Below are 71,573 nucleotides of genomic sequence, written 5' to 3'. Positions count from 1 at the left end.
CTTGGGAGGGGGCAGGGAGGGCATCACAGACGTGCAGATATGTCAACAGGGACAGTTAATTGACAGCTCATGCTGTGCCCAGAGGTGGCTGCCGCTGGACTGTGTCCTCATGGCCCTTGGAGCGACACTGGAGGGAAGGAAGTTGGTGCCCTGAGCACAGGGTGAGTACAGGGGGACAGGCCGTGCCCAGACGCCACAGCTGCTGATGAGAACCCATGAGGTTCTCACCCTCGTCCACACGCTGGACACACACCAGGGACTCAGAAAATACACAAGCACTCACGCACACTGGCCCCCAGCCCCTCAGTAGGAATCTCTGTGGAGTTACACACTCCCCAAGTGTTTCTGATGAGCAGGCAGGGCGAGCGCCACAGGACTTCCTGCCAGCAGACCTGCCCTCTCTCCCCTCAGGCTCTGGAGAGCCCTGAGCCATGAAAGGGAAGCACACCTGCCCCTACTTTGATGCTGATGTGAATCCCAGGAGGGCTCAGGAGTTCCCAGCTCAGCCTCCAGCAGCCGCCAGCCTCTGCTTGCCCTGAGAAGTCCCACGTGGTGCCTGCCTGGCATCAGGGCTGCACACTGGCTGTGGAGGTTTCTCTGCTGGGGACCCTGGCTGTGAATGAACCCTGAGCTCTCCTGCCTCCCTCTCCTTTTCTCACACCTGGGAATGTCTAACATCAGACACTCTGGGCGAGAAAGACATTGTCCTGTTAGACGATTATCCTCCAGGCCTTTCTCTCTCACAGGTACTTAAATCGACAGACACTGTGCTCCGTTTATGTGGAGACATACAAAGAGTGGGAAGAAAGCCATCTAGGGCCATTTGATGTAATTTTTTTAACCTTAGCCTCAGAGTTAACATTTTTGAACAAGGCCCCTCCAGTAGCAGAAAATCCCTCTACAAAATGGAGTGGGAGACTGGAGCCCAAAGCACAACGCCTTCCTCTTTAAACCAACAGTGGTCCCCAAGGTTGAGATGAAACTGCCAAGATTCCTATAAAACCAGGAGCCAATTGCCATAACCCAGTGCCCCACCGCAAGTGTGCCCACTCCACCCCACGGCCCCACCCTAAGTGTGCCGACTCCACCCCCATGGCCCCACCCCCAGTGCATTCACTCCACCCCCCACTGCCTCGCCCTCAGTGCACTCACTCCACCCCTACTGTTCGCCCATTTCTCATGCACTGGCTTTCTCTCCACATTTTGGACCCAGGGGAATGACATGAGAGGAAGTGGACATTGAGAAGCTTCTAGAAGCCAGACCAGGAATGAGATGAGCAGGTAGGCTGATGGTCTCCTGCTATCCTCAGCAGCCCAGGTCATAGTGTGATGACTGGATCCAAGTGGGTCTCACCGGTGAGTTGGCTCTGGGCAGTGGCTGGGGGGCTGCACTGAGCTGGCTGTCATCCCCGTTGTTAGCTGTTTGGATCTCTTCTCACTGTCCTGACTGACGCTTTACTCTGATGTGGGTGTTTGGCCCATGTGTGGAGTCGAGGGCAGCCATGTGCTTTGTTCCTGAACCAAAATCTGTTTGCCCTTTAACCTGTGACCAACGGGAGTGGATCATGTTAGTTTGCTGTCACTCTGTGAGGTGTTTGCTCTTCCTAAAACAATCTCTGAGTTCAGTTTTACACTGCATAGAGATGGCCAAACGCAAGACCCATATCTGGTGCAGCTGTGAACCAGCCCTGAGCTGAAACTGCTCTAACATTTCATTGAAAACGGTGTCTCTTTTGTTTGTTAGGCGGGGTCTGCAGACCTTTTCTATGGAAGGTAGGCAGTAACTACTTTATATTTTGAGCTGTATGGCGTCTGACATCCCAGGTCTCCTGTTTACATGAAGGCAGCCTGGACTTTCGAGCAAGTGGGCGTGCTGTGTTCCAATAGAGCTACCTGTGAAAGTAGAATGTGATGTTTCATGTGTCACCAAATGTTATTCTTGTTTTGATTTTCTTCTTTCAACCATTTGAAGATTCAGACAGGTCCTCAGTGTGCAGACCGTAGAACAGGCTCCTGAACCGGGGGTATCTTCCTTGCCAGGGCGCACATCGCCATCTCCTGAGGCGCTGCTCACCTCCCTCCTCAGCCCCAAGATTGGGCCTCGGCTCTGCACGCTGCACCTGCCCAAGCTGAGCCCAGGGCCACTCTCACTTCCTGTCCAGAGCTCCAGGGCTGCATCGATGGCAGGAGTTGGTCCTGTTCCTGTCACAGGCAGAGCTTGGACAAGGGGGACTGCAGAGAGGGGAAATGGCTGGGCCTGGTTTCCACAAAGGATTTTTTCTGAAGACCCGAAATCAGTACCCAGAGGAATTTTAGGAGAGGAGAGAAAACAAAACTCCTTCAATCCTGGAGACATTTTCAAACACCACAAAAACTCGACTGCACAGTCAGTGGGGTGGGGGCTTGGGTTTGGTCTGGGTGGATGAAGTGCCCTCTCCAGGGCAGCAGGCTAGAGACTGGGGTCCAGGGGGGCTGGAGGCCTGCCGGCCGCACCTATGAGGAGCCCCCAACTGCTGCCACAGGCATGAGTAGAACTTGGAAGACGTGCACATCGGATCCCTTTGCACATTGACGGCTGTTTCCCACACCTGCCTAACAGGTCATGCTTCTGGCACCATCTGGAAACACAGGTTGGTCAAGGAGGCAGTTTTCCCTGATGTGTTTTGCGAGTGAAAGGCCACAGGGCTGGTGCTCAGCTAGTCTGAAAGCGAGGGGTCCTGCTCCCCAGGAGCGTTGCTGGCGGCAGCTCCGGATCCAAACCTGCCATTTACACCCCAGCTCACATGGAGTTGGTTGCCTTTTGGAGGCAGTAGCTACCTGCTAGACTCAAAGAGCACCTTTCTTCCAACTGGCTTGTCCACCAGGTCGTGGCCCAACACAGGGGTGTTACAGAGGGGCTGGAGCAGTAGCTGGGGTGCAGAGTGAGCAGCACTCTGTGGCCACAGTGTCCTAACCTCTCCAGTCCAACCCAGAATCAGGGAGTGCCTGAGCCTGCAGCCTCCCTCGCTTTGTATGCTTGCTGGAGTGTGGGCGTCATGAGCAAGGACACTATCACATCTGTCCAAGCCTGCTCTAACCTTTGGGTCCTGCAGGGCATGAGCTCTGCCCTCCTGGTACCACACCCTGGCCCGAGGCTGTTCACTGCTCCACCTCTGCCTGCCTGCTTAGCTCTCCCTGTCACAGTGCCCAGCACAGGCACGTCAGCATGGGTCAGGATCCCCATCACCCACCCTCACTGTCAACGGACCTCACAGCATGGGCGGGGTCTCCCCATCACCCACCCTCACTGTCCACGGACCTCACAGCATGGGTGGTGTCTCCCCATCACCTGGCCGGGCTGCAAACTGCACAGGTGAGCAGACAGGTGTGTAATTTTCCTCTGGCAACCTCAACAAAGCACCACAAACTTCTTGAAACAATAGAATTTATGCTCTCGCAGTTCTGGAGGGTGGAATTCTGAAATCAGAATTCTCTCAGAAGCTCAGGGGAGACTCCTTCCTGCCTCTCCACAGTCTCGTGGCCTGAGGCTGCCCATCTCCATCTCCACTGCGTCTTTCCGTTGCCTCCTGCTCCTCTCTGTGTTTGCCTCAAAGTTCTTCTGCTTCTCTCCTCTAGAGACCCTTGTCAGTGGATTTGGTGCTCACCAGATGATCCTGCATTATCTACCCATCTCAGGATCCTTAACCCAACTGCATCTGCAGAGACACTTTTTCCAAGGAAGGTCACATTTACAGGTTCCTGGAATTAGGACTTGGACCTATCTTTTGTGGGGCAACAATTCAGCATATTTATAGTCTGTCCTTTATTCCTCCCAAATTCATATTCATCCCCCATAAAAAATATATTCAGTTTATCCCAACATCTCCAAAAGTCTCAACTCATTACACATCACCTCTTTGTCCAAAATCTCATCTAAGGATCATTGACTCCAATCTCATCATCTGAACCACCTAAATCTGGGATGGGTGAGACTCAGTAGGGTCTATCCTGGGGCAAAATTCCTTTCCACCTCTGACCTGTGAAACCAGAAAACAGATAACCTGCTTCCATAATACAATGATGGCACAGGTATATGATAACAGTGATAGACTGTTCCTGCTCAAAAAGAGGGAAATGAAAGTTAGAAAGGGTCACCAGAGCTCCTGTTTCTCGTCAGGTATATGAGGAGCTTGGAAGTCATCGCTCCATCCTCACAATCAGACAAAAGCTGGACACACTGAAAACCAGCAACTCTTCTTAGATCCATCAGAGAAGTGAGGTCACAGGGCAAACCACTGCCCCCAAAACTGGAGAATCAGAGGTGGACACAGAGAATCACAGCTTGCCAGAGCAGAAACCCATGAGCAACTCCTCCTCAGGAGCCAGGGCTGGGCCAGGAAAACCTGACAGCAACTGACAGATTGCCAGAGGCTCGGTGTGGGCACGTCTGAGAGTGTAACGTTCTGGGGAGGAGGGCCCACACTTGTGAGTTTTCTCTCCAGGAGCCACACCAGGTTCTCACAGTGAAGATAGGAGAAAAGTCCTTTCATGCTTCTGGCAGGGGAGGGGAAAGTAGCCACTGTGAAATATGCAGAGCACTCTGTCCTTCTGAACAAGGCCTGCCCTCGGGAGAAAGTGTTCTACCAAGCCTGACCTGCTTAGGCTTATCAGAGCCTCACCAACTTGGGGAAGGGAAAGACCCAACTCCAGCCCACTTTAGCCATCCTGTCCCACCTAAGCAGATGGGAGGGAACTGAGAAGCACTGGAGAAGTCCACAGTCCAGAGGCACAGGCCCACAAAGACAACTCACCACCAGACTGGAACGCCGCCTGCCCCACACCTCACCACCACATTGCCAGGGCTCCTGGGTAACATCAGGAATACAACTGAAAAAACTGTTCTTCTCAGACAGTGTTAAGAAGTCGCAAGGCAAACTCAAAGATGAGAGGGGAGACAAAACAAGGACTCCTCAGGAAAGTTTGTCCTCTGACACAGCAGCTCCAGGAAACAATGAATACAGCCAGATTACAAGACGTCACGTTAAGGCCACTTTACCTCAGTTCCTTTCCCCATACACTGTGTCAGCTCTAATGAAAAATTACAAGGCATACTAAAGGACAAAAGCACAGTTTGAAGAGACAGACCAGGCATCAGAACCAGACTCAGACGTGGCAAAGGTGTTGGAATTATAAGACCGGGAATTTAAAACAACTGTGAGTAATATTCTACAGGCTCTAATGGAGAAAGTAGACAGCATGCAAGAACAGAAGGGCAATGGGAGCAGAGAGATGGAACTTCTAAGAAGGAATTAAAAGGAAATGCTAGAGATCAAAATGCTGTAACAGAAATGACTGCCTCTGAGGGGCTCGTCAGTAGACTGGACACGGCCGAGGGAACAATCTGGGAGCCTGAAGGCATGTGAATAGAAACTGACATGCAAAGAGAAAAACAATGAAACACAGAGAGAATACCCCAGAACTGTGAGACGGTCACACAAGGTGTGACATACACACAATGCGGATATCAGAAGAAGAAAGAGAGAAAGGAAGGGAAGAAATAGTTGAAGTAATAATGACTGAGAGTTTTTCAAAATGAATGACAGACACCAAACCACAGATCCAGAAACCTCAGAGAACATGAAACAGTATGACCACCCAAAAAGATCTATGTGTAGACATATCATATTCAATACAGTGAAAATTAAAGACAGAAAATCTTGAAAGGAGTCAGAGGGAAAACCCTTACCTACAGAGGAGCCAGGATAAGAATTACACTGGACTCCTCCTCAGAAACCATGCAAGCAAGAAGAAAGCAGGCTAAAATATTTAAAATGTTGAAAGAAAAACTCCCCACTAACCTTGAATTTTGTGTTCGGTGAACTTATCCTTCAAAAGTGAAACAGAAATAAAGACTTCCTCAGACAAAAACTGAAGAACTTTGTAGACCTGGTTTGCAAGAAATTCTCCAGAAAAAAGGAAAATAATATAGGTCAGAAACTTAGATCTACATAAAGAAAGGAATAACATCAGAGAAGGAACAAATGAAGGTAAAATAAAATACTTTAAACATTGTTCACAGTAGCCAGGAATGGTAGTCAGAAGGCAGTGAACAGCATATTCAACGTGCAGAAAGAAAAAACTACCAACCAAGAATCTTATGTCCAGCAAAACTATCTTTAAAAAATGAAGGCATAATAAAAGCATTCTCAGATAAACAAAAGCTGAGGGAATTCACTGCCAGCAGACCTGCTTCACAAGATTTATTAAGGAAAATTCTTTGGGCTGAAAGTAAATGACAACAGATGGCAACATGAATCCACGTGAAGAAAAGAAGAGCTGTGGTAAAGGTGATTATACAGGTAATTGTAAAATAAAGTACCATGCAGACTCCTCTTTCTTCTTCCCTTAACTTATTTAAAAAGCAATTGCATAAAGCAATACATATGTAACTGTATTTTGGGCTCAGTAACATAGAATTGTAATATATTTGATAATAACAGCACCAAGGTGGTGAGTGGGTAAGAATCACACTAGGTGGCAACACAGATTCACAAGGAGTCATGAGCAAACCGTGGAACGTTGATATGATGGAATACTGTTGTGCAATGTAAAGAGAAACTACTGATAAAAGCGATAGCGTGAATGCGAGTTTCCACGATCACACCCTGGTGCCTTTTTGTCTGACACATCTCTCCTCAGCTTTTCTCTCCTCTTGCATTTTGTCTGTAACAGTAAGAAGACACCAGGCCCCCCCTTGAAAACTGTGGAGACAATCTTTGCTAAGCATTCTCCTGCTGTACCAGGACCCTCCTTCCTCCAGTCACCCACAGCACTCTCAACATCATATTTCTGTTGGACTCCTCAGTGCGATCTAGGCTTTTCCTATCATACTGCTCAAAATTCTTCCAGCCACCCTCCTGCCTGATTCCAGAGCCCCACACATTTAGGTATTTACTAAGGCAGCAGTGCACACTTGGTACCAAAATCTGTATTAGTTGTCTATTGCTGCATAACCAATTATTACAAACCCATCAGCTTACATAAAAAGACATATTACTATCACATAGTTCATGAGGTCAGAAGCCTAGAATGGTGTGGTTGGATTTTCTGCTCAGGGTGTCACAAGGACTTTAAAACAAAAAATATTGCTAGAGATAAAGAGTGACATTTAAAAATTATAAAAGGGTCAATTCATCATGCGTTGTATCGTGTATCACGAAGATCCAATAATTATAAACATATATGAATTTAACAACAGATTCCCAAAATTCATGCCACAAAAATGGACAGAAGTGATGGGAAAAATAGACAAACAATAACAAGCTGGACACCTTAATAACACACTTTCGCTAATGAATAAAACAACTACGTTGCAGATCAGCAGTAATGAACAAGTCTGGGATGACACCGTAAGCTGATGGGACCTGACCGAGATCTGTAGAGCACTTTCCCCAGAAACAGCAGACCCGTCCTCCACACAGACCATACGCCAGCCAAAAAATAAACCCCAATGCATTTAAAGGATGGAAAGGATACAAATTATGTCCTCTGGTCAAAATGGAATTAAATATGCAATGAATAATAGAGTAAAATCTGTGAAATTCACAAATACGTGGAAATTAAACACCACACTCCCAAATAACCAATGGATCAAAGAAAATATCGTGAGGAAAATTAGAAAATACTTCAGGATAAATAAAAATGAGAGCACATCACAACATGTCAAAACATAAGAGAGAGAGCTAAAGCAGTTCTTAAAAATGACTTTATAGCTTTAAATGCCTACATGGAAGAAAAGAAAGTTCTAAACCAATCACCTAAGCTTCCACCATAAGTAACACGAGGGAGCGGAGACTAAACCCAAAGCAAACAGAAGGAAGGAATAATACAGAGCTGAGTGAATCGATGAAGCAGAAATTAGAAAATAAAAGAGAAAATCAGCAAAACCAAAAGTTCTTTGAAAAGATCAACAAAATCGACAAACCTTTAGCTAGACTGACAATGAAAAACAGAAAGACCTGATAAAATCAGGGATAATTTACCAAAAAAAAAGGTTTATAGGGGAATACTATTAACAACTGTTTACCAACAAATGAGATAATTTAGATGAAATGGACAGGCTCCTAGAAAGGCACAAACTATCTAAACTAACTCAAGTAGAAATAGAACTTCTCGGGCTGGCCCGTAGCCAACTGGTTAAGTTCGAGTGCTCCACTTCAGCGGCCCAGGCTTTCACTGGTTCGGACCCTGGGCACAGACATGGCACCACTTGTCAGGCCATGCTGAAGTGGTGTCCCATATCACACAACCAGAAGGACCTGCAAGCAGAATATACAACTATGTACTGGGGGGATTTGGGGAGAAGAAGGGAAAAAAACGCTAACAGATGTTAGTTCAGGTGCCAATCTTGAAAAAAGAAAAGAAAGAAATAGAACTTCTGAATAGACCTGTTACAAAAAATTGAATTGGTAATTTTAAGACTTTCTGCTAAGAAAAGCCTGGGACTAGATGGCTATAATGTAATGGTGAATTCTACCAAATATTTAATGAAAAAGTAATATCATCCATTCACAAATTCTTCCAAAAAATAGAAGAGGAGGAAACACTCCTCAGCTCATTCCTTGAGGCCAGCATTTCCCTGACACCAAAACCAGACAAAGACATCGCAAGAAGAGAAACTACAGACCATCCTCTCTTAGGATACAGACACAAAATCCTCAACAAAATACTGCCAAACTGAATCCAGCAACAAATTAAAAGGATTATAGACTAAGACCAAGTGAGATTTATGCCAAGGATGCAAGGTTGGGTTGACATCCAAAAATCAATTAATGTAATAAACTGTATTAGTAGATTAAAGACAAAATCCACATGATCATCTCAATAGATGAAGAAAAAACATTTGAAAGAAATCAACACCCTTTCACAATAAAATACTCAGCAAAGTAAAAATATAAGGGAATTCCTCAACCTGATAAAGAACATCTGCAAAAGCCCCACAGCTAGCGTCATACTTACTGGAGAAAGACTGGGTGCTTTCTCCATAAGACGAGTAACAAGACAAGGCTATTTGCTCTCATCGCTTCTTTTCTATTCAACTTTACACTGAAGGCTCCAGTCAGGGAAATTAGGCAGGAAAAGAAATAAAAGGCATCCAGATTGGAAAGTAAGAAGTGAAATTATCCCTATCTGCAGATGACATGATCTTGTGTACTGAAACCCCTCATAAATCCACTAAAAAAATTGTTAGAACTAATAAGAGTTGCAGGATACAACATCAATATATAGAAATTAATCAGTTTCTGGACACTAGCAATGAACAATTCAAAAATGAAGTTAATAAAACAATTCTATGCACAATGGCAACAAAAGAATGATATACTTAGGAGTAAATTAAATACAGTGGAAGCTTTGTATATTGGAAACTATAAAACATCGTGGAAAGAAATTAAAGATATCTAAATAAGCAGAAAGACATTCAATGTTCCTGGATCAGAATATTTAATATTAAGATGGTAATACTCCTCAAATTGATCTACAGAGTCAATGAAATTCTTATCAAAATCCCAGCTGCCTGGTTTTTTTTTTTTTTTGGCAGAAATAAACAAACTAATCCTAAAATTCATATGAAAATTCAAGGGATCTAGAGTTCCCAAACTAATCTTGAAAAAGGACAGAGTTGGAAAACTCATATTCTTGATTTCAAAGTTACATAAAAACAGTGTGGTGTTGGCATAAGGACACACATAGAGATCAATAGAAAACAACTAAGAATCCAGAAATAAACCCATACATTTATAGTCAAGATAATTCAATTGGGACAGAGTAATCTTTTCAACAAATGGTGGGGGGACAACTGGCTATCCACCTGCAAAAGATGAACCCCTACTCACACCATGCACAAAAATTAACTCAGCCCTGGCCCAAGCTCTAGCTGCTCGGCAGACCCCCACTTTGTGCACAGCACAGCCCCACACAGCACAGCTCGCCTTGTTGATGGAATGGGGAGGTGGCCCAGAGCTGGGCACAGAGGGGCACCAGCCCTTCTGGGGTTCCTGTCTCGACGGTGGCCACATCACCTCCAAAGTCTGCAGAAGGTCAGGTGCACGCAGCGAGCTGCGTCTGAAGCCCCTGGAGAACCCGCGGCACCTCCCTGCTGACTCAGCAACATCCCTCAGCAGGACCCCTGGCGCCTCTACACGCCCAGCCTGCTCCCAGCAGGGAGCCGCCCATGGGACCTCACACAGACCTCACCCAGGCCCCACGCAGCCGCACCACAGAACCTGACAGAGCAGCAAATCCTCTATTATAGATTCTGGAGATTGAAAAGCAAGCTCTGAATCTCAAAATCTAGGGGTCGGGCAGACTCAGACAGCCTTCGAATTCATGGTGAATCGTCAGCATCTAGCACAAGGTAGGGAGGCCACCCAGCTGTCCACCCGGTCAGTCACTGGGGACCCAGGGCAACCTCCACCACACTCTACAGTCACAACAGAGCAGAGCTGTTGTTTGAGGCCTGCCCCCGTGGAAACCAGTGACTGAACGGGACTGTGTCCTTCTGCAGCTGACACAGTGCAGAAACAATGTGGCCACATGGCTGGGCACCATCCATGGAGCAGGGAGTTCCAGGACAGGCATGGTGAGGGCAGGAAGTTCCAGGACAGGCCTAGTGGGGGCATGGAGTTCCAGGACAGCCCTGGTAGGGGCAGGGAGTTCTAGGACAGCCCTGGTGGGGGCAGGGAGTTCTAGGACAGGCATGGTGAGGGCAGAGGGTTCTAGGACAGCCCTGGTGTGGGCAGCGAGTTCCAGGACAGGCATGGTGGGGGCTGGGAGTTCCGGGACAGGTCTGGTAGAGGGGGCAGGGAGTTCTGGGACTGGCCTGGGGGCAGTAAGGGCTTCTGTTTGGAGGGAATTTGGAGTGGGTGGAAGAGGTGGCACCACTCAACTCCAGTCTGGTAGATCTGTGTACCCGTCATGTGGGGACACTTGATAAAAGTGCTGCATTCCATGGGGGGATTGTGCTGGGCAGGCCTGTGGAGGCCTGTACTCTGAGCCCTAGGTTAGCACAGTTGTTGCAGGATCTGACCAGAAGCTCTGATGCTGGGACAAGAGGGCCCAGAGAGCAGGAGTGCAGATCAGCCAGGAGGCTGGTCTGGAGCGATCTGGCTGTCCTGGCATCTAACTCAGCTGGATTCACTCCAACCAGCTCAGCACCTTCCTGGAGTCTGCTGCTGGGCCCATGGGAGCAGGAGTTCTCAGAGGGTCCCTGGCTTGGACTGCTTCTGTAGTCCTCCCTTGGGTCCAGGCCTTTCAATCAGAGCAGAGCATGGATGGGGCAGAGGGGAGCTGCTCACCTCCCAGGCCAGCAGCCAAGACTTGGGAGCCGGACGGACTTGCCCAGAGCAGCCATCCGCCTTTGAACTTGGGAGAATGGGAGGCAGATTCCTGTGGTCAGAAAGTGTCTGTCGCTGGGGCTCCAGCCTTGCAGAGGACCTGGGTTTGTGGGGGCCATGTTGATGTTCCCCTGGCGCAGTCACCACCAGTGCCCAGCTGCGCCTCTGTCCGTCCTGGGGGGCAGACGGCAGCAGTAAGTGTGATTGCAAGGGCAACTGCTTCTTGGGTGGCTGAAGGCACTCAGCTGACAGAGGGGCCCAGAGAGGTCCCAAGTCTGGCTCCTGCACTGCGCCCCGCCTCACCCAGGGAGTCCGCCCGCTGCTCAGGGAGCGGTCCGTGGCTACTGTGCCCCGGGGCTGTGCAGCCACACTGTCATGCCACCCGCGACCCGGCCAGGGCCCCACCAGGCTGGATGTTCCTCTGGGCCGGGTCTTGCTGCCCTCGCCCAAGCCCCTGAAGGTGGTGGAGCGGGAAGCAGAGCGTGGCGGGTGAGGGCCGGCCGGGTGCGTGGAGAAGTGGGTCAGCCAGAGGCCTGGGGAGGCTGTGCTCGCAGCAGCCGGTTCCCAGGCTCGGCATCCGCAGAATGTTCTCTAATCCATTCCCGCCCCACCCGGCAGCCCGAGGTCAGCCCCGGCGCTCCAGTCTCAGCCCCAGAGTGAAGACCGTCCCTGTGTGTCCAGGACCGGCAGCCCCGGAGCAGGCGGATATGTGAGCAGGGGGAGGCCCCACGCCTCATCCAGCCACCTCTTCCAGGTCGTGTGTAGACCTAGGCAGAAATGGGTGAGAAGCCACAGAGATACTGCACGTAACCAACACATCCTTTCCACAGACATTAACTATCTTAACGAACAATAAAATCACCAATTTTTTACACTTACAAATGATGCCCCGCTCTGCACACCCAACACCTATACCTGTGGGATGGGTTTTTTTAAATGCAATTGCTGATAGGAAGGTCAGCACAGCTAAAGGTTGCTGGACATGGTCAAGTTCCCGTAAAAGGCTGTTCCTGCTTAAATTACCACCAACGCACTGCCATGGAGTTTTCTAGCAGAGTCTGAGCACTGTTCAGCACTTACCTGCCGTGCACACGGTGCCCACCTCCAGGCAGTGAGCTGGTACTGCACACAATTGGTTTCTGCATGATTCTAGTTTTTAGAAGCTTTGCCATTCGAGCTCAAGACTCAGCAAACTCTTGTTTGCACCTGTTTTCAGACGTCCTTCCAGCTAAGAATGGTGTTTACATTTATAAACGGTTGGAAAAAAAGAATATTTTCTGGCATGCGAAAATTATATGAAACTCAAATATCAATGTGCATGAATAAGCTTTTATTGGAACTAAGGCACACGCAATCTTTTACTGATCCTGCTGGCTGCTTTTCTGGGACAGCCATGGGGCGAGGACAAGAACTGCAGGACTCAGGCCTCTGGCCCTTCGGAGGAAAGGTTTGCTGACCCTTGGCCCAGCTCAGAGAAACCATAGTGACTCACTGTGGCTTGTGAGGGTGGGCCTCAAGTCAGGGCAGCTCCTTCTACCCCCATGTCCCTCCTGCACCCCCAGGTGTCCCCACGCCTGCTCCTGCCACCCCCACATCCCTCCTGCACCCCCAAGTGTCCCCACACCTGCTCCTTCCACCCCCACCTCCCTCCTGCACCCCCAGATGTCCCCACGCCTGCTCCTTCCACCCCATGTCCCTCCTGCGCCCCCAGATGTCCCCACGCCTGCTCCTGCCACCCCCACCTCCCTCCTGCGCCCCCAGATGTCCCCACGCCTGCTCCTTCCACCCCACGTCCCTCCTGCGCCCCCAGATGTCCCCACGCCTGCTCCCTCCACCCCCACCTCCCTCCTGCACCCCCAGATGTCCCCACGCCTGCTCCTTCCACCCCATGTCCCTCCTGCGCCCCCAGATGTCTCCACGCCTGCTCCTGCCACCCCCCCCTCCTGTGCCCCCAGATGTCCCCACGCCTGCTCCTTCCACCTCCACATCCCTCCTGTTCTTCCCCCCTCAATCTGTTCCCTTCCCCTGGGAACCCAGCCCACCCTCACCTTGAGTCTTGCCCTTGCTGCCCTCTACCCAACTTTGGCCCCTGGGAGTGCCACTCCTAGGTGGCCAGAAAAGAGGCACCTGGCCCTGAGACTGGCCCAGAGTGACTGAGGGTCCATGAGGTCCTGGGTACAGGCATCAGCCCCAGGTGCAGTCATCACTGCTTCTCGGGCCTGATGCTGCCCCTTCCCTCAGCCTGGACCCAGAGGCTGGGCCGAGCCCCCACTTGCCCCCTTCCTGAAGCCACCTGTCAGGCCTAAACCATGCCCCAGGCCCTGGGCAGCTCCACCCTACTTCTCCCCATTGGGGTCCCCCATCCCTGACCCCACCCCCATGCAGGAGGATCAGCCAAACTTGAAGCCCCACTGAGCTCTAACCCAGTCCCCACCCAACCCCCCGCTCCTGTGGCAGCCCCCTTTCAGACACCCGTGTGAGGGCACCTGACCACCAGCTCCACCAGCCGTTGGGCCAGCCCACAGAACCATGAGAAATGAGACGTATTTGTTGTCCTAAGCCACCAAGTTTGGGGATGGTTTGTTACACAGCAGAAGCTAAATGGCACCTCGTTGGTAAGAGAGTATGAGCTGCGTGTGGGGACGTGTGGCGGCTGGGAACCAGCGGCCCAGATACACCTGGGTTCTCTGGCTGCCAGTGGCAGGATGCCGTGGTCACACTCCCAACCATGATGACTGTTGTTCCCAGAAACAACCCTTGGCTGATGGGCCGAGAATTACTCTCCAGGGACAAAGGCTGCGTCGCCGTGAGACTGCATGGGAGACGCAGCTGGCTCCTGAGCACCCTGGCCCAGGGGCCTGCAACTGTGCCAGGCGGAGAGAGCCGACAGGACAGCCTCATTCAGGCTGCACGGATGGGAGGCTCCCAGACCAGGAGCTGGGCAGCCCTGCTGGCGAGTTTGCCCAGGTCTGAGAACAGGCCTGCCGGGCAGTGACCACACGAGGCAGCCAGCTGGAGGCCCGAGGATCCCCAACTGCAGTCTGTCTGGAGGAGCGCTGGGCACGGCTCTGCCTTGGGCCTCAGTTTCCCCAGCTGAAAAGGAGGGATCTCGTGTCTCCCTTGGGAGACGACGTGAGTGGGAGCCCGTAGCCTTTCCTTTTCCAGACCCGGGCTCCCCCCGCACAGCTGGTTCCCATTAGAGCAGGGCTCAGCGCCCCTGCTTCCACGAGCTCATCAGGCAATGCGGAAACCCAAGCCGTCACTCATCTCACATTCCAGCCCTGAGCAGGAGAGCAGCCAGTTCCTGCCTCGTCCGCCCTGACCCTCACTCCGCCAGCTCTTGGGTAGGTGGGGCCCCAGGAGGAAGAACCAGGACATGGCCCGTTCCCCAGGATGGCTGAGTGGAGGCCCCTCACGTGGCCAGCTTCTAGGGCTGCCAGGGCCAAACACCAGCTGCCCTCTGACCCTAGCACGGTGGGTGGGGCTCCAAGTGATTGGAGAAGATACTCACCTGTCCCCTTGCCCTTCAAGGACCTACCTGCGAGAAGGAGAGGCAGCAGCTGCCCAGGACCCCCAGCAGCCCACCTGGTATGTGCCTGTGGGCTGTAACCCCAAGTGACCTGACCGAGTGGCAGCCCCAAGTCTCCATCCGCCCCAGCCCGTCCTCTCTCTCCGCTGAGCTGCCTGGGGCATGGTCTCTTGTCCAGGAGGCCCAAGCTGGAAGGCAGGACCCACTGCTTGCTTGCTGCAGGGCTTCCTGCCTCAACCAGCAGGGGTGGAGAAGTGGGGAGGCCGGGGGGGGGGGGGGGGCGCTGCGTCCTCCCCAGACCACCATGGGGGCTCCTTGGTATTGCACAGGCAAAGGTTAAAAGGAAAGAGAAGGACTGACCCCCAGGCAGGCTGGTCCTCGGGGTGTGTGGACCACAGCCACACCGTGCACATGTGTGTGAGCCGTGTGTGGTTATGGGGGTTGTGCCCTGCAAGGCTTTCTTGGGGGCACTGCTGAGGGGCCAGGAGCACTAAGGCCCTGGTTCCCAGCCCCCAGCCAGGCCCTGGGGAGGACGGGCTGACACGGGCAGGTCCCTCCAGAGAGCAGAGGCCTCTGCCCCACCCCCAGGCCCATGAGCCGAGGTGCCATGAGCCCTCACTCTCTAGAACAGGAAAGTAAGCTTGCACCCCTCCACACATGCTGCCCCTCCTCACAGACCTGGCCTTGCTCCTGCCCTGTGGCCTCTCTGTGGGGCCTGCAGGGGAAGGGCGGCCGGGGGCTGGATAGGAGGTGGCGCTGGACTCCTTCTCCAGGCCCAGCCACATGTCTGCCGAGGGTCAGCCTCTCCTCATTCCCCTTCTGCTCTGAAACACATCCCCTGGGGCTTCCCGACCCAGAGGGGCCTGCTGGGGTGGCGCTGGACCTGGCCAACAAGGAAATGGGAGTCTGCTCCCGGCCCCAGGACTCTCACGGTTTGAGGGGAGGCTGCGAGGCAGCACGGGCGGGATGGCTGGTGGCTGTGGGGAACGGCCCAACCTAGCCAAGACCACAATACACTCACACACGCACACTTGCACTCACACACACACACTTGTGCCCATATGCACACTTGCACACACACAATGACCCTCACAAGCACTCACGTCCATTTGTGCTCCAGCCATACCAGCTGTGCCACCTTCACACTCACATGCCATCTTCTTCCCTTCTCTGGACTTTGGGCTTCGGCTATCCCCCAGGCCCTTCTGTCGCCTCCACCTGCTCAGCTCACGGCCAGCCCTCAGGACCCAGCTCACACACGTTTCCTCTGTGCAACACCTGGCCCCTCAGGTGAGCCCCACGGCCTGGGTAGTGGTCCCCTGACCCTGTCTGCTTCTTGAGGGTGGGCCTGCTCCAGACATGTCACCCCACCCAGCAAATGCCTGCCAGCTTGGTTGGCAGTGACTCACCCTGGCTGCAGTCTTTCCAAGGCTCTGGGGGCCCCAGTGGGAGCAGGGAAGACGGGGCTCAGCACCCAGTGGTGCTAGGTAACCTGCCACAACAAGGGGAGGTGGCCAGCCCAGGGTCAGACCACAGAAGCAGTCAACCTGGGAGCTGAGCCCAGGAGTATAGGTGCCAGAGCAGGGCCTTCACGCATGCACACACAGACTCGCCATCAAGCGCCGCAGCCCTGGAGCAGGGGCTGCGGCACAGACCCAGGGCTTTGGCGAGGCCACACTTCTCACAAGAATGGCCCACAGATGGGGTGCTGGACCTGCGCTGTGGGTCATGAGCATGGAGCAGGCCAAGCTCCCCTCAGGAGAGGGCCGGCTGCATGGAGGCAGGAGGAGGGCAGAAGGATGAAGGACCCAGTGTCCCCCCAGTGGGGCACCGCCCAGCACGGACACAGGCCACATGGTGGGGGAGAAGGGCCAGTGCAGACACCCACAGGGCACAGCTGGAGTGGCCTTAGAATGAAGCCACATCCTGCAGATGGGGACTGAGACACAGGCTGGGACACTGAATCAGAGGTGGAGCTGGGCGGAGGCTCAGGACCCAGACATCCAAGGAGAACAGGAGTCCTGGCCAAGAGGAAGGAAGAGTGGGTTCAAATGCACCGACAGGTCCCAGCACAGGGACAGACACAAGACCAGTGGGATGGAGCTGGGAGTCCAGGGACACACCAGGTGTCCATGGCGAGTGAACGTCACCAGGAGTGCTGAGACCACTCAGGGGGAAGAACAGTCTCATCAACAAAAGGTGGGGGACAACTGGATTTCCACATGCAAAGAACGGAGTGGGGCCCTGCCTCAGACTAACCCCTTAAGTTAACCAAAGTGGAGCATAGACTTAAAACTATGAAACTTTGGGGCCGGCCTGGTGGCACAGTGGTTAAGTGCGCACATTCCACTTCAGAGGCCCAGGGTTCGCCGGTTCGGATCCTGGGTGCGGACATGGCACTGCTTGGCAAGCCATGCTGTGGTAGGCATCCCACATATAAAGTAGGGGAAGATGGGCACGGATGTTAGCTCAGGGCCAGTCTTCCTCAGCAAAAAGAGGAGGATTGGCAAGAGATGTTAGCTCAGGGCTAATCTTCCTCAAAAAAACAAACAAACGAAAAACTACGAAACTCGTACAAGAAAACATAGGAACAACTCTTCATGACCTGGGATTTGGCATGGATTCTTAGATGACATCAAAAGCACAAGCAATAAAAGAGAAATAAGTTGGACTTCACCAAAATGGAAAACTTTTGTGCATCCAACGTTGTTAAGAAAATGAAAGTCAATGTACAGAATGGAAGAAAATATTTGCAGATCACTTATCTGAAAAGGGTCTAGTACACAGAATATATAAAGAATTGTTACAAATTGGCAATAAAAAGACAACCAACCAGTTAAAAATGGGCAAAAGCCTTCAATAGACATTTCAAAGAAGACACACAAATGACCAGCAAGCAGGTGAAAAGAAGCTTGTCATCAGTCATTAGGGACATACAACCAAAACCACAACAAAGTGCCTTTCACACCTGCTGAGAGGACTAGAATCAAAAAAAAACCCCAAAAGACGGAAAGCGACAAGTGTCAGCAAGGACACACAGGTGTTGGAATCTGTGCACACTGCTGGTGGGAATGTGAAATGGTGTTTCCACTGTGGAAAACAGAGTGACGTTTTCTCAAAAAGTTAAACACGATATTCCACAAGATCCAGCAATTCCACTCCTAGGGAATGGAGACCCTAGGACTGAAAACGGACGAGCAAACACATGTTCACTCCAGTCCATAGGCGCACCATTCACAACAGCTGAAAGGTGGGAGCAGCAGTGTCCACCAAGGACGAATGGATAAATGTTCCATGGAATATCAGTCAGCCCTGAAAGGAATGAGGCACCAACATGCCACAGCACAGGTGAACCTTGAGGGCACTGTGCTCAGGATGAGAAGCCAGGCATGAGGCCGCATGGTGTGTGATCCCATTCACATGAAAAGCCCACAGCACGCAAATCCACAGAGACAGAAAGCAGGCCGCTGACCGCCAGGGGTGGGAGGAGGAGGCAGAGGAGAAACTACTCGTGGACACGGGATTTTATTTTATAGTAACAAAAATGTTCTGGAGCCAGATAGAAGAGGTGACTTTACAGCACTGTGAATGCGCCAAATACTGCCTGCTCATCTCTCTACACCAAGGGCCTGCTCATCTCCATCTCCACCCAGGGCCTGCCCATCTCCAGGTCCTCCCAGGGCCTGCTCATCTCCATCTCCACCCAGGGCCTGCCCATCTCCAGGTCCTCCCAGGGCCTGCTCATCTCCATTTACACCAAGGGCCTGCCCATCTCCATCTCCACCCAGGGCCTGCCCATCTCCAGGTCCTCCCAGGGCCTGCTCATCTCCATCTCCACCCAGGGCCTGCCCATCTCCAGGTCCTCCCAGGGCCTGCTCATCTCCATTTACACCAAGGGCCTGCTCATCTCCAGGTCCTCCCAGGGCCTGCTCATCTCCATCTACACCAAGGGCCTGCTCATCTCCATCTACACCCAGGGCCTGCCCATCTCCAGGTCCTCCCAGGGCCTGCTCATCTCCATCTCCTCCCAGGGCCTGCCCATCTCCAGGTCCTCCCAGGGCCTGCTCATCTCCATCTCCTCCCAGGGCCTGCCCATCTCCAGGTCCTCCCAGGGCCTGCTCATCTCTACCTACACCAAGGGCCTGCTCATCTCCATCTCCGCCCAGGGCCAGGCCAATGCTATCTCCCACCCTGGGCCACCAGCCCCTCCAAGGCCAGTGATACCCTTCTCCATGCCTCTGCCCACCCCTCACGGGAGCCTCAGAGGTGTCCACACTGGCCAGCACACTGAGGTCCCTCCCCTCCCAGGGCCCTGGCCACAACGTGGCCTTCTTAGCTATCTCCCTCAGCTCCTCCACTGCACCCCATTCCCCGGGGCACGCCCTCCAGACCCTCCCACAGGTGAGTCCTCCAGCCACAGAGCCCTTGGCCAGGGCCTGCTGCCATGACGCATGCCACTGCCTGGCTGTGTGGGTCGTGTGGAGCGAGGAACAATTCTGTCTTTTTTCAAGGGAGCCAGGTATGATCTCTTCTGGAGAAAGGAGTTCACATATCACGGGCTTCAGAGTCATCAACCTACAGATCCAGTTCCCTGGCCTCCCAGCCTTCTGGCCTTGTTGTGGTGTCCAGTAATTGGTATTTGTGCCTTGCAGCCCAGGTGAGACAGCGAGGGGTCCGAGCCCCACAGACCCTCGGTGTGAGCCCAGGGGCTGGAGGGTGTCCTTCTGGCCTGGGGCAGCCACTCTCCCAGCCTCACAGAGCTGCATCCCTGCGGTCCCTCCCTCGGGGCCCGGTGACTCCTGCAGACAAGCTGGGCTGCAGAAGAGCCTCCGCCCTCAACTGGCCCCTTGAGCTTAGAATGCCCAGAAGCCACAGCTCCCCCGAGACGTTTGGAAGCCTGCTAGGCCAGGCAGATCCTCTGCAGGGAGCCCCTCACATCAAGTCACATCATGAGAGTGCTCCACATGCCTACATTTAGGGCATGGCTTCTTGCTGCTAAAATATTTTTCAAAGGGACTTGTCTACGTTTGCTTTTGAAATCAGTAGTTTCAATTTAGCAACTTTCTTTCTGTATTTAGAGGCCAGTACATGCATTTGGGGGTGTCAGGCATCTTGGCAGTTCCTAGGAACGGCAGTAGGTCGCAGCACTGGGCAGTGGGGCCTGACCTGGCAAGTCCCATCCTGGGGGACAAGGCACCCCTGACCTCCAAGGAGCTTTGCAAGTGGGCTTGAAAACATATTCAGACACAGAGACACATGCTTACACATGTGGATCCATGTACACATGCACGTGTGGGTACTCACATGTAGATCTGTGTACACATGTGGGTCCATGTACATGTGGGGAGATACACACATGCAGTTCCATACACAGAGAGGCACACATGTAGATACAGGTACATAGACACACGTAGGTGCATGCACACAAGTAGAGACATGCACATACATGTAGATCCATGCACACATAGATACACATATGGATCCATGCACACAGAGACACACATGTAGGTCCATGCACACACATGAAGGTCCATGCACACAGAGACACATGCACACACAGATATCCATTTACTTCTATAGGGTCACTCTCCTTCCTGAGCAGGGGTAGGGTGGGCTGGGAGAAGACATGAGGAGCCTACCCCTCAGAAAGCCCACACTCTGGGTGCTAAGATGGCCTTACGCCAAAGAAGAAAGGAAGCAGAGGTCCTAGACACTCCTGCTCTCCAGGCTTGTTGAGGATGTTTGAAATCACCTGGTTGGAGAGCCCCACCATTCAGGACTTTCAGAAACTTTCAAGTGACAAAGCAGAGCCAAAGGCAGCAGCACTGGGTGAGACCTGGGGTGCCAGCCCACTTCTTTCCAGCCCTTCTGAGGGATGGTGCTCAGGGAGCCAGTGGGCCGGGAGGCTCCCTGGAGGAGCAGCCTGAATCAAACTCAGCAAAGGACTCGTCCCAGTGGGCTGGGGTTTGGGCCAAGCATGGACAGCAGAAGAGGGCAGGAGCAGGGGGCCAGGCACCACTGGCAGAGAGAGGCCGGGCCCCTGCCCAGGGGGTCTCTGGGGAGGCAGGGAGAGGCCAGGAAGAGACTGCTGAGTTGAGCATCCTGGACGGGGTGGGGAGTGCTGGCAAGGGTAGGGCAGGGCCTGGGCAGGACGTGGTGGCCAAGCTGGGGCTGTGAGATCCATGTGGGCAGAGCAGCTAGATGCTGGAGGTGCCTGGGAGAGCCCAGCCCCTGGCTGCCCTGGGCAAATTCAGGCCTCTCTCCTGCCTGTACAGTGGGTGGCTCTCACTCACTCATTCAGTTCAGGAGATTGACACTGGCCCAGAGAGAGCCCAGCCAGCCTGGGGTGGGGGCGGGGGGACCCCTTCAAGAGCAAGAGGTGGCAGGTTCAAGAAGGTAGCCGGTGTGTCAGGCCAGTCAGCTCAGGGGTTCCTAAGCACGAGGAAACCCCACCTGCAGAGCAAGGCCTGACTGCCCTGCACAGAGCTAGCCCAGCCCAGGATACCTGTCAACCATGGCAGGCTGGCTGGGTCTCAGCCCTCCCGTGAGTGATCTCTGGTGGCCCCAGTGGTCCTGGTCTGTACTGAGGGGCAGGAAGGTGGCTCTGCCCTTGCTGGAAGCAGCGGCCAGTCCAGTTCTGGTGATACCACGCCGGTTTTCCAAATTATGTTTCAGGTCCATTACATGGGTCAGAGCAGGCCATGAGGGGAAGGCCAGGAGTGGCATTGCCCTCCTCCTGCAGCTCAGACCAGGACGTCCCATGCCAGCTGCTCCACCTGTGGGTCCAGCAAGCACCCTCCAGCATCTGGGAGCTGGAGTCTGGATTCTGCCAAGAGGAAATGGGGTTCACGGGGCCTCCTGGACCCTGAGCCTGGCCTCTCCTGCCACCTCTGCCCCAGGAAGCTCCAGCATGTTGTCCCAAGCCGAGGCCTTGCCTGCTACCCTCTACCAGACCATCACGTCCCAGTGGCTCAACAATGTTCCGTGGATGTCCAGGCTGCATGGTGTGTGAACCAGAGCGTCCCTCGGTTGATACCTAGAGCCCTGCCCTGGCCAGGAGACCTCAGGCCTCCCCTCCCAGTAAACAGGACCACCTTCACTGGAAAGAGCCTGGTTGTGAGTGTGCACAGAGCTACCACTCACTGCGCATCTCTGTGCAGGGGCAAGTCTGCCCTGCATCCCATTGCTCAGGCTGCAGGCCCTGCTGTGTGCATGGGGAGTGTGCGTGCATGCATAGGTGCATGTGTGCATGCATGTGACTGTGTACGTGTGTATGCATGTGTGCATGAATGTGTGTGTATGTCTGTGGGTGTGCACAAATGTGTGAGAGCACATGTGTGTGAATGCATGCATGTGGGGGTGGTGTGTGCACAGTGTACCCGTGTGAGTGTGTGCGGCAGATGTGAGAGAATCCTCCCCGGATATCGCAGGTAGAGTCGTAGGTGGAACCCTCCAGGCACGTGCAGGTGGATCTCAGGGGTCAGTGAGTGATAGGGACAGGAGCCAGGTGGACAGCAGGCCCTGGGTGGTGGTGAGGGGGCGAGCCAGGGAAGCAGCGAGTGTCTCTGGGGGCAGCAGTTGCTGGAGGGGGCTGTGGGGATGTGGGGAGGGTGCTTGCTTGTCTGTTCTAAGGCGGAGCTCTTGGGGCATGTGTGTAAACTGGCGAGGTGACCTAGGACAGGGGTTGGCAGGTCGTGGCCCGTGGACCACGGTTTATAAATGAAGTCTCATTGGAATAGCCACAGCCTTTGCACTGTCTCTGGCTGCCTCCCCTCCACAGCGGCAGGGATGGGTACAGGTAGCAGACACCACAGCGGGATGAGAGGCCCTGGGGGCCATGGGAGGCGGGTGGGGAAAGGCTTACCCAATCTGCTCTGTCCTCTTTGAGCATACCTGGGGTTGACAAGGTTTGGACAGAAACAACCAAGTGAGACAACCCAACATCCTCAAGCTTTAGTTTCAACCCGACCCAGCATGCTGTTGCTAAGAAAGTGACACACACATCTCTGGGGTGGCGTGGCAGGAGAACAAGTGAAGACCTTTGACCCTGCTCCTCTCCCTCTCCTCTCTGTCTTACCACCTGCACAACCCCACCAGGGCTGCCGCACCTCACCCAGGGCTGGTCCACCCCACCAGGGCTGTTCCACCCTACCAGGGCTGCTCCACCCCATCAGGGCTGCTCCACCCAGCCACCAGGGCTTCTCCACCCCACCCAGCGCTGCTCCACCTCACTGGGGCTGCTCCATCAAGCCACCAGGGCTGCTCCACCACACAGGGCTGCTCCAGCCAGCCACCAGGGCTTCTCCACCCCACCCAGGGCTGCTCCACCTCACTGGAGCTGCTCCATCAAGCCACCAGGGCCACTCCACCACACAGGGCTGCTCCACCCCACCAGGGCTGCTCCACTCCACCCAGGGCTTCTCCACCCAGCCACCAGGGCTGCTCCACCACACAGGGCTGCTCCACCCAGGCGCCAGGGCTTCTCCACCCCACCAGGGCTGCTCCACCACACTGAGGCTGCCAGTGAGGCCCTACGTGCATCTGAGGTGGAGCCTCCAGCTCACTCATCAAAAACTTTTGGGGTAAGTCCCAGATCTTGGGGGTTTTACATTCCATTTGTTGGGTGAGGACAGACAAGGATTTAAACAAACAGGAGAACCTCAGATGGTGTGAGTCCTACCAAGACTCTGGCAGGATCCTGATCATGCACCATGCCCCTGGTTGCTGGGTGGGGTTTTACCTGAGTTCACTTCTCCTCCACTGGAGCTTTTCCAGGCTGCCAGATGGTATCTATCAGTTGAGCATTTGCATCTGTTCTAGTCTGAAGTCCCAGCTGTGGTTTCTCTTCCTGCCATGAGTGCAGAGGCTGGCCTGACTGAACAACACGCTCACTTACAAGGGCTCAAGAAGCATCAGGCTTTCCCCTCACGGAGCAGATGGCCAAGCTGGAAAGGCCTAGAGAGGGAAGGAAATGCCTGGACCACATGGCCACACAGCTCTGTCAGGTCTCTTGGTTGCCAATCCTTCCTCTGTCCCCACAAAGGGCAGAGAAGGTGACACAGGGGATGTCCAAACATGAGCCTCCTACCCCTCCTCAAAGTACCCTCTCTGACCCCCAAACAATATTTGGCCCAAGAGGACAGCCACAATGGTCCCAGGACAGCCCTGGTAAATGCCAGAGCCTCAGCATTCATCTGGGGCGTGAGAGATGCAGGCGCAGGCTGTGGAAGCAGAGCACCCCACAGAGGCCTCGGGGGGGAAGCCTGTTCTGTCACCCAGGTCACCGATGAGTGCCAGGAATTGCCCAGTGCCAGTCGTAAACGTGACTCAATGGGGTTCCTGCCAGAGGGTTCTGAGTTTCACAAGGTGACACCATCAAAAGATGCCAGAACAGGCCTGTGGCTGCTGCTCCCCACCTGCAAAGTGTGGGTGCCCACACAGCCTTCAGCCTGGGCCTGGGGTGAGTGAGGAAGGCAGCTGTCTATCACTACATTGTCATTATGCTTTCTATTAGCTTTTATTCCTGGCTCCATCTAATGTCACTATCCTTTTCCCCAATTTTCTTTCTCCTAACTGGTCTACTTTCAGAGATATTTTATGCATCCTTAAGAAGCTGTTCTAAAATTTTTTGGAGCAAGGTGCACTGAGTATATGCTGTGTGTGTGCCTATCTGCACATCTGTGTGGGTTTGCAAGTTTCCATGGGTCTGTGTTTTTCTGCCTAGGCCGGGCCAGGAGCCCTCCCCACGACAACAGACAGGTCGGCAGCCACCCCTTCCTGCCCTCCACACACGGTGGGCCAGCTGCTAGGAGAGGCCCCGTGCTCTGCAGCAGCCAGGCACCAGCTCTCCAGCCCATCCCCTCTGCCTCAACACCCTCCCTCCGCCCAAGTCCAAGGCCCCAGCCAGCCGCCATGACCTGGCCCAGGATGCTGGGTCCCTCTGCCCCACCAAGACCACTGGCTCACTGTTGCCCCTTCCAGGGGCCAGGAGGGCAGGGTCCAGGTGTGCAGACTCAGGGGTGAGTGTGCTCAGCAAACAAACAGCAAAGACTTTCTCCTGCGCAGAGCTGATCCTGCCCTCCCAGTGCCACATGGAGAGCAGGCTGCGTGAGGACAGGCACAGCCTGGGTCTCACTTTATCAGATTTTGAGCATAAGGAAAGAATTAAGCTTAGAGGGGGTACCTTTCCAGATGGAAGCAGATTTTTGTTTTGGAAGCTTCTCCTGTGGAAATCACGGACAGCTGATACAGACAGGCATGCTTTCTTCTGAAACTGCAGAGTGATGTACTTCTTTCTTCAGGTGTGTGCTCGCTCGGATGGCACCTGGAGGTAAACGCCTGCTTTCGTGAGAGTCTGCGATTTAGTCATCTAGCACACCAGCCCCAGCCGTAAGCATGCACATGGTGCCCGGCGCTCTCTCCAAAATAAGACACTGGTCAGGGTTGGGAGCCAAGTGCAGAGTCCTCCATAGGGACAGCTGATGTTCTTGCGCAGGACTGTGCCTGTCCCAGGCACCAGGGCCTCTTCCTCACAGGAAGGGTCTCCTCTCCCCAGGACCCCGCTCCAGGCTTCTGCTTCCTGCTGCCTCGCCCCCACCACCATGAGACACTCTGTTCAGAGACAGATCCAAGGTGGGGGCTTCAAGGTTTAGGGCAATAAAACACAATTTCTTCCTGGTACATGCCTCGGGAGCCCGCCCCATGCCGTCCAACTGGCCTCATGCAGCCACAGCCCTAAACGGGTTTTGGGGCCAACCATGCCCCAGACATGCTCTTACAGGTGCAAAAGCTGTCCATTTGACCACTGGTGGGCCCCCTGGAAGAGTGGGTCTCACCGGAGCACCCAGGCCCTAATTGGCATTCCAGTGTCCCCTCAGCCTGTTTGGGTCTTGCCCTGGAGCAAACAGCCTGTCCTCCTCTCAGGCCTGCAGGCTTCCATGAAGAGCCGGTCAGCAGTGGGACTGCAAAACACAGACCACAGCCTTCTCTCTGCTCCCGACAGTGGGTACCCTCTAGCACATGATCACTTCCCTCCAGTTCCAGTGGCTCTGTGCAAGGAGGAGAGAGAAGACCCAAGTCTTGGCCAGACACTGTGAGCACCTCTGACTCAGTCTCCCAGAGCCTCCACGGACATTTCTGGATAGGATCCCAGGCACTGGGGAGGTGGGGTTTGCTCCCCACAGTCCGTCAGTCCATCCTGAGATCCTGAGGCAGTGGGTTCACTCCCCGCAGTATGTCAGTTCATCCTGAGACCCTGGGGAGGTAGGCTTTCCTCCCTGCAGTCTGTCCGTCCATCCTGAGATTGTGGGGAGGTGGGCTTTCCTCCCTGCAGTGTCAGTCCCTCCTGAGATCCTGGGGAAGTGGGCTTCGCTTCCTGCAGTCTGTCAGTCCATCCTGAGATCGTGGGGACATGGGCTTCACTCCCTACAGTCTGTCAGTCCATCCTGAGATCGTGGGGACGTGGGCTTCACTCCCTGCAGTCTGTCCAGTCTATTCTGAGATCGTGAGGAGGTGGGCCTCACTCCCCTCCCTCTGTCAGTCCATCTTGATATCTGTCCACAGCGCTCAGCCCTGGTCACACTGCAGAGTCTCAGATGCCCCTGGCTGCTCTCTGCTTTGTTTCAGTCAGAGGGTGCCCCCAGGGTCCTGGGTGCCTTCTGAGGAGCTCTGCCCCTCTAGGCCTCAGCCGCCCTCCATGGGCAGCTAGCCTTTCCAGGGCAGGGAGGGCCTCTTTTCCCTCCCAGGGGCTGACGGGGTGTTTGTGGAACAAAGCGATGACCTCTGAGCCAGCGGGGAGGGCTGGACTTGTCTTGAGCCCAAACATGAGCAGTGCGACTCAGGGACCCTCTGGTGACAAAGGGTTAGGAAGGTAGCTGCTGAAGTGCAGTGTCGCAAGGCCTGCGAGGCCCCGTCCATGTCTCTGCACAGGTGAGGCCGTCTCTGGTGCACTCACTGTGGGGAGCACTGTGACTCTGGGAGCAGCTTCAGTGACGGGTGGCTCACCACCTGTGCTGGATGGCTGACAGAAAGTCGCAGTCTGCTGGCCTGAAATGCTGTGGGACAGAGCGAAGCTTGAGGACCTGCTTCCACAGGAGAAGGTTCAAGCCCCGAGTTCAGGGTGCTCCAGACTTCCTCTCCAGCCAGGCAGGGCCAGCTCTCTGGCATCAACCTGTCTGTCCCGCCCAGGCGTCTGCACCCGGGTGGAGAACAGGCACTCTGCAGAGGCCCGGCCCCTGGGGCCTCGGTCTCTCCCCTCTGTCTCCTCCCTCTGCACTGCTGTGCTGATGGAGTGAGCTACACCCAAGAACAGTGGCAAACTGTGATGTCCCCTCTTGGACCCGACTTGCTCCCCTAGTTGCTGGTGAAAGGGCCGCGCCCTGCATGCTGGACGGGGCCCTGGGTCCACAGGTACTTCCTGTCTGTCCTGACTTCACTGTTGTAAACACCATTCCTCATGATAGAAACTATTAAATCAAAAACATGTCGATCATTTGAGGCAAATCAGAATATTCCCTTGGATGGGGCTGGTGTCCACCTGGCCACTTTCACCATGAGTCCCTAGCCACACCTCCCTGGCCGGCTGCAGGTTCTGGTCTGGCTGTCACCCCGCAATCAGCCTGCCTGGACCTATAGCAAGAGGTTCCTGCTGAGATGACAGAGGCACCTGTCATGTTGCCTGCGAGGGCATGGGCAGTTAAGTTCCCAAAGCCGCAGCCATCATGATGGGCTTCACTGTGCCCCTTAAGTCTCCTCAAATAGTCGAGGGAAAGAAAGAGGACTTCTCCCGGGGCCGCAGCACAGAGGGGTTCCTGGAATGGGGGTGATTCACAAAGCCCTGTCTTCACTCTCTCCCAGCTCCCTGAAGCCACTGAAAGGAGGCAGGAGTAGGGACGTCTCACAATGAGCAGAGAGGGGGTAACAGCCTGAGCCAGGGACTCTGCCTGGTTGTGACGTTGGATCTTCAGGATCCCCATGTTATAGATGCAGAAATGGACATTTGGAGGTGAGAAGTAACTTTCCAAGCCCCCACAGGTAGCTAGGAGAGCCAGCACCAAGAGTCAATGCATCCACTCCCTATGGTTAAGCCAGGAGTGAAGGCTGGACCACAGCTTTCCTGAATGGTGGAAACAGAGAGGGGCAGTTCCTAAGATGCCCCCAAGATTCCTGCCCTGGTGTACACACAGCTTCCCCCAGTTATTCAATCAAACACTAATTAGGGGCTGCTGTGAAGGGATTCTGCTGATTAACTCCAGGGCCTAGATCAGTGGACCTCAAACTGGGAGATATCTGAGCAGACCTGATCTAATCACATGACCCCTTCATTTAAATGCAGAGCTTTCTCCAGCTGGTCTCAGAAAGGGAGTCCAAGAGTTGCAGAATGAGAATTTGACCTGCTACTGCTGGTGTGAAGATGGAGGGGCCATGGCGTAAAGAATGTGGGTGACCTCCAGGAGCTCAGAGGGGCCCAGCTGACAGTCAGAAAGGAAATGGGAACCTTGGTCCCATTGCTGCAAGGAGCTAAATTCTGCCAACAATCGGGATGAGCTTGGGAGAGCCCCTGAGGCGCCCAGAGGAGGACACAGCCAACACCCTGACGTCAGAATTCTCTTATCCGTTTCTGCTCTTTCAAGCCACCTAGTCTGCGGTCCTTTGTTAGGGTGGCCCCAGGAAGCAAACACAGATTCTGCTACCTGAAGTGGGGTGCCACCGAAACAAACCTAAAATGTGGAAATGGCTTTGGATTAGGTAATGGCTCGAAAATTTTTGAGACATGATAAAAAAAGGCAAGACTGCCTTGAAGGCTAGACTATTGGTAGAAATACGCATGTTGAAGACTCTGCCAGTGAGTGCTCAGGAGGAAATGAGTGACATGTTACTGGAAACTTGGTACAAAGTGGCAAAGAACTTGGTTGAATTGTGTTCTCCTGTTGGGTGGAAGGCAGAACTTGTAAACAATGAACCTGAGGATATTTCTAAGCAAAGTTTTGAAGGTGCAGCCTGGTTTCTCCTTGCTGTTTATAGTAAAATGTGAGAGGAAAGAGATAAATTAAGAAAGGAGTTGTTAAGCAAAAATGAACCAGCACCTGATGATTTGGGAAATTTTCAGCCTGTCAAGATTGCAAAAGATGCTAAGATTAGGATATTTGTGGTTAGGAAAGTGTGCACCAGACAGAAAGCCAACAGTGTGGCTGAAAAGATTAAGAGTGTGACTCATGGATGTACTCAACCATCTCAGCAGAGGCCAGGAAAGAGATGGGGTTCCCCAGGAAAGACCTGTGGAAGGCCCTCCTGTCTGATGGTGCGGCTCCCCGTAACAAACACAGGAGACCCACAACATTACTGAGAATGTCATATCAGCAGAAACACTGTCTGCTTAGACCAAAAGGGACAAAGTGGAAAAGGGCTGTTGGACTTCCCAAACTCGGCAGGCAGGAAACAGGCCAATAGAGCTACTGGGCTGTGGACATGCTCTTCTCTCCAAGAAAAAGGACAGCGACTCCAAGAGTGGAGTCTTCAGTCCAGAAGGCAAGACCTGGAATCACAGAGAAATAGTCTCAGGTCTTAAAATCTAATGAAATTTTCTCTGCTAGATTTTGATATTGCTTGAAACCAGAAACTCCTTTCTTTCCTTCCTTTACCTCTATCCTTTTCTTCCTTGCTTTTTTTATTTTGTCAAGTAGACTTTCTTTTTTAGAGCAGTTTTAGGTTCACAGCAAAACTGAGTGGAAGGCGTAGAGATTTCCCGTATACTCCCTGTCCCCACACATGCACAGCATCTCCACTATCAAAGTCTCCCACCAGAGGGGTGCATTTGTTCTAGTTGATGAGCCTACACTGACACATCATCACCCACAGTCTCTAGTTTACCTCAGGGTTCACTCCTGATGTTGCACACTCTATGGTCTGGGCACATGATCCACCATTATAGTGGTATCATACAGAGTAGTTTCACTGGCCTGTAAGTCCACTGTGCTGTCTATCCATCTCTCTCCTCTAATCCCTGCAACCACTGATTCTCTTACTGTCTCCATATATTTTGCCTTTTCAAGAATGTCATATAGTTGGAATCATACAGTATGGAGCCTTTTCAGGTTGGCTTATTTCACTTAGTCATATGCAATTAAGGTTCCTCTATGTCTTTTCATGGCCTGACAGCTCATTTCTTTTTAGAACTGAAGAATATTCCATTGTCTGGGTGTACCACAGTTTATTCATTCATTCACTCCTTTGGACAACGTCCTTATCAGGTACGTCCTTTGCTATTTTCTCTCAGTCTATGGCTTATCTTCTCATTCTCTTGACAGTGTCTTTCACAGAGCAGAAAATTTAAATTTTAATGAAGTCCAGCTTATCAATTCCTTTTTTCACGGGTTGTGCCTTCAGTGTGCTAGCTAAAAAGTCATCACCATCCCCCAGGTCACCTAGGTTTTCTCTTATGTTATCTTAGAGGATTTTTATAGTTTTGTGTTTTACATTTTGGCCTATGATTCATTTTGAGTTAATTTTTGTGAAGGATGTAAAGTCTGTGTCTAGATTCCTTTTTAAAAAAATTTTGCATATGGATATCCAGTTGTTCCAGCACTTGTTGAAAAGACTACCTTTGCTACATTGTATTGCCTTTGCTCTTTTATCAAAGATCAGCTGACTACATTCATGTGGGTCTATTTGTGGACTCTGTTCTGTTTCATTGATCTATTTGTCTATTCTTTCACTAATACCACACTACCTTTATTACTGTGGCTTTATAGTAAGTCTTGAGGTTGGGTTACATTGATCCTCTAACTTTGTTCTTCTCCTTCCATGTTGAGTTGCCTATTCTGTGTCTTTTGCGTCTCCGTATAAACTTTAGAATCAGTTTGTTGATATCCACAGAATAACTTGCTGGGATTTTGATTGAGATTGCATTGAATCTATAGATCAAGTTGGGAAGTACTGACATCTTGACAATATTGAATCTTCCTGTCCATGAATATGGAATATTTCTCTATTTATTAGTTCTTCTTTGATTTCTTTCTTCAGAGTTTTGCAGTTTTCCTCATATAAATCTTGTACTTATTTTGTTAAATTTCTACCTAAGTATTTCATTTTGAAAGGTGCTAATGTAAGTAATTTTGCGTTTTTAATGTCAAATTCCACATGTTCATTGATGGTATATAGGAAAGCAATTGACTTTTATATAGTAACCTTGTATCCTGCAACTTTGTTATGATTGCTTGTTAGTTCCAGAAGTTTTTTTGTTGATTCTTTTGGATTTTCTACATAGGTAATCATGTCATCTGCAAGCAAAGACAGTTTTATTTTTTCCTTCCTAATCAGTATACTTTTAATTTCCTTTTCTTCTCTTATTGCATTAGCTAGGACTTCCAGTACAATGTTGAAAAGGAATGGAGAGAGGGAACACTCTTGCCTTGTTCCTGATCTTAGCAGGAAAGCTTTAACTTCCTCACCATTAAGTATGATGTTAGTTGTAGATTTTTTGTAGGCATTTTTTATCAAATTGAGGAAGTTTTTGTCTGTTTCTAGTTTGCTCGGAGGTTTTTTTTAATCATTAATGGGGGGGGGTGGATTTTGTCAAGTGTTTTTTCTACATCTATTGATATGATCATGTGATGTTTCTTCTTTAGTCTGTTGATGTGACGGATTATATTGATTGATTTTTGAATACTGAACCAACCTTGCACACCTGGGATAGATGCCACTTGATCATATATATAGTTATTTTATGCATTGTTGGATTTGATTTTGCTATCTTTTGCATCTATGGTCATAAGAGATATTGGTCTGTAGTTTTCTTTTCTTGTACTGTCTTTGTCTGGTTTTGTATTAGGGAAATGCTGGCCTCATAGAATGAGTTAGGAAGTATTCCTTTTCCTTCCATTTTCTGGAAGAAATTGTAGAGAATTAATATGTTCTTATTTACATGTTGGGTAGAATTCACCAGTGAACCCATTTGGTCCTGGTGCTTTCTGTTTGGGGATGTCATTAGTCATTGGCTTAGTTGCTTTCATAGATACAGGTCTATTAAAATTTTTTATTTCTTCTTGTGTGAGTCTTGACAGATTGTGCCCTAAAAGGAATTCATCCATTTCAAGTAAGTTATCAAATTTGTGGGCATAGAGTTGTTTATAATATTCCTTTATTATTATTTTAATGCCCATGGGATTTGCTCCTCTATTGGCAAGGTGATTGTTTTTCCTTTGGCTTTCTTCAAGATTTTTTCTTTATCTTTGATTTTCTGAAGTTGGAATATGATATGCCTAGGTGTGGTGTTTTTTGGTTTGGGGGGAGGTTTTTTTTGCACTTATCTTGCTTGGTGTACTCTGAGCTTCCTGGATCTGTGGTTTGGTATTAGACATTAATTTGGGGGAAATTCTGTCATTATTGCTTCAAGTATTTCTTTTGTTCCTTTTTGTCTTGCTTCTCCTTCCCATTACACATAAGCTTCACCTTTTGTAGTTGTCCCACAATCCTCAAATATTCTGTTCTGGTTTTTTTCTGTCTTGTTTCTCTTTGCTTTTCCACTTTGGAGGATTTTGTTGACATATCTTGAAGCTCACAGATTCTTTCCTCCGCTGTGTCCAGGCTACTAATGAGCCCATCAACATTCTTCAGGGGTAAGCCCCATGGCTAAGTGGTTAAGGTTCCACATGCTCCACTTCGGTGGCCCAGGTTTGAGGGTTCAGATTCCAGATGCAGACCTACTCCACTTATCATCCATGCTGTGGAGGCATCCCACATACAAAATGGAGGAAAGATTGGCACAGATGTTAGCTCAGGGCTAATCTTCCTCAGGAAAAAAAAAAAAAAAAAGGAAGGTTGGCAATGGATGTTAGCTCAGGGTGAATCTTCCTCACCAAAAAAAAAAACCCACTTCGTTTCTGTTACAGTATTTTTGACCTCTAGCATTTCTTTTCTTTTCTTTTTAATATTGGCCCTGGGCTAACATCTGTTGCCAATCTTTTTATTTTTCTTCTTCTTCCCCCCAAAGCCCCCCAGTACATACTTGTATATTCTAGTTGTAAGTCCCTCTAGTTCTGCTATGTGGGATGCTGCCTCAGCATGGCTTGAAGAGCGGTGCTAGGTCTGTGCTCAGGATCCAAACCAGTGAAACCCCAGGGTGCTGAAGCAGAGCACACAAACTTAACCATTCAGCCGTGGGGCCAGCCCCTAGCATTTCTTTTTGATTCTTTTTTAGAATTTACATCTCTGCTTACATTGCCTGTCTGTTCTTGCATGCTGCCGACTTTATCCATTAGAGTCCTTGGAATAATTGTCATGGTTGTTTTAAATTCCTGGTTGGATAATTCCAACATGTCTGCCATGTCTGGTTCTGATGCTTGCTCTGTCCAAACTCTGTTGTCTTTTAGGATGTGTTGTAATTTTTTCTTGATAGCCAGACATGATGTACCTAGTAAAAAGAAATGCTGAAAACAGGCCTTTAGTAATGTGGTGGTGAGGTGTGGGGAGAGGGGAGGCATTTTACAGTCCAATGATGAGGTCTCAGTCTTTTAGTGAGCCTGTGCCTCTGGACTGTGGACTTCTCCAGTGCTTCTCAGTTCCCTCCCATCTGCTTAGGTGGGACAGGATGGCTAAAGTGGGCTGGAGTTGGGTCTTTCCCTTCCCCAAGTTGGTGAGGCTCTGATAAGCCTAAGCAGGTCAGGCTTGGTAGAACACTTTCTCCCAAGGGCAGGCCTTGTTCAGAAGGACAGAGTGCTCTGCATATTTCACAGTGGCTACTTTCCCCTCCCCTGCCAGAAGCATGAAAGGACTTTTCTCCTATCTTCACTGTGAGAACCTGGTGTGGCTCCTGGAGAGAAAACTCACAAGTGTGGGCCCTCCTCCCCAGAACGTTACACTCTCAGACGTGCCCACACCGAGCCTCTGGCAATCTGTCAGTTGCTGTCAGGTTTTCCTGGCCCAGCCCTGGCTCCTGAGGAGGAGTTGCTCGTGGGTTTCTGCTCTGGCAAGCCGTGATTCTCTGTGTCTGCCTCTGTCACTCCAGTTTTGGGGGCAGTGGTTTGCCCTGTGACCTCACTTCTCTGATGGATCTAAGAAGAGTTGTTGGTTTTCAGTGTGTCCAGCTTTTGTCTGATTGTGAGGATGGAGCGATGACTTTCAAGCTCCTTGAATGCCAGACAGGAAACCAAAAGTTGACCATATTTTAAAATTGTTTTAAAGAGATGACTTGTGTTCTTTTTTCACTTTTATTGATAAATAATTGGAGTACATCCCTGTATACGTTTAAGGTGTATAGCATGATGGTTTGAATTACATATATTGTGAAATGATTACCACGATAGGTTCAGCTAACATCCACCTTCTCATATAGATACAATAAAAAGAAAAGAAAGAAGAGAGAAAAAAGAAAAAAGATTCTCCTTGTGATGAGAACTCTCAGGATTTACTCTCTTAATGACCTTCCTATATATCATACATCAGCGTTAGCTACTGTCACCATGCTGTGCATCACATCCCCAGGACTCACTCATCTGATAACTGGAAGACTGTGCCTTCGACCACCTTCCTCTAATTTCCCTGTCCTCACCTTCTGCCCCTGGTCACCACAAGTCTGATCTCTTTTTCTATGAGGTTTTTTTAATGAGGTTTTTGGGTTTTTTACATTTTGCATATAAGTGAAATCATACAGTATTTGTTTTTCTCTGCTTGACTTATTTCACAATGCCATCAAGGTCCATCCATGTTGTCACAAATGATAGGAATTCCTGGGTTTTTTTAAAGGTGAGATTCCTTTTTTTTTTAAAGGTATGCTTTTTGGTGAGCAAGATTGGTGCTGAGCTAACATCTGTTGCCTATCTTCCTCCAAAGCCCCAGTACCTAGTCGTGTATCCTAGTTGTAAGTCATTCTAGTTCTCCTATGTGGGATTCCGCCACAGAACGGCTTGATGAGCCGTGTGTAGGTCTGTGCCCAGGATCCAAACTGGCAAAACCAGGACCGCTGAAGCAGAGCACGTGAACTTAACCACTCAGCCATGGGGCCGGCCTGGATTTCCTTGTTTTTTAAGGCTGAATAATATTCCATTGTATATATACACCACTTCATCTATCAAGGGACACTTAACTTGTTTCCATGGCTTGGCTGTTGTGAATAATGCTGCTATGAGCATAGGGGTGCAGATATCTTTTCAAGTTAGTGTTTTCTTTTCCTTCAGATATATACCCAGAAGTGGAATTGCTGGCTCATATGGTAGTTCTATTTTTAACTTTTTCAGAATCCTATATACTGTTTTCCATAGTGGCTGCATCAGTTTACTATCCCACCAACAGTTCATAAGAGTTCCCTTTTCTCCACATCCTTGCCAGCATTTGTTATCTCTTATCTTTTTGATGATGGCATCTGACAGATGTGAGGTGATATCTCATCATGGTTTTAATTTGAAATTCCCTAATGATTAGTGATTTCGAGCATTTTTTCATGTACCTGTTGGCCTTTCATATATCTTCTTTGGAAAAACGTCTATTCAAGTCCTTTGCCTATATTTTATTGGGTTATTTGGGGTTTTTGCTATTGAGTTGTAGGAGTTCTTTATATATTTTGGATATTAATCCCTTATCAGACATATGGTTTGCAAATATTTTTTCCCATTCCATAGATTGTTTTTTCACTTTGTTGATGGTTTCTTTTGCTGTACAGAAGCTTCTTGGTTTGATGTAGTCCCACTTGCTTATTTTTTAGTTTGTTCCTTGTACTTAGGTGTCATATCCAAAAACGCATTGCCAAGACTCATGCCTAGGGGCTTTATTCTTATTTTTTCTTCTAGAAGTTTTATGGTTTCAGGTCTTACATTTAAGTCTTTAGTCCATTTTCAGTTAATTTTTGTGAATCGTGTAAGATAGGGGTCAAGTTTCATTCTTTCACATGTGAATATCCAGTTTTCCCAGCACAACTTATTGAAAAGATTGTCTTTTCTCCACTGAGTATTCTTGGCTCCCTTGTCAAATATTTAGTTGATTGTATATCCTCGGGTTTATTTCTGGGCTCTTTATTCTTTTCCATTGGTTTACTTGTCTGTTTTTATGCCAGTACCATACTGTTGATTACCATAGCTTTATAATATAGCTTGAAATCAGGAAGTGTGATGCTTCCTGCTTTGTTCTTCTTTCTCAGGACTTCTTTGGCTATTTGGGGTCTTTTGTGGTTCCATAACATTTTAGGAGTGATTTTTCTCCTTCTGTGAAAAATGCTATTGGAATCTTCATAGGGATTGCATTGAATCTATTGATGGCATTTGAAAGTATGGACATTTTAACAATGTTAATTCTTCCAATCCATGAACACAAGATACTTTTTCATTTATTCGTGTCTTCTTGAATTTCTTTCATAATTGTCTTATAGTTTTCAGGGTAGAGATCTTCCTCCTCCTTGGTTAAATTTGTTCCTAAGTATTTTATTGTTTTTGATCCTATTGTGAGATCTTTTTCAGATAATTCATCGTTAGTATAAACACTACTGATTTTTGTATGTTAATTTTCTATCCTGCAACTTTACTGACTTCATTGACTAGATCTAACAGTTTTTGTGGTCTTCAGGATTTTCTATATATAAAATCATGTCATTTGCCAATAGACACAATTTTCCTTTTCCTTTCCAATTCTGATGACTTTTATTTCTTTTTCCTGCCTGATTGCTCTGGCTAGGACTTTCAGTTCTATATTGAAGAGGAGTGGTGAGAAGGGTACCTTGTCTTGTTCCTGAGCTGAGAGGAAAAGCTCTCGACCTTTCACTGTTGAATATGATGTTAGCTGTGGCTGTGTTATGTTGAGATAGGTTCTTTCTATGCCTAATTTGTTAAGAATTTTATCATGGACAGATGTTGAATTCTGTCAAATGCTTTTTCTGTGTCTATTAAAAAGATCATATGATTCTTTTCTTTCATTCTATTAATGTGATGTGTCACATTGATTAATTTCATATGTTGAACCATCCTTGCATCCCAAGGATAAATCCACTTGATCATGGAGAATGATCCTTTCAATGTGCTGCTGAGTTCAGTTTGCTAGTATTTATTGAGAACTTTTGCATCTATATTCATCTGGAGTATTGGCCTGTAGTTTTCTTTTCTAATACAGTCCTTTTTTAAAAAAAATCTACCATTTTTATTGCAATATGATCTACATAACATACAGCTCACCCATTTAAAGTATACAATTCAATGGTCTTTTGTAGATTACATTATTAATTTCTTACAGTGTGGTAATATATATATAACATAAAATTTGACATTTTAACTATTTTTAGTGTATAATTCAATGGCATTAATTACGGTCATAATGTTGTGCACCATCACCACTATTTCCAAAACTTTTTCATAACCCCAACCAGAGTGTCTGTAACTTTTAAGAAAAAATTCCCCATCCTCCTCCCCCAGCCCCCAGCAACCTCTAGTCCACTTTTTGTCTCTATAAATTTGCCTACTCTAGGAACACCATATAAGTGGGATCATACAATATTTGTCCTTTTGTATTAGGCTTATTTCAATGAGCTAATGTTTTCAATGCTAACCCATGTTGCAGTATGTATCAGAACTTTGTTCTTTTTTTTCCAGTTTTTCCATTATGGTAAAAATATACATAGCATAAAATTTACCATCTTAACCATTTTTAAATGTAGAGTTCTGTGGTATTAATTACATTCTCATTATTGTGCAACCATCACCACCATGAACTCTGATTCCTGCAAAATTAAAATTCTATGCCCATTAAATAATACCTCCCCATTCTCCCTTCCCCCAGCCCCTGGCAACCACCACCATAACTTTCTGTGTCTATGATTTTGACTACTCTAGGGACCTCATTTAAGTGGAACCATATAGTATTTATCTTTTTGTGACTGGCTTATTTCCCTTAGCACAATGTCCTCAAGGCTCATCCATGTTGTAGCATGTGAAATGATTTCCCTCCTTTTTAAGGCTGAATAATATTCCATTGTATGTATATTCTACATTTTGTTTATCCATTCATCTATCAGTGCACACTTGGGTTGCTTCCACATTTTAGCTATCGTGAATAATGCTGCTATGAGCATCGGTGTACAAATATCTCTTTGTGTCCCTGCTTTCAATTCTTTTGGGTATATACTCAGAAGTGGAATGGCTGGGTCATATGGTTTAATTTTCTGTGTTTAATTTTTGAAGAACCACCATACTGTTTTCCACAATGGCTGTACCATTCTACATTTCCACCAACAGTACACGAGGGTTCCAGTTTCTCCACATCCTTGCCAACACTTATTATTTTTCATTTTTTAAAGTTTTCATTATGGGTTATGTTTTCTTACTTCTTTGCATGCCCAGTATTCTTCAAGTGGATGCCAGACATTGTGACTTTTATCTTGTTGAGGCTGGATATTTTTGTATTCCTGCACATCTTTCTGTGCTTTGATCTGGGATGTATTTAAGTTGCTTGAATATAAATACCTTGATCTTTTAGGTCTTGCTTTTATGATTCATTAGGTGGGTCTGGGGCAGTGCTCAGTCTAGTGCTAATTATTCCTCACTGCTGAGACAAGAACTTCCAGTGCCCTGTGAATTATGAGCTTTTCATGGCTGGTAGGAACAGGCACTATTCCCAGTCTTGTATGAGCACTGGGCACTGTTCCCTCTTGTTCTTTGGGGACATTCTTTACCTAGCCTTGGGTAGTTTCCTCACATGCTTGTGCTGATCAGTACTCAGCTGAGCAACCAAAGGAGACCCTCTTCAACACTGCAAAGTTCTCCCTCTCTGCAGCTCTCATCTCTTTGTCCTAAGAGCTCGAGCCACCTTGGCCCTCCTGGACTCTCACCTCTGTCTCCTTGACTCAGGTGCTCCTTCAGGCTCCATTTGGGTCACTTCCTTCTGTGCTGTGGCCTAGAAGCCGAGACAATCTTGGGACTATTCCATTTATTCCTGTATCTCAGGGATCACAATCATTCATTGCCTCATGTTCTTGAAAACCAGTTTCCTATACTCTTTTTGTATTTTTTGGTGGTTTCAGACGGAAGGTAAATCTGGTTCCTATTACTCCAACTTGGCCAGAAATAGAAGTTTTTATTATTTTATTCAAACCAAAAATAGCACTTTTTCTTAGGGAAAAAAACACATATAGCACTAAAGTGCTTTCATACTTTTCTTCTGAATTTTTTTCCCCTTCCCATTCTGAGTAGTTTCTTCTGACTTGTGTTCTGGTCCATGGAGTCTCTCTTCAACTGGGTCTAAACAGTTATTAAACCTACTCAATGAGTTCCGGACTTTGATTTTTGTGTTGTTCATTTTTGGAAATTCTATTTGGTTTTTTTCAAATCTTCTTTCTCAAATTTATAGTTTCCAGCTATTGCAGAAGTTTACAAGCCTAGCTTCATCCCCTTGAACATAATAAGCACAATTTATTTTAGTTTCCGGCTGATAATTCAAGTATCTGGATTTCTTTGGGTCTGTTTTTCTGCTGGTTTTCACTCACGGTATATTATCCCATGTTTCTGGTCATCTTTGTTTATGTGCTGGAAGGTATTTAAGTATAATTTTTAGAAATAGTTTTAGGCTAAGAGTGATATAACCATTACACTCAGAGGATTTTTGCTTGTTTCTCTAAGCCAGGGTGCACTAGCAATCTGAAGTTATCTTACACCAAGTTTAGGCTTGAGATTTTCTGAGCCAGCTGTGATTCAAGGCTGGGCTGCAGTCCATGAGAGGGCCAGCTCACTGCTGACTCATTCCCAGGGTGCATCCCTTCTTGTTCAGCCCAAGCAGGTGTGGTTTAGCATGGTCCACACCTGTGGCAGATCCTGGACTCCTACTTTGTTTCCCTAACCCCAAAAGACTGCCAAAAGTGAAACAAAGTGACTTAGCTGTGATTTCTGAAAGGGGGAAATAGCCTTGAATGCCTGACTCACCTCACTCCTCTGGGTCAGGTGATCCACCACCATGTTTAGATATTTCCTGCTTCCATAGCAATGGCCTCTATGTGTTGTCATGAATTTTTAGTTGTCTTCACTGGGAGGCCCTTATTACATTGTTTGCCATTATTGGAAACCTGTCAATATTTTAAACTAAAAACTTTTGAGTGTTCTCCTTGCTATTTATTTCTGTATGAAGTGTGAGGTGGAGTTCTCATTTCATTCTGCACATGGCAGTACCCCACTGACACCCATGCCACCTCAGTGATGTATCGAAGTTCTGTATGTGTAAGGTTCCAATCCTAGGCTCGGTTCCACTATTGATTATCCATTACCAGTCCATTTTTAGTCCCTGTATACGTAGCACTACATTTTAATTACTATAGCATCACAATAAGATTTGCTATCTTGAAGGGAAAATTTATCTGCCTTATTCTTCTTGGACTCTACCCTTCCACATGGATTATAACTTTTAAAAGAAGTTTTCAGTGTACCTTTAAGACTATGTCAGGATTTTAATTTGAACTACATTGACTCTATAGAATGATTTGGAGACAATTATACTTATGACATTAAGCCTTCATATCCATGAACATTGGATATCTCTCCACTCATTTGTCTTTAACATATCAATAAAGTTTTATAAATTTTCTCATCCTTTGTTAGCTGATCCAAAATACTTTAATATTTTTGTTGTATGTAAATTCTGTCATCTTTTTAAGTGCATGTCCCAGATGTTTGTTGCTTGTGTATACACGATTGTTTATATTTGAACTTCAATCCAGGCAACTTGCTAAATTCTCCTACTACTAGAATAATTTGTCTCTAGATTCTTCTGGATTTTCAATATAATAAAACCAGATGATCTACACATAACACACTCATTTCCTCCTCCATTCCTTTGACTCTGATATTCTTAGTTTCCTTATTGTAGGAATGTAATGATGGAATAATATTTAAAAATATATACATATAAATCATATTAGTAGAATAAAAGAGAGACAAGCTCATTTCAGTATAGTAGGAAGGCATTTAAAAATGGTCATCATAAATATGATTAAAATCTTAGTAAAGTGGAAACAAAAAAGAAATTCTCTAACTTGATGGAGAGTATCCAAAAGCAACACCAACAAAGCCTGAAACAAACATCATCACAAATAGGGGGAAGCTAGGAGCATGCCCTCGAAAATCAGGACTGGGAAAGGATGCCATCTCCATTCTATTTGACCTCAGGGAGAAGCTAAGAGCATGCGCTCTAAATCGTGACCAGGAATGGAGCTGGTTATCACCATTCTATTTGACATTATTTTGGAGCTCTGCACCTGGCTCTCTGCCTGGGTGCTGGTCCCTGTCTACTTCAGTTATGCCTATTGCTTTGCTTACTGGTGCTCTTGCCGGTTTGCAAGTGAGAATTTAAACACCTATGTCTCCACCATGAACAGCAGGTGCATGATGAAGCCTCCACACATGAATGCACGTTGCCCTTGAATGCTTTACATCCATTCCCTGTCAATGACGAGTCTTCCTGGTTGCTTGGTTCCACCTGATGGTTTCCACTGTGGTTGAAGAAATAAGAGGAACTGTTCCTCTAGTCCACTAGCTCTGAGCCCTTCTTCCAATAGGCATAAATTCAGTCTCTCCAAGAGACTGAAATGTATGTGTGTCCTGGTGCTCATGTTACCAGTTTGTATAGTCTTCACCTAGGAAGAGTGCAAGATGACATGCTATGTGCTGAGCAGATAGAACAAAGGTTTCTTGTGAAGTGACTGCTACTATGGAGTGTGGATGACCATGGCAGAAATGAGAGGTGAAAGCTAATTGTCTTCAAATGTTTTAGCTTTCAAGGGATTGCTCTCATCAAATAGGAGTTGGCATTTGAGTCTAAGGATGGGATACTGGTCATTGGCCCCACGAACACAACTCTACACTCTGGTCTGGATGATGGGAAAGCAACTGCAGAGACTCACCTAAACAGGGAAGAGCAGGAAGAAAAGGCAGACCCCTACCTCAGCCAGGGGTGCTCAGAGTCCTGAGGCCCCATTGCTAGCAAGAGCAGCCCAGGGTACAAGCTTCATTAGGTCATGATGGCCTAAAGGAAGAGGGAACTGTGGCCATGGGTACTGCTGGCTACTGGGCTGTGGGCAGGCAGGAGTCCCTGTGTCCTCCCTTCATCAGCTCCCCTTCATCCTGTGGGGCTTCCAGTTCTGCGGGACAGTCTTGGTGAACCCTGCATGCAGAGGAACATCACCCCTGGGCCCTGCGAACCAGTGAGGGGATGGGAGGTAGAGGTAAGACCTGTCTCTAGGGCAGGAACATCTGGAGAGGGGCAAGCAGAGGTGCTTGCCACACCTACATGGGCTGACCAGACCTAGACCTTTGTTGGTTCCCAGCACGGCCACACTGGACACTTGGCCATGAATGCTAGGGACTGAGTTGTGGCTGCAGGAGACAGACAAGCCCGCTCCTTTCCCATCTCAAAGCAAACTCCTTCTTTCTTCCTAGGGTACTCTACTTACACAAAATAGCTATAAACTGGAAGGATGATCTGGCCCAAATTGCTCAAGGATAAACGGAAACATGTTATATCCATATGCTTTATCAGTGTTGCCTGCCTTATGGAATGGGTCAGCATGACTTTGCAAGAGCTGTCGCCCACCCACATGTTCCACCCAACCCACCAAGAACTCAGGCTCTGCACTGTGGGCAGGTTCAGCACCTGGTGACTGTACTTGTCTCTTCAGATGACGTGAGGGGCTCACCTACCTTCCTCAAGACCTTCCTTCCCAGGCTGCTTCCCCATCCCTCTCTTGCTCTGGCCTTTTCAAATGGGGCTAGTATTCTTCTCCAAATGTTCTTTGCCTTCTGCCAATCACACGGACTGTCCAAGGGATCAGGGCCATCCAGGGGAGTGAGTGCTCCAGCCTGGGGGTCTGGGGAGGGGTTGACTGAGAGTTCAGGTGCCAGACCTCTGAAGGCAGGGCATGAGTCTGGCAAGCCTTGAAAGGTGGTGGTCCTGAAGTACACTGATGGGATGCAAGATTTCCCGCGACTGCATGCAAGAGAACAGCCTTTACTGAATGGTAATTACCTCTGAGACACTGACAGATCCCTTAAAGGTCTATGAAATGAAAAGCCCAAGGATTCCTCCACTTGACTTTGTAGCACCAGGACTCCATGGTTCCTCTGCACATACAGGAATGGAGTCTATACATGTAGTCACAGGAACCTCATGAGAACCGAGAAATGCAGCTAGGAATAAGAGGGATTCCATGTGGCAAACCTTTTAAGTGATGCCACAAGTATGTTAGAACAGCAGCTCTGACTTCACTCTCAACTTCAAGAGGGGGAACCAGGGATGCAATTCTCTTCCCAATGAAAGAGTAAAAGAAGAAATAACAACCCAAACTGCCTCACTAGAAATAAGGATAATGAAGACACATTAAATGTATAATGCATTTCTCACTAAAACACTTAACAGGAATTCATGGATACATAATATTCATGATGAATATACACACTCCACTCCCAAATCATCACACTTAAGGGAAAATGCCAGACACATTCCCCATGAAGGAACTAAGCCACTGTGTAACCCAATATTGAAATTATTAGCCAAAACATCAGACAGAAGAAAATAACCTGAGGAATTGGGAAAGAATGGTTTAAAACTGTCTCTTGTTGATAATTTAAACACGTAGGTCAACCCTAAAGACTTGATGTGATTTAGCTAGACTCAGCGAGCTAAACAAAGAGAGAAGACTCAAATTACTAAACTCAGGAATGAAAGTGGAGTCATCACTACCAACCCTAATGAAATAGAATGGATTATAAGGGAAAACAAGAACAACTACACCAACAGATGAGATAACTTAGACCAAGTGGACAAATTCTTAAAATTGACTCAAGAAGAAGGGGCTGGCCCAGTAGCATAGTGGTTAAGTTTGCACGCTCCACTTTGGCAGCTAGGGGTTCGCAGGTTCAGATCCCGGGTGTGGGCCTAGCACCACTCGTCAAGCCAAGCTGTGGTGGCCACATAAAATAGAGGAAGATTGGCACAGATGTTAGCTCAGCAACAATTGTCCTCAAGCAAAAAGAGGAAACTGGCAAGACTTGTTAGCTCAGGGCCAATCTTCTCACACACAAAAAAAGACTCACACAAGAAGAAATATAAAATATAACTAGATCTACAACAAGAAACACCCAGGCCAAGATGACTTCAATGATAAATTCTACCAGATGTTTAAAGGAAAATCAATACAAACACTGCACAAATTCTTCCAAAAGACACAAGAGGAGGGATTACTTTTCAACTCATTATTTCAGGTTATTATTTCCGTGACACCAAAACTAGATAAAGACCTCTCAAGAAAACTACCACAATAACTTATGATACAGACACAAAAATCCTTAACAAAATGCTATCCAACTAAATTCAGCAACATATTAAAAGGATTATACACCATGACCAAGTGAGATTTGTTCCAGGAAGGTAAGGTTGGGTTAACATCCAAAAAGTAACTTATGCAATATATTGATAAAATAAAGACAAAAAACCACATGATCATCTCATAGATGCAGGAAATCCAACACCCTTTATGATTTAAAAAAGAAAAACTTCAACCAACTAGGAATATAAGGGCATTTCCTCCCTCAAACTGATAAAGGGTATCTAGGAAAAATCCACAGCTAACATCATAGTTAATGATGAAAGACTAGAAACTTTCCCCTTAAGATCAGGAACAAGACAAGAATGTCTGCTCTCGCCACTTCTATTCAAACTTAACTGAGAAAAAGAGAAATAAATTAAAATTTTCATCCAGATTAGAAAGGAAGAATTAAAATAATCTATACTGCAGATGACATGATCTTGTACATAGAAAAATCCTAAGGAATCCACTAAAAAATCTGTTATAACTAATAATAGTTGTAGGATATAAGATCAATATACAGCAACCAATTGTATTTCTGTACACTAGCAACAAATAATCCAAAAATGAAATTAGGAAAATAACTCAATTTACAATAGCATCAAAAAGAATAAAATACTTAGCAATAAATTTAAGAAGTGCAAGATTTGTTAGAAATCTTGAAATTAAAGATCTAAATAAATGAAAGACAATCATTTTCATGGATCAGACTTAATATCGTTAAGATGGTGTATCCGTTTCCTAATCCTGGTCTAGAGGTCTTAGTTCCACAAGGAGACACAACAATGATTCCAGTGAACTGGAATTGAAGACTGCCAGCCAGTCAGTTTTGACTCCTTATGCTTCTGAATCAATAGGCAAAAGAGGGAGCTACTGTACTGGCTGGGGTGATTGATCCTGACTTGAATTGGACTACGATTCCAACGGAAAGAAGGAAGCATATGTCTGGAATACAGGAGCTCCCTTACGGTGTCTCTGAGAATTACCATGCCCTATAAGGAAAATGAATGGAAAACTACAACCAACTGATTCAGGGAGGACTACTAAGGGCCCAGACCCTTCAGAAATGGAGGTTTGAGCCACCTCACGAGGTAAAGAGCTACAACCAGCTAAGGTGCTTGCTGAGGGCAAAAGAGATATAGAACAAGTAGTGGAAGAGGGAAGTTACAAATACTGGCTAGGACCATGTGAGCATCTGCAGAAACTAGGACTGTAGTTGTTATGAGTATTTCTTCCTTATTTTGTTATGAATGTATGTATGTATGTATGTGTGTGTGTGTGTGTGTGTGTGTGCGCACGCGCGCGTGTGTATTATAGGATGTCAAGGAGAAGAGTGAGCATCATCCAACGATGCTGTATCCTCTCCTGGAGGAAGGGCTAGCACATTTTCAGTTATACTCAGAAGGACTGTATCATGTCTGGCATAAGTATGACTCCGTTATCGTGTCTATCTGGAGATTACGTATGGATTAGGAGATTAAATATGGAATAAGTATGGGTGCCAAGTTGACAAGGGAGGACTGTCATGGTTAATTTTATGTGTCAACTTGACTAGGCTATGGTGCCCAATTGTTTGTTCAGATGTTGTTCAGATATTGCTGGGAAGGCATTTTGTAGATGTGATTAACATTTACAATCAGTTGACTTTAAATAAAGGAGGTTGCCCTGGATATGTGAGTGGACATCATCCAGTCAATTGATGGCCTTACGAGCAAAAACCTGAGGTTTCCTGGGGAAGAAAGAATCCTGCCTCAAGACTGTAACCCAGAAACCCTGCCTGGGTTTCCAGCCTGCTGACCTGCCCTACACATTTCAGACTCAAGACTGTAACTTCAAGGGCCGGCTCCGTGGCCAAGTGGTTAAGTTCGCGTGCTCCGCCGCGGCGGCCCAGGGTTCGGATCCTGGGCGCAGACATGGCACTGCTCATCAGGTCATGTTGAGGCGGTGTCCCACATGCCACAACTAGAATGATCCACAACTAAGATATACAACTATGTTCTGGGGGGTTTGGGGAGATAAAGCAGGAAAAAAAAAAAAAAGATTGGCAACAGTTGTTAGCTCAGGTGCCAATCTTTAAAAAAAAAAAAAAAAAAAGACTGTAACTTCAACCCCTGTCAGAGTCTCCAGGCTACCACCTGTACTACAAATTTTGGACTTGCCAGATCTCACTCCTGTTACCAAAATCTGTACTTTTCCTGAGGTTGCCATAACAAAATACCACATACTTCATGGCTTAAAACAACAGAAATTTATCCTTTCACAGTTCTGGTGCCCGAAAGTCCGAAATCACGGTATCCGCAGGGTCGATTCCTTCTGAGGGCTCTGAGGGAACATCCGCTCCACGCCTCTTTCCAAGTTTCTGGGGTTGCTGGCAATCCTTGGCATTCCTTTGCTTGTAGATGCATTGCTCCAATCCCTGCCTCCATCTTCACCTGCGTTCTCTGTGTGTCTCTGTGTCTGCACGTGGCCATCTTCTTCCTGTATGCCTCTCTCTCCTCTTCTTATAGAGACAACAGTCATTTTGGATTAAGGCCCTACTCCAGTTGACCTTATCTTAACTTTAATTACATCTGCAATGACCCTATTTCCAAATAAGGTCACATTCTGAGGTACTGGGAGTAGGACTTCAAAATATCTGAGGGGGAGACAAAATTCAACCTGTAGCAGATGGCAATAGTCTCCAAACAATCTTGAAAAAGGAAAACAAAGTTGGAGGACTTATATTTCGTGATTACAAAATTACTATAAAACTACAGTACTTGAGATACTGTGGAACTGGCATAAGGATGGAAATATAAACGAATAGACTAGAATTTAGAGTACAGAAATAAACCCTTACATTTACGGTCAATTGTTTTTTGGCAAGGATTCCAAGACAATCAACAGGAAAATATCAGTCTGTTCAACAAATGGTGTTGGGACAACTGGATATCCACATGCAAAAGCATGATATTGGACCCCTACCTCACATCATACAGAAAATTTAACTCAAAATGGATCACAGGCTTGACTGTAAGAGCTAAAATGTTACAAGAAAACATAGGAGTAAATCTTCATGACCTTGGGGTAAGCAATGGTTTCTTAGATATGATACTAAAAACACAAATGACAAAAGAAAACAGATAAACTGGACTTCTTTAAAATTCAAAACTTTTGTGTGTTATAGAACACATTCAAGAAAGTGAAAAGACAGACTACCTACTGTGAGAAGATATCTGCAAGCCATATATATCTGATGAGACTTGTATCAAGAATTTATAAAGGACTCTTACAATTCAATAACAAAAAAAGAATCAATGTGAAACTATCACAAATTGAAAGAAAATTCAGTAAAGTAGCATGCAAAAAAACAATACCCTTCATTATATAAAACAATAACCAGTTAGAAGTTACCAATATCAGGAATGAAGGAGGGTCATTACAACAGGCATTGAAAGGATAATAAGGGAATATTCACTAACAACTTTATGGCCATAAATTCAACAACTCAAGTGAATTGACAGTTTCCTTGAAAGATACAAAGTACCAAAACTCACTCAAGAAGAAACCAATAACCTAAATAGTCCTATACATACAGTCATACACTGCATGTTCCCATGTTCTGGTCAACGACGGGCCCCAGATATCACAGTGGTCCTGTAGGATCAGTACCATGGAGCCTAGGTGTGTAGTAGGCTACATCTAGGTTTGTGTAAGCACACTCTATGATATTCATACAACAACAAAATCACCTAACAATGCATTTCTCACATGTATCCCCATCATTAAGCAACACATGACTGTATTACAGAACTTGAATTCAGAGTTAAAAACCCTTCAGAAAAGCAAATTCCAGGCCCAGTTGGTTTTATTGACCATTAATGGATGAATCTCAAATGCATTATGCTAAGTAAAGGAAGCCAGCCTCAAAAGACTACATAGATGACATTCTGGAAAAGGCAAAACTATGTTGATGGAAAACTAGATTAGGTGTTTCAAGGAGCTGGGGGTAGAAGGATGGCTTGACTATAAAGGAGCACAGGGGAACAGGGGGGCCATGGAACTCTGCTACAGCTTGATTGTGGTGATGACGTGGCTGTATGCATCTGTCAAAACTCGCGTGAGTGGATGAATTTTACTGTGCGTAAATTATACCTTAACAAAAAAAGTTTTGACAGCTGGATGGTAGATCTATAAATAGTAATTGACCTAACAGAATTGAATGGGCAGTGGAAAAAGCTGAAAACATCACAATCTGTAACACAGAATTCTCAAAAAGAACCAGTATGTCTAGATCTAACTACGAGAGGGAATGCTAAACCTAGGAGTATTGGTGGGGGGTGGGGGGGGGGGGTTGTTTGAGAAACAGTTATATCCCTAAGTCTCCTCCCCACTCCACATCTCTGGACTAATGTAGCTTATTGACTATTGCAGAAAGCTGGAGTTTTGTTTCCTGCAGAGAGTAAAATGGGTAATCCACATCAGGGAGTCCCAGGCACGGTTTAGCGCCCTGGATGCCAAAATTAGAAGTTCATGAGATGGTATACATACTTAATGCAGAATGTTAAGACACAGCCTCCTTCTCCCTGAGCAGCCAGAACCCTGAAGTAAGACCCCCACCATTAAGGAAGGAGTTAAGGATCCTCCAGAGAAGCTGACAAGCCTACAGTGTTGTCCTAAAGATACTGACATCAGCAGCTCCCCATGATTCACCTAGTTCTCTCACCCGGAGGCTCAAAGCAAACAAGCCCTGTCCACACTCCAGAGTTCCCAATCACTTTTTATTCCAACAGTCTTAATTTCAAACGGAAAAGGAATAGAGACATCGAAGGAAAGCCTCTAACATGGAAAATAAACATCAAGTTGAAAATAGCAGCTTGGAGGAAACAAACTCAACTGGGAGAGTAAAAAGTTAAAAGTCATTAAGGACTTCAAGTTCCTTAAGGGTTAGACAAGAACGATGAACACATTCCATCTTATTCCTCCCACTAATCACAACAACACAAGTCACCTACTGGAAGATTTAAAAGGTGGACAAAAGAAGGTAGACTAGCAAAGGACCTCAGGACTAGAACAACTGGGGTGGGGGGGAGTTCTCTGGGGTTTTTCTTTCCTCCCAAGTGTCCAACTTGGCTGTAGAGAAGCCTGCAACCTGCAACCCACCTTCCCCCACCACTCACGAGCCCTAAGAAAAGCCAAACGACCAGGAAAGGGTGGCCACCATGACAGAAACCTTCTAACAATCCTGCCGGTTCTTGAGGCAAACATGAGAAAAGCTGCACCCCTCTGTCCCCCAAAAGTTGCTATAGAAGCCAAGTTCATCAGTGGAAGGTCATCTTCCAACTCCTTACCCTGCACTAAGGTGGCCCCATGGAACCCGTAGGCCAAAATATCTAACCTCAGCATTATTGACACTTGGGGCTGGAAAATTCTTTGTTCTGGGAGGGTGTCCTCCTCACCCTGACCTTCTGTCCCCTCCTTGCCACTCCCTCCACACGCAAACCTTCCTCCAATTTGCCTGTGACGTGGCCTACCCCATAGCAGTGAGCCTGGACAACCACTAGAAGCTAGCGGCGCAAGCCCCCAATTTGATCATCAAAAACATATCCAGACGTCACCGAACGCCCCTGGAAACATCATCCCTGGCTGCGCGTCTCCCACACGCCCAGCCGGAGGGACGGCGCCCAAGCCCACCCGTGAGAAGCCTTCTCTCCCCTCACCTGCAGTAGTCACCGCCCCTCCCCGTCGCGCGCCAGCCCTGAGGAGACCTCAGGCGGAGCGCCCGCGTCCGGGAGCCATGCACGCGGACAGATCGGGACGGCCAGGACGCGCGTCTGAGAGCCCCCGAGAGCCGGCGCCACGCGGGAACCGAGGTGCCCCGGGACCTGCCGGGACACTGTCCAGGAGAGCGGGGCGGGGGGGGACACCGTCACGTGCCTGAGATGCAGGGCCCGAATCAGGCGTTCCGGGTTCCCTCACGTGCCAGGGCGCCGTCGCGCTGTCGCGCAGTGGTGCCGTCACGCGTCGCGTGCCCGGGCGCCGTCGCGCTGTCGCGCCTTGGGGCCGTCACGCGTCCGCCAGGCTCTGGCCTTCGCAGCACCGGGCCCTCCCGCCTCATGGCGGCCGTGCTGTCCGCCCTCCTCCTGCTCCTGCTCCTCCTGCCCCCCGCCCGGGTTGCAGCCACGGCCCACGGGCGCCCCACCAGCAAGGGGGTGACCTTGAACCCTGACCCGGGTAGGACCCCTCCAGGCCCAAGTCGGGGGTGGTTGCTGCACAGGCAGGCCTGCCATTCATACCTGGGTGAAGACCGGCCCTGCCCTCCCTCCCCTCCCCCATCTCCTCCCCCATCTCCTCCCCCATCTCCTCCCCCATCTCCTCCTTTCTTTCTCCTCCCCCTCCTTCCTCTCCCCTCCCCACCTTCCTCTCCCCATCTTCCTCTCCTTCCTCTCCTCTCCCCATCTTCCTCTCCTTCCTCTCCTCTCCCCATCTTCCTCTCCTTCCTCTCCTCTCCCCTCCTTCCTTCCCCTCCCCTCTCCTCTCCCTTCTCCCCTTCGTCTGCCCTCCCCTCCTCTTCCCTTCCCACTTCTCTGCCCTGCCCTCTCCTCTCCTCCTCTCCCCTCCTGTTCCTTTCCCTGCTCTCCTCTCCCCTGTCCTTCCCTCCCCTCCTGTCCTCTTCCCTCCCCTTCTCTTCCTCCTCTCCTGTGTCTCCCCTGCCCTCCTCTCCCCTCCCCTTCTCTGTTCTCCCCTCTCCCCCGCTGTTCCCTCCACCTCCCCACTCCCCTGTCCTCCTCACCCTGACCTTCTGTCCCCTCCTTGCCACTCCCTCACACGCAAACCTTCCTCCAATTTGCCTGTGACATGGCCTACCCCATAGGAGGCTGCAACGCAAGTACTCTTTCCCTCACCCCTCAGCTTGTGGCCGTCGTCACGTGCAAGGGAAGGTCATCGGGGGCATGGATGCCTCTGAGAGGAAGTGGCCATGGCAGGTCAGCGTGCACTATGCAGCCATCCACATCTGTGGTGGGTCCATCATTGACGAATATTGGGTACTGACGGCAGCCCACTGCTTCAACAGGTGCGTCGGCAGTGCTCGCCGTTATTCCCATGGAGGACAGGCCTGTGAGGCTGACCACGTGGGCGCCTTGGGCTGGCACTTCTCGGAATAGGGGGTGGGGAAGGGGGCCCAGCACACAGCTGCACCAACTGTACCTTCGTCTTGTACTATGCAGAGCCGTGGGCTCTTTAGGGTAGGTATGGTGCCAAATGTACAATGAGAGGAGAGGGGACGCCTTCCAGGATGACATCTCACAGGATGAGAGGGAAGGGGACACCTCACAGGATGACTGGAGAGGAGAGACTTACTTTCATGAGTTGCTCACTGTACACCCGAGCTCCCCAGCCTCGGCTGTTGGCAGCCAGCAGGTTCTTAGTCATCCCTGAAACTTCCATGGGCCTTGTCAGGACTTCTGTCGAGGCAATTCTGCCAGACAACTGGGTCCCCACTGTGCTGCAAGAGGCTCGCTTTCCACATCCTGGGTGATAGCCTGCATACCCAAGCCACCGTGCTTCAGGCCTCCCTGGGCCTGTGAGCTGGTGTTGGCTCTACTCTCTAGGTGAAGTCACTCAAGCCACTGTGCCTTTGTTCTCTGTCCCCACAGTTACATGAGCATTGAGGTGCTTGATATATACGTGGGCCTTGTGAACCTCAGGGTCGCAGACAATCACACCCAGTGGTTTGAGGTGAATCAGTTGATCCTGCACCCTACATATCAGAAGCACCACCCTGTCGGAGGTGACGTCGCACTGGTGCAGCTGAAATCCCGCATTGTGTTTTCTGACTCTGTGCTCCCAGTCTGCATTGCACCCCGCGATGTGAAGCTTAAGAACATTGCTTGTTGGGCCACAGGATGGGGATCCATTTCTCCAGAAGGTAAGAGAACAAAGTGCAGGGGTCAATCCCTTTATTGGAACTTGTGGAAGGGGTGATGGCACCACAGGAAAGAAAGCATTCTGTCAGTTACAGGGGTGCAGGTATCTGGGGACTGGACTACCCACCCATCAATCACTATCTATTTATCTGTCCACATGGGGTTTTGTTTTATCCCTGGCTGGCTTTGTTGCATACAAAGAAGTAGTTACATCTACTTGTGTGGAATCTACATTTACTATATTGAGATACTAAATTTTAAAGCAGAGTTTTCCTTAAGATTCTAAATTCAACTTAGAAATAATCTTTTTTAGCCTATTTTAAAAAACCTATTAGTTTTTCTGGTTTTCTCCATACAGGCCTTGTATTTTCTCTCTGGGTTTATACCTGGGTACCTTAGAATTTTTATGGCTATTTTAAAGATTTTTAAAATTGAATTTGCTAATTAGGCACAGCTGATTGACTTTTGCACATTGACCTTGTTTGCAGCCACCTTATAGAACTCATTTTTAATAGCTTGTCAATTGGTTATTTGTTCTAGATTTTAGAAAATCATATTTCCTTCAAATAAAGGCTGTTTCATCACTTCCTTTCTCATATTTTATCTTTTATATCTTTTTCTTGTCTTATAGTAATGGTTGGAACCTCCAGTAGAAATGATGGCAGATCTCTGTGTCTTGTTTTTATCTTAATGGAAATGCTCCTAATGGTTTACTATTAGGTTTGTTTGCTGGTCTGGAGATTTCAGATTGATACCTTATGCCAAGTTAAGAAAGTTTAATGTCTGGTTTACTTAATTTTCAAAAAAAATTGTTATTGAAGTTAGGCTGTTATATATTCAAGTTAGAATATTATAACTTTAGGATGTTAAATGTAATCCCTATGGTAACCACAAAGAAAATAGCTATAGAATATACACAAATGGAAATTAAGAAGGAATTTAAACATTTCACTACAAAAAACCAATTACCACAAACAAAGATAGGAATGCAGGAAGTGAGGGACCAAAATGCTATAGGGCATATAGAAAACAAATAGTACAATGACAGAAGGAAGTCTTTCCTTATCAGTAATTACTTTATATGTAAATGGATTAAAGTGTCCCATCAGAAGACAGAGATTGATGGGATAGATAAAAACACGTGATCCAATGGCATGCTGTCTACAAGACTCACTTGAGATCCACAGACACAAACTAGTTGGAAGTGAAAGGATGAAAAAAGATATTCCATGCAAATAGTAACAAAAAGAGAGAAGGGTGGCTATACTAATATTTAGTAATAAATATACTAATAATGAATAAATAATATACTAATAAAATAGATTCTGAATCAAAAAAGATTACAAGAGACAAAGGACATTATAGACTAATAAAAAGTTCAATACAGCAAAAAGATAACACAATTATACACGTTTATGTACCTAATGACAGACCATCAAAATATATGAAGCAAAAACTGAGAGATTTGAAGGGAGAAACAGATAGTTCTACGATAATACCCCACTCACAATAATGGATAGAACAATCAGAAGACAAATAAGAAAATAGAGGACTTAAACAACGCAATGAACCAGCTAGTTCTAACAGCCATGTGTGGAACGCTCCACCCAACAACGACAGCACACACATTCTTCTCCAGTGCACATGAGACATTTTCCAGGGTAGCCCACATGTTAGGGCACAAATTAAGTCTCAGTAGATTTTAAAAGATAGTTATACAAAGTATCTGCTCTGACCACAGCAGGATAAAGTTAGAAATCAATGACATAAAGAAAACTGGAAAATTCACAAAATTATGGAAACTAAGCAACACACTTTTAAACAACCAATGGATCAAAAAGGAAATCACAAGGGAAAATAGAAAATACTTAGAGACAAATAAAAATGAAAACACAACATACCAAAACATATAGAACACAGCAGAAGCTCTACTAAGGGAGAAATTTATAGCTGTAAATGCCTACATTTGTAAAAGAAGAAAGACCTCAAATAAATAACTTCACTTTATCACTCAAGGAACTAGAAAAACAATAACAAACTAAATCCAAAGCTAGCAGAAGGAAGAAAATAATAAAGATTAGAGCAGAGAAAATGAAATAGAGAGTAGAAAAAAGTAGAGTCAATGAAACAAATGTTAGTCACTTGAAAACATCAACAAAATTAACAGAACTTTAGCTGGACAGACTACAAAAAAAAAGAAAAGGTGCAAATAACTAAAATCAGAAATGAAACTGGGAACACCACTACCAACCTTACAGAAATGCAAAGGATTACAAGAGAATACTACAAACAATTCTAATCCAACAAATTAGATAATCTACATGAAATGGAAAAGTTCCTGGAAACACTCAAATTACCAAAACTGACTCAAGAAAAAATAAAAATCCTGAATAGATTTATAACAAGTAAAAAGATTGAATCAGTATTTAAAAATCTCTCAACAAAGAAAAGTCGAGGATTGGATGACTTCACTGGTTAATACTACCAAATATTTAACTTGGTAATCGCCAGTTCTTCTCAAGCTCTTCCAAAAATAGAAAAGGAGGGAGTACTTCATTACTCATTCTACCCCTCGTGAATCGTGAATATAGACATAAAAGTCCTCAGTGAAATACTAGCAAACTAAATCCAACAGCATATTGAAAGGATTATACACTACAACAAAGTGGGATTTATCCCAGAAATACAAAGGTGGTTCAACATGCAAAAATTAATCAATATAATATATCGCATTAAAGGAATGAAGGGAAAACCACACATGATCATCTCAAAAAATGCAGAAAAAGCATCTGACAGGATCCAACATCCTTTCATAATTAAAAAAAAAAAATACTCAGAAAGCTAGGAGTAGAAGGTGCTTCCTCAACATGATTAAGGGTGTTTATGAAAAACTCACCGGTAAGCTCCCACCCGGTGAAGAAAGACTGAAAGCTTTCCCCTAAAATCAGGAACAAGATAGGATGCCCTCCTTCACCACTGGTATTCTATATTGTACCAGAAGCTCTAGACAGATGAATTATGCAAGAAAACGTATCCAAATTGGAAATGAAGGAGTAAAACTCTCTCTCTTCACAGATGACATGATCCGAAATATAGAAAACTCCAATGAATATTGAAAACAGCCCGACTACTACAGACAGTAAACAAATTCAGCAAAATCTCAGAGCATAAGATCAACACACACAAAAGTTAATCGTGTTTCTATACAACTTCAATGAACAATTGAAAAAGGTAATGAAGAAAGCAGTTCCATATCCTCCAAAAGAAAAACTACCTATGAATAAATTTATCCAAGGATGTGAAAGACTTGTATACTGAAAACTAAAAAACATTGCTAAAAGAAATTTTAAAAGACCTAAATAAATGTAAAGATAACTCATATTCATGTTCATGGGTTGGAAGCCTTAATATTGTTAAAATGTCAGCACTACCCAAAGTGATCTACACATTCAGTACAGTCTCTATCAAAATTCCAGTGCATTTTTTACAGAAATGGAAAAGTTGATCCTCACATTCATATGGAATTGGAAGGGGCCCTGAACAGCCAAAACAATCTTGAGAAAGGAGACTAAACTTGGACAGACTCACACTTCCTAATTTCAAAACTTATTACAAAGCTACAGTAATAAAAACAGTGTGGCACTTGCATACGGACAGACATATAAACCAATGGAACAAAATTGAAAGTCCAAAAATAAACCCATATTTGGTTTTTGACAAGGGTACCAATCCATTCAAGAGGGAAAGAATAATCTATTCAACAAATAGTGCTGGATATACACATGCAGAAGCATGAGCTGGATCCCTACCTCATACCATGTACAAAAATTAGCACAATATGAATCAAAGACCTAAATATATCACCTCAAAGTATAAGACTCTTAGAAGGAAGCTATTATGAGTTAAATTGTATCTCCCAAAAAGAGATGTTGAAGTTGTAACCATCAGTACACGTGCCTGAGACTTTTTGGAAATGAAGGTCTTTGCAAATGTAATCAAGTTAAGATGAGGACATTAGGGTGTGCCCTTATCCAATATGACTGATGTCCTTGTGAAAAAAAGGAAGAGACACAGACACGGACATGAGGAATGCCATGTGATGAAAGAGGCAGAGATTTGAGTGACGCGTCTACAAGCCAGGGAATACCAAGGGTGCTGGCAACCATAAGAAGCCAGGAGAAAGCAAAGAAGGACTGAGAAGGAGCTCGAGCCTGCTGACACCTTGACTCCAGACTTCCAGCCTGCAACACAATGAGAGAATAAATTTCTGTTGTCTGAAGCCATCCAGGTGTGGGCCTTTGTAATGGCAACCCTAGGAAGCTGGTACAAAAACAGTTCAAGAAATCATGACCTTGAATTTGGCAATGGGTTCTTAGAAATGACAACAAAAATACAAGCAACAAAATAAAAAATTGATAAAATCGACTTCATAAAAATTAAAAACTGTTGTGTATCAAAGACATCAAGAAGGTGAAAAGAATAGGAGAATTTGCAAATCATATATCTGACAAAGGTCGTACTGTGTAAAGAACTCGTACAACTCAGCAACAAAAAGAAAAACAACCAAATTTTAAAAATCAAGACTTGAATTGACATTTCTCCAAAGATAACACACAAATGTCCCTCAAGTAGGTGAAAAGATGCTCAACATTATTAGACATTAGGGAAATGCAAATCGAGATACCACTTCACCTCCACTAGAATGGATATAATTTAAAAAGGAAAATAACAAGTATTGGCAAGAGCATGGAGAAACTGGAATCTATGTTCATTGCCGATGGGAATGTAAAATGATGCAGCCCCTGTGGAAACAGTTTGATAGTTCCTTAAAAAGTTAAACATAGAATTACCATATGGCCCAATTATCATGCATAACAATTCCACTCCTATGTATATAGTCAAAAAGAATTGAAAACAGAAATGGCATAAGCAAGAAGGCAGATGATGTATCCCGCCCCCCCCCCCCAAAAAAAACAAATGAAGAACTTCCTCTTGGTGAAAATAGCTCTGGCAGAGCCCCAGAGTACAATGAAGAAACTGCAGCAACCCACTAGAGCATAAAAACCAAGCATAGCCACAGAGAAAAATGTAGATAGCATTTTACCTACATCATCCCATACACCAGTCTGCACAGCTTAGTGCCAAGAGGGATTCCCTCAGCTACAACCTCCCACTTTGGGGAAAACGAGGCCAGGAGGACCCAGGCAGGTGTTACCACCACCATGGACACCCTCAGCTTTTGCCAACAAGGACCCTGAAGTCTTGGCTGATGCTGACCACAGTTGATGAAGCTGCCCTGAGTCCACAATACTGTGCCGTCCCCCTAAGAAGGAGCTACCTCTGTGCTATCCTGGAGACAGACCTGCTGCCACCACCGCCCAGCTGCACACCCCATAACATTATCAGTGGATTTCTCAGTAGAAATGGCCCTCACCTGACCACCCTGGCACCTTGATCTCAGACTTCCAGCTTCCAGAACTGTGAGAAATAAATTTCTGTTAATTATAAGCCACCCAATCTGTGGTATTTTGTTTTAAAACGTAGTCCAAACAGACTAAGACACTGAACAACAGACTCTTGGGTCAAAGAGAGGATAAAACTGGAATTTTTAAAAGTATCTTGAAACAAACAACAATGAAAACTCAACATACCAAAACTTAAGGGATGCAGCAAAAGCAGTACTAAGAGAGAAGTTTATAGCAATAAATACCTACATTTAAAAAGACAAAAGATTCAAATAAACAACCCAACTTTATACCTCAAGGAATTAGGAAAAGACAAACAAACTACGCCCAAAGTTAGCAGAAGGAAGGAAATAATAAAGATTACAGCAGAAATAAATAAAATAGAGAATAAAGAAACAATAGGAAAAATCAGAAAAATTAAGAGTTGGTTTTTTAAAAAGATAAACAAAATCAACAAACTTTTACTAGACTAAGAAAAAAGAGAGAAGCCAAATGCATGAAATCAAATGAAAGAGGACACATTACAATGGATGCCTCAGAGATAAAAAGGATCATAAAGGTCTATTGCAAACAAACATACTCCAACAAATTGGATAAACTAGAAGAAATGGATAAATTCCTAGAAACATACAACCTACCAACCTACAAAAAGAGGAAATAGAAAGCCTGAACAGACCAAAAACAAATAAGGAGATTGAATTAATAATCAAAATCTTCCAGCAAGTAAAAGCCCAGGACCAAATAACTTCACAGTGAATTCTACCAAACATTCAAATAAAAATTAATGTCAATCCTTCTTAAACTCTTCCAAAAAACAGAAGGAGGAGGAACCCTTTCAAACTCATTTTATGAAGCCAGCATGACCCTAATAGCAAAGCTAGAAAAAGGAAAGAAAGTTACTGGCCAATATCCCTAATGAATGTAAATAAAATGATCCTCAATAAAATGCTAGCAAACCAAATTCAACAGCACGTTAAAAGGATTATACACCATGACCAAGTGGGATTAATCCTTGGTATGTAAGGGTGTTTCAACATACACAAATCAAGGTGCTACACCACATTAACAAAATGAAAGAAAAAAATCACAAAGTCATCTCAATAGATGTAGAAAAGCCATCTGACAAAGTTCAATATAAATATATGATCAAAATATATAGGTATGAATATAATATAGGTATGAAAGGAACTTACCTCAGCATTATAAAGGCCATATGGTAAAAGTTCACAAGTAACATGATAATCAATGGGGAAAAACTGAAAGCTTTCCCTCTAAGATCCAGTACAAGGTAAAGATGACCACTCTTGCCACTCCTTTTCAACACAGTACTGGAAATCTTAACCAGAACAATTAGAGAAGAAAAAACAATGAGGCATCCAAACTGGAAAGAAAGATGTAAAATTATGTCTGTTTGCAGATGACATGATCGTATATGTAGAAAACCCTAAGGATTCAGCAACAAAAAAAATCTGTTAGAACTAGTAAATTCAGTAAAGTTGCAGGATACAAAATCAATATACAAAAATCTGTCAAGTTTCTATACACAAACAATGAACTATCCAAAAAGGGAATTAAGAAAGCAATCCCATTCACAATAGCAACAAAATGAATAAAATACTTAGGAATAAATTTAACCAAAGAGGTGAAAGACTTGTACACTGAAAATTATAAAACACTGATGAAGGAAATTAAAGAAGACGCAGATAAGTGGAAAGACATCCTGTGCTCATGGATTGGAAGAAATAATATTGTTAAGATGTCCATACTACCTAAAGTGATCTACAGATTCAGTGCATTCCCTATGAAAATCCCAAAGACATTCTTTACAGAAATAGAAAAAAATTCTAAAATTCATGTAGATCCCTGAAAGACTCCGAATAGCCAAAGCAATCTTGAGCAAGATGAACAAAGCTGATTTCCAAGTATTCCAAGCTGATTACAAAGCTACATTTCCTGACTTCAAAATATATTTCAAAGCTACCGGAATGAAAACAATATGGTACTGACATAAAAACAGACATATAGACCATTGGAATAGAATAGAGAACCCAGAAATGAATCAATGCATCTGCGATCAACTGATCTTTGAAAAGGGTGCCAGGAACACACAGTGGGGAAAGGATTGTCTCTTAAATAAGCAGTGTTGGGAAAACTGGATATTCATATGCACAAGGATGAACTTGAACACTTATCTCAGACGATATATAAGAAAATCAACTCAAAATGAATTAAAGGATTCAGTGTAAGACCTGAAACCATAAAACTCCTAGAAGAAAATGTAGGGAAAAAGCTTCTTCACATTGATCTGGGCAATGATTTTTGGCTATGACACCAAAAGCACAGGCAATAATAGCAAAAATAGACAAATGAGATTGCATCTAAAAAGCTGCACAGCAAAGGAAACAACAGAGTGAAAAGGTAATCTACAAATGGGAGAAGATATTTGCAAACCATCTATCTGATAAGCAATTAATACCCAAAACATATAAGGAACTCATACAACTCACTAGCATAATAATAATAGTAACCCAATTTGAAAGTGGGCAAAGGACCTGAATAGAGATTTCTCAAAATAAGACATACAAATGCCCAATGGTACATGAAAAGGTGCTCAATTTCACTTATCATCAGGAAAGCGCAAATCAAAACCACAATGAGACATCACCTCACACCTATCAGAATGACTGTTATCAAAAAGACAAGAGATAACAAGTGTTGGTGAGGATGTGGAGAAAAGAGAACCCTTATACATTGTTGGTGGGAATGTAAATTGGCACAGCCACTATGGAAAACAGTATGGAAGTTCCTCAAAAGATTAAAAGTAGAACTACTTAATGATCCAGCAATCCCACTTCTGGGTATATAGCAGAAGGACCTGAAAACAGGATCTGGAAGAGATGTCTGCACTTCCATGTTCATTTCAGCATTATTCACAATAACCAAGATATGGAAACAACATAAATGTCCATTGACAGATAAATGCATAAAGAATATATATCTTGATATATATCTCAAATACATACATGTTATATTATATATAATGGACTATTATTCTGCGTTAATACAGAAGGAAATCCTGCTATTTGCTGTAATGTGGGTGAACCTAAAGGACATTATACCAAGTGAAATAAGCCAGATGCAGAAAGACAAATTTTGTATGATCTCACTTATGTGTGGAATCTAAAAGTCAAACTCTTAGAACCAGAGAGTAGAATGGTTGCCAGGGACTAAGGGGAGGGGAAAATGGGAGTGGTGACGGGGTACAAAATTTCATTTATGCCAGTTGAATAAGTTCTGAAGATCTAATATACTGCAATGTGACTGTAGTTAGCAGTACTCTATTTTAGACTTGAAATTTGCGAAGAGGGTAGATCTGAAGTGTTCTCACCACAAAAGAAAGAAAGACAATGGTAACTATTTGAGGTGATGGATGTTAATTAGGCTGATTGTGGTGATTATTTCACAATGTATATGCATATGAAATCATCAAGGCGTGCACCTTAAATAGGTACAATTTCTAATAGTCAATTATACCTCAATAAAACTGGGGGGGAGGAGAATTGAAAACCGGTATTCAAACAAGTACATATGTATGCATGTTCATAGCGGCACTATTCACAGTAGCCAAAAGGTGGAAACAACCCAAATGTCCATCAACGGAAGAACTGATAAACTGTGGCATTTCCATACGATGGAACACTACTCAGTGGAATAAAGTACTGATTCATAAATCTTGAAAACTTTGTGCTCAGTGAAAGCAGCCAGATGTAAAAGGCCATACATCATAGTACTCCGTTTATGTGAAATATCTAGAACAGGTAAATCCAGAGACAGAAGGCAGATTGGTGGTGACCAGGGACAAAGCCTGGGAGTTCCCTCGGGGTAATGAAAATGTTTTGGAACTAGATGTTGGTGATGGTTGCACAACATTGTGAATGTGCTAAATGCCACTGAATTGTTCGCTTTAAAATGTTTAACTTTATGTGAATTTCTCCTTAATTTTAAAAAATGTGCTTCGATAACATAATTTTTGTAGTAAACTCTCATCCTTCAAGTGAGAATGCCTTTATTCTGCCTGCCTCTTATAGTCTGCATTTTATTTGAGATATAATTTACATATTGTAAAATCCACAAATCTTAAATGTACACCCTGTTTTTCCATGTAAATACTCATGAAACACTCAAATCAAGACAGAACATTTTCATCTCAAAAAGTTCTCTCTTACTGATTTGCAGCCAAACGGTTTCTTCTAAGGCAACTGTTATTCTCACTTCTGTCCTCATTAATTACCTGTATGTTTGGGATTTCATATTAATGAAATAATACATTATGTACTCTTTTGTGTCTTGCATCTTTTGCTCAATATAGTCTGTAAGTTTTACTCATGTTTTGCATATATGATTAGTTCTTTTTTATCTATTGTCGAGGAATATTTCATCTCATGAATACAGCAAAATTTATTTACCCATTCTTCTGTCGACTGACATTTGAGTTGTTCCAGTTTTGAGCTATTGTGAATAAAGCTCTTGTGAACATTCTTTTATAACTCTCTGCACATGTGCTTTCTTTGCTCTTGGGTGCACACGTAACAGTGGACTTCCTTGGTCATGCAGTTCTGAGAAACTACAAAGGATTTTCCAAATGGCTGTACCATTTTACACTTTCACCAGCAATAAGTAAGAGTTAAAGGTGTGTTTGTCTGAAGAAGTCTTTATTTCACTTTCATTTTTGAAAGATAGTTTCACTAGATATGGAATTCTGGGTGACAGTTTTCTGGTTTTGTTTTGCAAGAGGCTCCTTTGTTTTCACCTGGCCTGCGTGGTTTTGGTGAGAAACCTGCTGTTACTCTCATCCTCAGTCCTCTGTAGGTGATATTTCCCCACTCTGGCTGTCTTCAAGATTTTCTTAACTTTGCTTTGCAGCCGTTTGACTCTGATGTCTCTAAGAGTGTGTGTGTGTGTGTGTGTGTGTGTGTGTGTGTGCGCTTTATTCTGCCTTGGGGTTCTCTGAACTTATTGAATCTGTGGTTATTGTCTAATTTTGGAAATTTCTCCACCATTATACCTCTTCATATTTCTTCTACCCTGCACCTTCTCTTTTCCTTCTGGGACTAATTCCACTTATGTCACGTTGTTTGCTATTGTCCCTCAGCTCTTCAATGCTCTGCTCTGCTTTATGCCCCATTCTTTCCCCTTTTGTGTTTCAGTTTGGATAATTTCTGTTGACCTATCTTCAAGTTCACTGATTCTTTCCTCAGCTGTGTCCAGTCTACTGATACACTCATTGAAAGGACGTTTCATCTCTGATATTGTGTTTGTATTTCTGGCATTTCCAATTGATTCTTTTTTTATAGTTTCTATATCTCTACTTAAATTCTTATTTTTTTCGTGCATGTTGTTCACTTCCTAAAAATTTCTTTGACACTTCAATCATAGTTATTTTAAAGTCCCTGTCAGATACTTCCAACATTTGGGTCATCTCGGGTCTGATTCTTTTCATGTTTTATCTCTTGACAGTGGGTCCGGTGTTCTATTTCTCCCTTTTGTGTGTGCGTGTGTGCATCTTTTAAATTGTGGTTGGATGCCATACATTATAGAAGAACATTTAAGACTGAAGTCCCGCACCCAAAAGTAGACATTTCTCTTCTTCTTCCAAGCCATAAGTGGGATGGGGCAGGTCTGAGTCAGGCTTGTGAGAACTTGACCTGGGCTGTGGGGTCTGTTGTTGCTCTCACTCCTTCAGTGCACACAGGCTTTGGGTCCTTCCATGATGGGCTGCTGCGACACTGTGCTCAGTGTGGGGCCTGGGGTGTCTCTCCGTTCCTGCTCCATCCTTCACTTTAGCACCTCTGTATATCCGAGCACATTCTTGTGCACCCTCCAGAGGAAAACTGCTGTTCTTGGCACTCATTGCTAGGCTGGTGTTGAGGGAGGACAAGCCCCAAGTCCCCTGGCCCACCCTCAGTCTTAGGCAGAGCTGTAGGCCTCAGCGTTGGGAATGGGCCTCTGGGTACCCCTGCTTCTGCCTCCGGGACAGCTAAACTCCACTCTGTGTCTGTGGTGGCCCCTGGGAGGGGCCCACCTCCCCCTGGGAGCAGACCTCTGGTGCTCCTGGTGCTGGTTCTCAGACCCCAGAGGTTTTCCCAGGTACGGGCTTTTTCATGTCTCTCCAGAAACAATGCGTCTGTCCAGGCCCTTGGGGCAGGAGTACATGCTGCCCCTCCCAACCACCAGGAGACCTCTGGTCCGCATGCAGGAAGGGAAGCAAGCTGTGTTCTTGCAGGTCCCAGTGGCAGCTGGCCATCTCATGGACACCTACACCGAGTGGCTTTCTCTCTGGCCCCCTGCCCTGCCCCCAGCATTTCTCACAAGCTCCCAGTGGAGGCCAGGGGAAAGACTTACCAGTGAGTGCAAGCCTCCACTCGTCTGGTTTCCCAATATTCTGCACTAGCATGCCAACTGCCCTTGAAGAAGTCACAGAAATTATAGCTGGCCTCTTCCCACCCACTTCTGTTGCATCTCTTCCTTTGTGTTCTGCCAAAGGAGAAACAGCTTGTGCAGGCTCATCACTCTAGTCCTCCATCCATCTGGTTCCATGGGGCCTCAGCATCCATGTGAAATGACAGAGGTATTTTACCGTACCTCTGCACTGTCTCCACACAGTGTCCTGAGTGATCAGCAAGACTCTCCACTCTTGACTGGTTGCCCCAGCCTCCTAGCCCCATGTGAGCTCTGGGCGCTATGAAGTCCCACCTGCCATTCTCTTCCCCTCCATGAAACTGTACCCTCTGCATGCATGGCTCAGGATCCAGCAGCAGACTGCAGGCACCAGGCCCCCTGTGTGCCCTCGGCTCCTTTTTTCTGGAGCGCGCTCCTTTTTTCTGGAGCGCTCTCCTTCTGGCATCTACCTTGCAGATTCCAGCTGCCTGTGCTCTTCCTCATGCATCACAACCTGGAAGATGGAGCCCTTATAGGCCTTACCTCATCTGTTCTCTTTACCAGGGACCACAGCCCTGCTCTGCCTTGTGTCCACTGGGAAAACAGTTGCCTCCTGTGTCGATGCATTTACTGCTTGCCTATGGCAGGAGGGAAGTCCACTCCCTGTTACCCCACATGGCCACAGTGGAAAGCCTCAGGCAGATTTTTAACTGGCTTGGTAGTTGAAAATGTTTCCTAACTGCTTTCTACTGGGCAGCCTCTCCCAGCACCCCAAACCTTGAGTTTGTGGACTCTCTCTATTGCTCTGCATTCCTGTGTACACCATCTAACTCTTCAGTGGCTCCTCTCCTGACGTTACCTTGACAACGCAGCCAGCAGCAGCCACAAACACTGCTGACATGCAGTTTTCCATCATCTTCTGTCCAGGTACACATTTATTAGCTTCAAAGTTGATTCCTCAAGCTGCAGGCTACACCTTCCCCAAATACAGCCCCCTTTGATGCCCAGTCAGATGGGTCTGCAGCCCCTATCCAGGCAAGACCAGGCCAGGGGCCATGGGGCCCATTCACACTTTGGTCAGGGAGGCACGAGGTGTCTGAGGCCACTTGCTATATTCATCAGCATAGATGAGGGCACAGCAGGTGACGCCTGCACACTCTGCACCCGCCACTCAGTCACCAGGGACTCAGTGACACAGCCGTTTGTGCTGGAGCCGCAGCAGAGGGAAGGGAATGGGCTGAAAAGTGTCATGGCTCCCACAGCTCCCTTAGGATGTGTCTCGTGACATTTACATTCACACTTCTTTGACCAAATCCTGAGTCCCCACTGCAGAGAGGGGAGCCATGTTGAGGGCTGGGCCAGGTGAAGGAGCCACCAGGGTGAGCCGCTGGGCCTCAGGCTAGGGTGGGCCCTGGGGAACAGTCATGGGACGACTTCTCACTGGGTCTGTGCTCCTTTCCAACAGGCAAGTCCTCAGACAAGCTGCAAGAGGTGCAGGTGCCTCTGATCTCATCTTCCCTGTGCCGGCTGCTCTACGGAGAAATGTCAGAGGTTCAGTCGGACATGCTGTGTGCTGGGGACCTAAGAAATTGGAAGACCACGTGCGAGGTGCGTCCCACTTTGGGGGCAGGAGGCCACGCCTGGGAATTTCAGATGTTCATCTGCTTTGAGCTGGGGGGACCTTCTCCCGGGTGGGTGAGTGGTCCCAGACAGCTCATTCCTCTTGGGGGCCTGGGAGCACGTCACCATGTGGCCATCGGCTGGGCGAGACACCCAGAGTGGCTTATGTGCAGACGGGACACAGGCTCCACTCGGTGCCCAGTACCCTGTGGACCCAGTGCTAACCAGAATAGCCCAGGACTCCGCGTCCTCGTGTGGGCTGTGCCTGCTGACTCACCCCATGACAGCCACCCTCTGCTTGCGGGATAGCACGGTGAACGCGGCTTGCCTGCAGCAGAGCCTTGGCACTGGTGAGGTGGGGCCATGTGAGTGGGGCCCTGCCCCTGCCCCACAGGGTTGTCACAGGGTCCCCCTTGTGCAGGAGGCGGCAGGTCCTGAACTCCCTGCTCACAGGAAATTCCTCTTTCTTTCCAGGGTGACTCGGGGGGCCCACTCGTCTGTGAATTCGACCACATCTGGTTGCAAATTGGAGTAGTGAGCTGGGGCAGAGGCTGTGCCTACCCCATGTACCCCGCTGTCTATGCCCGTGTCTCCACTTTCTCAGAATGGATCCGTTCTCAGATAAAATACACACCCCCACCTGCTCAGCCACTCCCCAGTCTCTCCTCCACCCTGGGGGCCGCCGCCAGTGTCCTTGTGACCATGCTGGCCATCCTGTCAACGTTGTGAGGGCTGAGGCCCCCATTCCAGCTTCCTCACGCTGTGTGCCTATGTCCCTGCCCGGCTCAGCCACTCAGGTCTCCTCAGCTGAGCAAGGTGAGGCCCACTGGCCAGGGCTAGTGCAGGGTCGGGAAGTGGGGGGCACAGGGCCACACCTGGGAAGGCAGAGCCGTCGCACCACAGGAGGGTCAGGATGCCTGGAGAGCGGTGCATCCTGACTGAATGCTCTGGGCACCTGAGATTCAGTAAGATATTAAATATTTGCAAAGCAAGTGTCCTAGAAGTCCTGCGTCCATCTTTCCACCAGAGCGCAGGCTCCTCGTGCAGAGTGCCTCTCCCCGGCACTCAGCAGTCTGCTGGGATGACAGGCCGCAGGGTGAGAGGACATGGACAAACTGAACTGCAGCGTCTTACACAGTACAGCCCCCAAACGCTGGGCCTGGACCCAGAATCCAGGTGCCGCCAAAGCAGGGCAAGGGACGGTCGCCATTCAAACGCGCAGACCTATCAGATCAAACGGTTTTAAACAGCTCGAAAAAAATGGAAAACATGAGCTGAGAATAGGTACACGGAAAGAACCAAAAAGGTAAGAGCAGAAATCAAGGAGCCAAATACCAGAAAAGCACTCATTTTAAAAACCTGGTTTCTGAAAAAAATCAAAAAGGAAAAGAAATCACTAACTAATCAAGATAAAAACAAGACCAAGAATACACAGAACAAGAAATGACAAGACGGAAGTGTCCATTAGACACAGAAAGCTTAAGAAATCATAGAGATATTGTATTACAATGTAAATAAATTTTAAAAGTACCACTTTTTAGGAAAAAAAATAATTTACCAAAACTAACCCCAGTAGAGATAGAAGGTTTAAATAGACCAAATGCCATAGAAGAAATGGAGAAATTTAAGAAAGAACCCCCCCCTCCCAGGAAAGCCCTTGGCTGAGACGGTTCCCTTGGGAATCAGGCCAGACCGCCCAGCACAGGGCGTCCCAGCGCTGCTGCACTGCTCCAGACATGGGCAAGGGGCGAGAGCCAGACAGGCCCCAGCAGCACGTGTGTGTGAAGACATAAATCTGGTCACACTGAAAAAGAAGATTAAGACAACCCAGCTTATGAGTTTAAAAATCCTAGTGAAAAATCAGCAAACAGAATCCAACTTTATTTTTCAAAAGTCGTACATTGTAATCAAGTAGGATTTATTCCAGAAATGCAAGGGCGATCAAATGTTAGGAAACTCAGAGACACAATTCACCAGATTCATTGCTTTGCTAACAAGAATAATATTAATGAAAAGGCTTTTAGCAAATTCAACACCCATTTCCAGCAAAAAAAGAAGATAGGAATCAATGGATAATAAGATATGTGTGCCTCAGCCTGAAGTGGGGAAATGCTGAGTGCATTTCTGCTGAAGTTAGGGTCTTCAAGACGATCTCCTTTATCTCCTGCTCTTAGCACATATTAGAGATGAGCCCCCAGCTGCACAAGAGAACCATCTAAGGGAGATGGAAAAGAGCCACTGAAACTACTCCTGTCTTAAAAAGACTTAGAGCCTGTCCAGACTACCCCAGAGAAAAATGTAAAACTACCAGAAACAGGAAGAAAATTCAGTGAAGTTACTACATAAAACATGACAAAATCAGTCTACCTTCCAGCTAGAAGATATGTAATGGAAGAGAAGACAACGATTATAACAGCAATGAGAAAGATAAGATACCTATGGCCTTAACGAGAAATGTGGAGGTCGGTATGAGGACATCTGTAAAATACTCCTGGAGAAAAACAAACAAAAGAAACACCCCAAAAAGTGGATTTCAGTGATGATAAGACATGCTCTATGCTCAAGCAGATCAACTCGAAATGTGTCTCTTTTCTAGAGCTAGATAAATTGATTTCAAAGTTTATATCAAACGTAAGCAAGAAAATCCAGGAATAAAACTAAACATGAAGGCCAGTGATGTGGCGAGAACTAGTCCAGCAGATATTAAATATCCCGTAATAAATAAAGATGCCACAATTATAACAGGCCACAAAGATTTGACAAGTCGTGCCTGTGCATACACACCAGTAGACAAAACACTCAGAATTGGGCCCAAGCTCTTGTGGAAAATCAGTGCATAACAAGTGTGTCAAATTTATCACCGCAGTTATTAAGTTTTTCCCAAAGTCCAATTCGCAAGGCCAGATAGAGTTGGTCCAAGAAGTAGTACACATCCTGACCAAGGAGATTTCTCCCAGGAAGTGGAGAATGATTGAACATTAGAATTTTTTCAGTGGTTCAAAGCAGAACCACATTCATCCCATGCATGAAATATGCACAAAATATGTGTTGAGCACTGGTGTGTGCCAGGCGCTGTCAGGGCCCTGGGGAGAGGCGGCACCAAAGCAATCAGTCTCTGCTGTCACTGGCCTTGTGTTCTGGCATGAAGCTGAGATGAAGCTGCAGTCAGGGCCAGAGCTGTGTTCCCATCACCGTGGTCTGTAACGTCTGGAACACTCAAGTGTTTTAACAGCAATTGCTTAAGACAAACTTAACTGCATTTGGTGTCTTTCCCTTCCTCTCCTCAGTCATCCTTCATTCCCATCAAGGGCCACTGGGGATCCAGCTAAGGGGGACTCAATGTTGGGTATATCTTGCTGCATTATACCCATTTACATGGCGTGTGTGTCCCTCTGCAAAGAGGTAATTGCCGGCCACCCGGGTGCAGCAACACTGCCAGCAGCGCTCAGGCATGCACTGTGTAGCACGGGGCACACTAGCCTGTGAGCGAGGGTTTAGTTCTTACCACATAGATCAAGATGGAAACTCTCTGCTGCCAGGATTACACTTGATAAGACAGTGTTTGCGTGGAAAACACACCACACACTTGTCCCTGTTGGATGGAATCGTGTGAAACAGAATTTGCCAAGCTCCTGTGTTGATGGGGCAGCAAACTGCTCAGCACTGACCTAGGGAGGTGGCTGCGGGCCTGTGTGCTCTGTGCATCCCAGCGGCCTTCCTACCTGGGCCCCTCCTTGGGGTCTGCCGTGGCGGAGTCACTGTTTCCTGTTGAAATAACTCCGAGAATTGCTGCAGATGCAGCCCAACTACCTGGAAAAGTAAGTGTGCCAGTGACACAACTCTGCAAACGTACGTCAGAGTCTGAGAGCAGCACTCAGCAGCTCAAAGAGACAACTTGAAATGCAGTCAAATTGTCCCTGGAGCTGCCTTAATTTCAGGTTAATTTGGACACTTTTTCAATATTGATCGCACTAAAATTCAAATAAAGACAGGCAAGGAGTAACCTACTTGAAACAACAACCAAGAGAAAAAAAAACCAAAAATGCAAACTGGAGAAAATGTAAAAGACTTCAAAGAGACAAAACCTCTCTTATTTTATCACAATGGACACTAAAGACCCTGATGGCAGGAATCACAGAGGAACCAAGAAGAGTGGTCATGAGAACCAACAGAGAGAGGATGGCGATGGTGAGAGAAGGGCTGAAGCAGCTTGTGAGGTCAGGAGAGGACAGCACACGAGCATGAGGGCCGTCCAGCGGGCGCAGCTGTCCTGATGAACTTGGCCTTGGAAAGGCCTGCGCGCCTCCTCTGGGATGTGGAAGTTCCCCAGTACTGTCCATTTGAAAGAATTTCTTTCTCAGGCATGATCCCAGTCATATTTACAGAGATTAAACAGAACAAACATTGAGAAGCTTTTCTAACTGACATTTGAGAAAATTTTAAGTGGGCAAACTCTTACGATATCTTGGTTACACTCTCCACGATTAAAGTTTTCACTAACTGTTCATTTTAAACCATTTTTCCTCCTTTTTTTATTGTGGCAAGTATACGTAACACGAAATTTATCGTTTTAACCATTCTTAAGTGCACAGTTAGTTCAGTGGCAGTAAGTCCATTTATACCGTTGTACAGCTGTCACCACCCTCCATTTCCAGAACGTCTTCATCTTCCCAAACTGAAGCTCTTCACCCGCTAACACTACCCCTTGTTCTCTCCTCCCCGCAGTCCCTGGCAACCTCTGTTCCACTGTCTGTCTCTGTGAATTTGCCTGTTCCAGAAACATCACGCAAGTGGGATGACACAGTATCTGTCCTTTTGTGCCTGCCTTATTTCACTCACTGTAATGTTTTCAAGGTTCATCCATGTTGTAAGGTGTATCAGAATTTAATTCCTTGTTAAGAGTGAATAATATTCCATCATATGTATATGCTACATTCTGTTTATCAATCATCCGTTGATGGACATTTGGGTTCTTTCCACCTTTTGGCTGTTGTGGATAAGGCTGCTATGAACACTTCTGTACAAATATCTGTTTGAGTCCTGCTTTCAATTCTTTTGTGTATCTACCCAGAAGAAGAATTATTGGATCATATGGTAATTCTATGTTTAATTTTTTGAGGAACTGCCATACTATTTTCCACAGCAGTTGCACCATTTACATCCTCAAAAGCAATGAAGGATGCAGGAGGCTGGCCCTATGGTCGAGTGGTTAGGTTCGTGAGCTCTGCTTCGGCAGCCCAGGTTTCACCGGTTCGGATCCTTGGTGCGGACATGTCACCGCTCATCAGGCCATGTTGAGGCGGTGTCCCACATGCCACAACTAGAAGGACCACAACTAAAATATACAACTATGTACGGGGGGATTTGGGGAGAAAAAAGCAATGCAGAAGATGTCCAATTTCTCCACACCCTCACCAACACTTGTTGCCTTCTGACTTGTTATCACAGCCGCTCTAATGTGTGTGTAGTGATGCCTCATTGTGTTTTGATTTGCATTTCCCTAATGATTAGTGATGTGAAATATTTTTTCATGGGTTTATTGGCCATTGCTTTGGAGAAATGTCCATTCGAGCCCCTTGCCCATTTTTGATTTGTTTGTTTTTGTGTTGTAGTTCTAGGACTTCATTATATAGTCTGGTTAATAATCCATTATCAGGTATGTGATTTGCAAATGTTTCCTCCCATTCTGTGGCTTGTCTTTTCACTCACTTTTTGGATTTTTTTTTATTGTGGTAAAATACACATAACATAAAACTTACTATCTTAATTGTTTTTACTGTACATTTCAGTGGTATTAAGTACATTCATATTGTTGTGCAACCATCACCACTATCCGTCTCCAGAACTCTTTATGTCTTGCAAAACTGAAACTCTGTACCAATTAAACAGTAACTCCCCACTCCCCTCTTGTCCCAGTCTGGCAAT

At 46.7% G+C, this 71,573-nt stretch overlaps 1 protein-coding gene and 1 long non-coding RNA gene across 4 annotated transcripts; one reads left to right on the top strand and one right to left on the bottom strand.

Annotated features, from left to right (window-relative positions):
* Nucleotides 1-22,659: 22,659 nt before the first annotated feature.
* On the bottom strand, nucleotides 22,660-50,084 carry LOC103565968 (uncharacterized). The gene is made up of 4 exons (XR_548400.2): nucleotides 49,918-50,084; nucleotides 25,085-25,225; nucleotides 23,642-23,856; nucleotides 22,660-22,794 (listed from the first exon to the last, which is right to left on the bottom strand). It is a non-coding gene; the product is annotated as an uncharacterized lncRNA (long non-coding RNA).
* Nucleotides 50,085-50,192: 108 nt separating this feature from the next.
* On the top strand, nucleotides 50,193-66,640 carry PRSS38 (serine protease 38). Of its 3 annotated transcripts, none has more exons than XM_008542176.2 (5): nucleotides 50,193-50,431; nucleotides 51,110-51,272; nucleotides 51,856-52,127; nucleotides 65,494-65,636; nucleotides 66,123-66,640. In XM_008542176.2, exons 1-5 carry the CDS (start codon nucleotides 50,314-50,316, stop codon nucleotides 66,375-66,377), a joined length of 951 nt encoding a protein of 316 aa, XP_008540398.1. In that variant the 5' UTR covers nucleotides 50,193-50,313; the 3' UTR covers nucleotides 66,378-66,640. The 3 variants fall into 3 exon arrangements, with proteins under 3 accessions (XP_008540398.1, XP_070427818.1, XP_070427817.1); XM_070571716.1 differs by having other exon boundaries at nucleotides 50,228-50,497; XM_070571717.1 differs by lacking the exons at nucleotides 65,494-65,636; nucleotides 66,123-66,640 and adding an exon at nucleotides 55,201-56,685 and having other exon boundaries at nucleotides 50,227-50,431.
* The last annotated feature ends 4,933 nt before the right edge of the window (nucleotides 66,641-71,573 follow it).

This window comes from Equus przewalskii, chromosome 13 (genome assembly GCF_037783145.1).
Source record: "Equus przewalskii isolate Varuska chromosome 13, EquPr2, whole genome shotgun sequence".
Taxonomy (NCBI): domain Eukaryota; kingdom Metazoa; phylum Chordata; class Mammalia; order Perissodactyla; family Equidae; genus Equus; species Equus przewalskii.
The sequence above is the reverse complement of the archived record's forward strand: the minus strand, read 5'-3'. Positions and strand labels throughout refer to the sequence as shown.

Bases quoted from the DNA above. Each gene is read 5' to 3' on its own strand.
- PRSS38 (XM_070571716.1), top strand. From the start codon at position 50,314: ATGGCGGCCGTGCTGTCCGCCCTCCTCCTGCTCCTGCTCCTCCTGCCC. The intron at 51,273-51,855 runs GTGCGTCGGCAG...CTGTCCCCACAG, and splicing joins GCAGCCCACTGCTTCAACAG to TTACATGAGCATTGAGGTGC. The intron at 65,637-66,122 runs GTGCGTCCCACT...CTTTCTTTCCAG, and splicing joins ATTGGAAGACCACGTGCGAG to GGTGACTCGGGGGGCCCACT.